The 72,089-nt window shown below is 38.4% G+C and overlaps 4 protein-coding genes across 7 annotated transcripts; 3 read left to right on the top strand and 1 right to left on the bottom strand.

The window, feature by feature from the left end:
• Positions 1-9,879: 9,879 nt before the first annotated feature.
• LOC135636192 (amidophosphoribosyltransferase, chloroplastic-like) lies at positions 9,880-11,896 on the bottom strand. The gene has a single exon (XM_065147812.1). It carries the CDS (start codon positions 11,829-11,831, stop codon positions 10,164-10,166), a length of 1,668 nt encoding a protein of 555 aa, XP_065003884.1. The 5' UTR covers positions 11,832-11,896; the 3' UTR covers positions 9,880-10,163.
• Positions 11,897-20,866: 8,970 nt separating this feature from the next.
• Positions 20,867-25,378, top strand: LOC103981799 (receptor homology region, transmembrane domain- and RING domain-containing protein 1). Of its 2 annotated transcripts, none has more exons than XM_009398542.3 (4): positions 20,867-21,439; positions 21,848-22,072; positions 22,886-23,290; positions 24,393-25,378. In XM_009398542.3, exons 1-4 carry the CDS (start codon positions 21,286-21,288, stop codon positions 24,806-24,808), a joined length of 1,200 nt encoding a protein of 399 aa, XP_009396817.2. In that variant the 5' UTR covers positions 20,867-21,285; the 3' UTR covers positions 24,809-25,378. The 2 variants fall into 2 exon arrangements, with proteins under 2 accessions (XP_009396817.2, XP_009396816.2); XM_009398541.3 differs by having other exon boundaries at positions 24,258-25,378.
• Positions 25,379-27,772: 2,394 nt separating this feature from the next.
• On the top strand, positions 27,773-52,153 carry LOC103981805 (transportin-1). 3 transcript variants are annotated; one of them, XM_065149941.1, is made up of 29 exons: positions 27,773-28,203; positions 33,217-33,504; positions 34,727-34,816; positions 34,917-34,994; positions 35,082-35,162; positions 35,462-35,512; positions 35,938-36,023; positions 37,240-37,306; positions 37,394-37,450; positions 37,561-37,590; positions 37,682-37,741; positions 37,916-38,029; positions 38,634-38,747; positions 39,590-39,688; positions 41,061-41,186; positions 41,263-41,337; positions 41,475-41,546; positions 41,697-41,807; positions 46,160-46,243; positions 47,341-47,448; positions 47,718-47,819; positions 47,923-47,985; positions 48,108-48,182; positions 49,566-49,637; positions 49,706-49,830; positions 51,140-51,191; positions 51,284-51,352; positions 51,433-51,492; positions 51,579-52,153. In XM_065149941.1, the coding sequence occupies exons 1-29, from the start codon at positions 28,027-28,029 to the stop codon at positions 51,660-51,662; spliced, it is 2,670 nt and encodes an 889-aa protein (XP_065006013.1). In that variant the 5' UTR covers positions 27,773-28,026; the 3' UTR covers positions 51,663-52,153. The 3 variants fall into 3 exon arrangements, with proteins under 3 accessions (XP_065006013.1, XP_065006014.1, XP_065006015.1); XM_065149942.1 differs by lacking the exon at positions 49,566-49,637; XM_065149943.1 differs by lacking the exons at positions 51,140-51,191; positions 51,284-51,352; positions 51,433-51,492; positions 51,579-52,153 and having other exon boundaries at positions 49,546-49,637.
• A 5,958-nt stretch (positions 52,154-58,111) lies between these two features.
• On the top strand, positions 58,112-59,765 carry LOC135637298 (uncharacterized). The gene is made up of 4 exons (XM_065149944.1): positions 58,112-58,333; positions 58,650-59,066; positions 59,148-59,266; positions 59,382-59,765. The coding sequence occupies exons 2-4, from the start codon at positions 58,674-58,676 to the stop codon at positions 59,527-59,529; spliced, it is 660 nt and encodes a 219-aa protein (XP_065006016.1). The 5' UTR covers positions 58,112-58,333; positions 58,650-58,673; the 3' UTR covers positions 59,530-59,765.
• Positions 59,766-72,089: the final 12,324 nt, after the last annotated feature.

Here is a 72,089-nt window from a genome sequence, read left to right as displayed (position 1 = left end):
AGCTCCACGTATCGTAGAGCAAACCCAGTCCTCCCGTACACCTGTCACTAATTATGGGCTAGCTTCTCCGACTTCGCAGAATGCCCCTCATGCCCCAGCACCCGTCAATGCTCAAGATGGTGTACACGGAGTCTTTAATGCTATTAGAGGATACTTTGAGCGTCAGGAAGAACGAGATGAAATTCCACGGGATAGGAACAATACCTTAGATCACTTTAAAAGATTGGGACCACTAGTTTTTGAGGACAAGCCAGACCCAATCTTTGTTGAACGTTGGATTCGTCAAGTGGAAAAGACATTCGAAGCTATCGAATGTAAGGAAAATCAGAAAGTGCCTTTCGCTTCTTTCATTTTGGAAGGGAAGGCAAACACTTGATGGACCTCAAAAAGGAGGATGTTAGAGGCTGGAGGTAATATGGTAACTTGGGAGCAGTTTAAAGATGCATTTTATGAGCAGTTCTTTCCTGATTCAGTTCGCTTTGAGAAACAACAAGAGTTCCTTAGTATCCACCAAGGAAATAGAACTGTAATGGAATATGATCATCATTTCACTGAGTTGGCTCAGTTCTCTCCACATATTGCTTTTAATGAAAGTCAAAGATCTCGTCATTTTGAGCGGGGACTTCGATCATCAATTAGAAAGTCTGTTGCAGTACTGATTTTACCAACATATGCTGAAGTGTTAAATCAAGCTTTGGTGGTAGAGAAATTGGATAATGAATTACAACAAGCAAAGGATCGAAAGCGACCTTTTAGTGCTGCACCATTTACGTATGGGGGATCACATTCTAGACCCTCAAAGAAAGGAAAAGGTAAACAGTTCGGGCATCAACAAGCAGGAGCTCCTAGCAATCAAGTTGTTATAAGATGTTATTTCTGCGGGAAGACAGATCATGTTTCCACCTCATGCCCCATGGGACAACGCGTATGTTTTTATTGTCAACAACTGGGGCACATGTCGAAGGATTGCCCACGGAAGCAACATCAACATCGAGCTCCACCCCAAACAGCTGGACAACAACAGCTATGACCCAGAGACGAAGGACAAGCAAGAGTCTACGCACTGACTCATCAAGATGCTGAAGCCTCGAGATCTATTATTAAAGGTATCATCACACTTTATGGTATGCCAACATCTGTGCTTATTGATTCTGGTTCTACGCATTCTTTTATTTCACCCTATTTTGCTATGAAATTGCATAAGAATCGTGAGACAATGAATAATGCATTAATGATAGTAACACCAGTTGGAAACTCTTTGATAGTTGATCAGATATATAGAAACTGTTATTACTATTGAAAGTCACGATTTGCTAGTAGATCTTATTCTACTATAATTTCAAGATTTCGACGCTATCTTGGGTATGGACTGGCTTTCAGCATACCATGCAAGTGTCGATTGTTTTCGGAAGACTGTTACTTTCTCACCTCTAGATCAACCACCTTTCAAGTTCATTGGGATTCAAGAAAAGTTTCCTTCTATTATTTCAGCCTTGAGTGCTACCCAACTATTACTGAAGGGATGTCAGGGATACTTGGCCTTCATTTCTGGAGAAGAATCTAAGAAGCTAGTATTAAAGGACATCCCTATTGTACAGGATTTTCCAGATGTTTTTCCTGAAGATCTACTTGCACTGCCACCAAATAGACAGATTGAATTTACAATTGATCTTCTACCCGGTACTGCACCTATTTCTAAACCTCCGTATAGAATGGCACCAATTGAGTTGGAAGAGTTAAAGAAACAGATCCAAGAGCTTTTAGACAAGGGTTTTATTCGACCCAGTGTATGACCTTGGGGTGCCCCTATCCTATTTATAAAGAAGAAAGATGAATCTATGCGACTATGTATCGATTATAAACAACTCAACCAAGTGACCATAAAGAATAAATATCCTCTTCCCCGAATAGATGACCTATTTGATCAACTTCAAGGTACTCAGGTATACTCAAAGATTGATTAAAGATCCGGGTATCATCAACTGAAGACAAGGGAAGGAGACATACAAAAAACTGCCTTTAGAACAAGATATGGTCATTATGAATTCTTAGTAATGCCTTTTGGACTCACAAATGCATCGGTTGCCTTCATGGATCTCATGAATAGGATGTTCCACCCTTATCTTGATAAATTTGTAATTGTGTTCATTGATGATATCATGATCTACTCTAAAAGCATAGCAGAGCATGAACACCATCTTAAGACAGTTCTGGAAGTCCTAAGGCAAGAGAAACTATATGTCATGTTAAGCAAGTGCAACTTCTGGCTCAATGAAATTATGTTTGTCGGTCATGTAATTTCGAACGCTGGTATATCTGTTGACCCTCACAAGATTGAAGCGGTGATAAAATGGAAGCAACCTTCTAATGTTTCGAAGATTAGAAGCTTCTTGAGTTTGGCTAGATACTATAGAAGATTCGTAGAAGGCTTTTCAAAAATAACAGCACCATTGACTAAGTTGACACAAAAGAATATAAAATTCATGTGAGATGATAAATGTCAACAAAGTTTTCAAGAATTGAAGAAGAAATTAACCAGTGCTCCTATCTTGGTGATTCCTTCAAGGGGGAGAAGGTTTTGTAGTGTATAGTGATGCCTCACTACAAGAGATTGGTTGCGTTCTAATGCAAAACGAGAGGGTAGTAGCTTATGCATCGAGGCAATTAAAGCCCCATGAAAAGACCTATCCTACTCATGACTTAGAGCTAACAGCTATCATTTTTACACTGAAAATTTGGAGGCATTATCTCTATGGACAGACTTTCGAACTCTTCACAAATTATAAGAGTCTTAAATATATTTTCACACAAAAAGATTTAAATATGAGATAAAGAAGGTGGTTGGACTTTCTAAAGGATTATTGTCACGTCCTAGATTTTTTTTTATTTTATATAACTTTCCACACATTTAGGTCAAATAGATAAACATCACTTTATTCATCATTCATAAACATTTATTACAATTCATTTATTTATCGAATCATAAATAAAAAAGTAAACATAGTGATGTTAACTTCAAGCATCCAAGTGGCTCTACCTAGCGATAGAGGAATGTCCGCTCTCCACTGGAATCCGATTTAGTACTAGAGAGAGGTTGCTCTGAAAATAAAAAACAAAGAAAATTCAACAACGCTGAGTAGGAACCCCAAAAGTCAACTAAAAATGTATACATGATCAAAATTCAATCACTCATCCCATTGGCGTATATCAAATACCCGAAGGAGCACTCCCCCAACAGCGGATGGAGAGGCTTTATCCTACGGGATGAGTTTGTGTTCTCCCAACAGCGGATGGAGGCAAACTCATATCGCACCCCCAACAGCGAATGGAGTGGCGTCCCACACCCGTCAAAGTGGGGACACGTTCCTCCCAACAGCGGATGGAGGAACCGTCCAACCGCCACGTTTGACGGCCCGCTAATCCCCAAAGGGAATCGCCCTACCTGCTCTCGGTAGGGAAATAATATAATCTCACACCGATCATGTCCATATTGGGATGAAATAATACATTTGAAGCACCTCTTTCAAATATCATCAATATCAAATAATATAAATTAGCCCTCAATTGACTTGAACTCTAGTTCAATCGATTCAATTGAACTTAATTAATTAGAACCTAACTGAACCGATCTATAATCCTTATATAACTGGTCTGGAACCTAAACTAGTATAATTTGGACTAGATTAGGTTCAATTTAGGTTAAACTAACTTGAATAAGTCAATCCATTCGGAATCACCATTAATTGATCTAGACTGATCAAGCCTAGTTTAGTTCAATCAATGTTCGAGTTCAAATTCAATAATAATGGGCTAGATTGGGCCAGCCCATCTACTGGTCATGTGCATTATACATAACTGAGCATGCATCACACAAAGCTGGCCCAGCCCTGACCCATGGACTGGTCATGTGCGTCGCATGTGACCGCCGATGATGGTTGGGCTGGGTTAGCCTACGGGCCAAGGCCTAACCCGTGGGTTGGGCCTGGCCTGTGAGTAATTTCATTCCAATTAATATCCAATTTCATGCTACAACATATATCCATTAACAATATAAATAAAAACATAATAACGCATAAAAAATAGATAAGGAGAAAAGTTTTAATATAAGGAAATAACATCCTATGAATAGAAATCATAACACATTAAAAGATAGACTGGGAGATAAATTTTAATACAAAGAAATAGTCTTTTAAATTCAAATCGAAATCATGCTTTCAACACATATAAAATGTCAACATATTCTAGTCAAAATTTAAATCATTCAAAATAACATATTTTAAATTTTAGATCAAAGAATATCAAACAAGATTTTAGATAACATATTTTAATCTAACAAGATTTTAATCCAAATAAGATTAAAGATGAACTGTAATGCTAGGAAATATCATATAAAACATATAAATATTTAAATCTACAATAAAAACCTTAATCATGGGTCAAAGAATATTATACAAACTTTAACTGATTACTTTAATATAAAAATTATGATATTTAAAGGATTGATACATATTTTTCAAACTACAAAACTTTCAACAGAATCAAAATAAAAACTAAAACTTTTATATTCAAGAAAGACAAGGAAACCTACCTCTCGTCAGCAGGATATAACTCCTCGTTCCTCCCGTTGCCGGGCTCGATTAGGTGAGGAACGAAGGAGAGAAATTCCTCCCCTTAAATAGGAGGAGGTGAGCCTCCATTAAAGGAAATATATTTTTATTTTCGTATTTATTTAATATAGATTATTTTTATTTAATATACTAATAAATATGATCTCATCCTATTTGGAATGGTTAATAATTATTTCCTAATTTATATTAACAAATAAGGAAATAGATTAAGATTTTCTAAATTATAATGGCAAGTAAGGAAAACAAAATTTAAATCTCAATCTTAAATATTTGATTTGATTACATTTCTCCCCTCCTATAGGAAATTTGGTCCCCAAATTTAACTCACCTTAATAGAATAAATGAGGATACTGCTCTCGCATATCTTCTTCTCTTTCCCATGTTGCCTCTCTGTCTGAATGGTGTTGCCAACAAATCTTTACCAAAGGTATAATTTTGTTCCTTAGAACATGTTCTTTCCTTTCCAAGATCTGGGTTGGTTGTTCTCCAAAAGTAACATCATCTCTTAGTTGTAGAGGTTGGTAAGATATGACATGTGATGGATCCCTGATATATCTCCGAAGCATAGACACATGGAATACATCATGGATGCCAGCCAAAGCCGGGGGCAATGCCAATCTGTATGCTACAGGCCCAACCTTTTGTAAGATCTCAAATGGGCCAATAAATCTTGGGGCTAACTTTCCCCTTTGACAAAACCTCATAACTCCCTTGTTGGCGACACCTTTAAGAAGACGTGCTCACCAACTTCGAACTCTAGATCTCTTCGCCTTCGATCTGCATAACTTTTTTAACGACTTTGAGTTGTTAATAATCTTTGGCGTATAATTCGAATATTATCAACATCTTTTTAAATTAATTGAGGCCCCAAAAGCTTCTGTTCTCCCACCTCATCCCAATATACAGGTGATCTGCACTTTCTTTCATAAAGAGCTTCAAATGGAGCTATCTGTATGCTAGAGTGATAACTATTATTATAAGAAAACTCAATTAGATGCAAGTGCATATCCCAACTCCCACCAAAGTCTAAAGCACATACTCTTAAGAGATCTTCAAGAGTTTGTATTGTCCTTTCAGATTGACCATCAGTTTGGGGGTGAAAGACTGTACTATACTTTAACTGCGTGCCCAAAGATTTTTGTAGACTTCCCCAAAATTTAGAGATGAATCTTGGATCTCTATCTAAGATAATGCTAACTAGCACCCCATGATATCGAATAATTTCCTTAATATATAAGCTTGCTAGTTTATCCAATGAATACTTCTTGTTAATAGGGAGGAAGTGAGCAGATTTAGTAAGTTTGTCTACTATTACCCAAATTCCGTCATATCCTTTCACAGTCTTGGGTAATCCTGTCACAAAATCCATAATGACTTGCTCCCACTTCCATTCAGGAATCAAAATCCTTTGCAACTTTCCCGTAGGTACTCGATGTTCTATCTTCACCTGTTAACATATCAGATATTTAGAAACAAACTCTGCTATATCTCTCTTCATACCACGCCACCAATAGTTTTGGCGTAAATCTCGATACATCTTAGTAGTCCCGAGATGGATGTTAAATTTTGATCTATGTGCCTCCTCCAATAATTGCATCTTTACTGGATGGCTTTCGGGAACACAAAGTCGATCATGGAATGTAATAGAACCATCTTCGACTTGGAGGAATTCAAGTCTAGATCCTTGAGCTATTTCCTTAACTATCATTTGAAGATATGTATCTTCCTTCTGACCTTCTTTAACCTTTTCCACCAAATATGATTGTGTCATCAAACACACAAGAAAACCTTTATTTGTCTTTGATAAAAGTTTAAGTTTGAAGTCTGCTAACTCCGTCATCATAGAATTCTTTTGAATATTCATATAGGCTACAAGACTATAGGTATTTCTGCTTAAGGCATCAGCAACTACATTAGCTTTCCCAGGATGGTAGTTGATATTAAAATCATAATTGTAACATCCCTGATTAGTCCCACATCGAAAGTGGGTAAGATTAAGATTGGCTTATAAGGGTCTGATGAGTGTACTACTATCAACTTCAGCTTAAGCATTTTAGTCAATGGTTTAGACCAAACAAAGTTGATAGACTAGTTTGCCCATCAGGCTCGGGTCATGACATTTGGTATCAGAGCCGACCTAGTATTTGGGCATGGTGAGGGGGCTCGAGTAGGAAAGGGTTACCCGTAGACGGAGTCAGAGGACTCATCACAGCGTGGAACCACCATTGGGCTACGCCTCACGTGCACTATGCTAGGGTTTGATCTGGGTTCTGTTGGGTCTTGACGAGGATGTCAAGCCTTTGAGTGGGGGTGATTGTAACATCCCTGATTAGTCCCACATCGAAAGTGGGCAAGATTAAGATTGGCTTATAAGGATATGATGAGTGTACTACTATCAACTTCAGCATAAGCATTTTGGTTAGTGGTTTAGACCAAACGAAGTTGATATGCTAGTTTGCCCATCAGGCTCGGGTCATGACATTCCAGATAGATCAATTGAAAAATTATACAAAATCAAAACTATTAGAAAACTATTATTCAGTGTCTGGGTTGAAAAATGAAGCTAAAGGTACCCGAGGAAGGCAATGAGATAATATAGAAATAAATAATGCAACGAAAATATTCAGTCGTCGCTCTTCATGCAACCAAAATATGTAATAAATACTGCACCTAAAAAAGGAGGAAAATGTTTGAATTTTGGAAAGGGGATGTCATGCAAACTAGGCTTAAGTACTTGAAGTTCAGCTAATAATTTTTTTTCACATAAGGCAGGGCCAATGTCCACTGGAATTTTAAAAAAAAGTCTGAAATTAATATGTTTACCTCAAAGAGGACTTCCAAAATATGTCTGGGGTTTTGCCAATGCTGATGTGAATACAATAAGAAAATATGGTCAAATATACTATAGACCATATCTCCACACGAATTCATGTGCATGCAGGCAGTGAGACAGCACCACAAAAGTAGGATTGAGGCCCCTATCATTCTCTCAACAAAATAAAAAATGGGGCTCCAAAGAAAAGATCAACTCCGTTGATCATGACCTACAATATCTAATTAACCTAATTATCACTTTAAAAAATAAAAAATAAATTTGAAGACCTTTTACATAACAAAAAGGATTCCAAAATTACACTATTTTTACATGCTAGACTTACGATAGATGACCTTCCGTTTAGGAAAATCTCATAAGTCTAAATAATCCCCCATCTATAAACACCTCTAAAACTAACAAAATATGAATCCTAACAGCTAAACACCTTTCCTAAGCCATACTAACATATAATGAAACTCTAAACACATATAATACTAGAATAGGACTCTGAACACAATATCTGAACCACAATAACTAATGATAGACACTTGAAAAGCAAATTATAAAAAATAGAACAAAACGTAACAGGACCTAGATACAACTTAACCAAACCTAAAAGGACTCTATTTGACTCACCGAACATCCAACTGCAACTTGCCCTGTATCATAGCTAATCTGAAATGGCAAATTAAGATGATATAGTATGTCATTTTCATCTACTCAGAGCCCATCTTAAAGTAGGACATGTCAAGCCCAAAAGGAATGGCTTGGAGAACATGTAAATACAAAACTTAGGCAGCCAGTCATAACTTTTGTTCCAAAATCACAACAATTCATTTTTAAATGGACTTATACACATTGAACTATCTACCCTTGTGATCAAATAAAAATAGTATGTGCATTTTTATTATAATTTTACGAAAGTCATTGGCTTTTGAGTCATAATAAATTTATCTCTAAGTCTTCATTGCTCGCATAAGCCTAACTGGTATAATCAACTGAGCGTAACAATATTCTCAATTCAAGGGTTAGGACCGTTCAAATTCATTTGGTTCTAGTACCCATATAGCATTTCCATCAAATCAACAGAGGTCTACATATATAAAAGTAGTTCTTCCACAAGAACCAGAGGTGTCTAATTTCCTCTTTAAATCCCAAGTCTAAACTACTACCAGGTCCTAATGTAGCAAAGTGTAATTCTAGGCTAATCAACAAACATATACCTAATATTTTATGAGGCCAAATTAGTCTCACATTGAGAGTGGTAAGGTGATAAGGTCAAATGGGCTCATTGCTACTAAAACAGACTTCCACATGATTTAATACTCGTTATATCCTATTTGCTAAGTCAATGGGCCTTTTAAGATTACTTGTAACAATTAGTAGCAAAATATAAGTAACACAGATGTGGGGGTGAGTGAAACTGTATAAGAAACGATTACCTATGGACGATGAAGATGCACACTATGGCATGAAGCCACCACTGTGCCATGACCCAGCCCTTTGAATGAAAGAAATTGTAACATCCTGTTAAATTCCACATCGGCAGCAGGCAGCAGGAAGGTATTTATGAAGACGTACAAGACCTCATCGGCTTATTACTTATAACATGATTTAAGCAATCAGAATCATGTGGTTCAAGAATACTTACATCCTAGTTACTGATCCTGTGGGTCTATTGGCCAGGTCATAACATTATGCCATTACTATGACTATATGGCGAGCCTCTGTACAGACAAGTAGATATTAGTCAAACCTGCAAGACAACAAATAAATTACAAAGCCTAAGAAGCACAGAAACGGACACGGACACAACTTGACATGAACACGGCAACACACCAATTTTTAAAAAAATAGGACAAAAATTAGGACACAGACATGACAAGGATGTGTATTTTATAGAGTACCGAAGAGACTCAGATGACAATTGATATATGTTTCCTCATGACAATCTTTAGATTTCTTTCCTTGCAATGTTGGCAATCCGTCTCCACATAGAATCCAAAGCAGATGGCCCTCATGTGAGGGCCGCAAGCACAGCACCGCATACGAGGGCCACGTGCTGAAACACACAAGAGCGACATGGGAGCGGTGTCGTGTCCCATAAATAAGATTGAAAATAAATGAAAAAAGACGGGTGGCCACGTGTGTCAATGATGTATCATGTCTGACGTGTCGGATTGGATATGTCCACCAAAAGCATGTGTCTGTGCTTCAGAGGTACTAGCAGCCAAACAGCCGACAAATCAAAAGCCTAATTCCAACCGCAAAACAACAAAAGATCAGAAAAATTATCAAACACAAAGGTGACAGATGCAGTTACACATATGAAGCTACAGCAACTTATCAACTGGAATTAATCTCAACAAATGAAAAAAACAATGATAGGTAAAATAAAGCATGTTTGAAATTATGTAGACAAAGAACACAAGTAACTTCAGATTATAAGTCAGATGTCAGCATACGAATAGGGAGTGCAAATCACCCTTCCAATACATATAAAGTCTCACTGATGATTTAGATCTCAAGAGTCAAGAAAAGAAAAGCAAAGTGCCTAAGCTAAGAAACAACTACATACACTACCTGCACTCCCAAAATTTTATGCCAGTAAGCAGAATCTTCAGTTAGGGATAAAAATTAATGAGCCAAAAAAATTTTAAGGCTCATTTTTATTGAGAATTTAGATAAATAAGCAAATACCAAATGGAGCAAGGAGAATCTCAAACTTCGACCAATTGTTCGATCTCCTGATTCCTCGGTGGTACAGGATAGTCCCGAGTGAAGCATGCATCGCAGAACATGTGGGCTTCATCAGCAAAAACTCCCCTGAGACTCTCAAGTGAAAGAAAGGCAAGTGATTCACAGCCAATTTCCTGCCTCACCCCCTCGACATCCATCCTATTGGAAATGAGCTCCTCAGAGCTTGGGGTGTCAACACCATAGTAGCAGGAGCCGACAATTGGTGGACTAGCAATCCTCATATGGACTTCCCGTGCTCCTCCAGCGGTCTTGATGAGCTGCACTATCTTGGATGACGTTGTACCTCGTACAATTGAATCATCAACAACAACAACACTCTTGCCCTCGAGGATGCCACGGACAGGTGCAAGTTTGAGCTTGACAGCAAGATTGCGCCCTTCCTTATCTGGCTCAATGAAGGTGCGACCTACATAGTGCGACCTGATAAGACCCTGCCGGAAAGGGAGTCCAGAGGCCTCGGCAAAACCAAGCGCAGCAAAAAATCCCGAGTCTGGCACAGGGATGACGATATCGGCACTAGGGGCGGGGGACTCACGAGCCAGAGCAGCACCAAAAGAATAGCGGGACGAGTGGACAGGGTGACCAAAGACTACGGAGTTGGGGAGAGCAAAGTAAACATGTTCAAAGACGCAAGCTTTACGAGACTTACTGGGCATCAGGCAAAGAGAGGTGATGCTCATGTCGCGACTATCTACTACAACGACCTCCCCAGGGTTCACCTCACGCACAAACGCCGCATTGATGAGGTCAAGGGCGCAGGTTTCGGAGGCGAAAACAATAGCACCGGTGGGGCGGCGTCGACCCATGACAAGGGGCCGGAAGCCGTGGGGGTCGCGGACGGCGAAGAGCTTGTTGGCGGTGAGGAAGACGAGGGAGTAAGCTCCCTCGAGGGCCTCGCAGGCCTCAACTATGCGGGCCAGGAGGGGGCGGGAGGAGGAGGTGGCTATAAGGTGGAGGATCACCTCGGTATCGGAGGAGCTGTTAAAGATGGAACCTTTTGACTCGAGGGCAGAGCGCAGGTTGCGGTAGTTGACGAGGTTGCCGTTGTGGGCCACGGCAAGCTTGCCGAATCGGTAGCCAGCGACGAAAGGCTGGACGTTGGCTAGAGAGGAGGCCGCGCCAGCAGTGGAGTAACGGACGTGGCCGATGGAGGCCTCGCCCACCAGGGGGGCGAGCGTTCCCGGGTCGGAAAAGACCTCAGAGACGAGGCCGAGGCCGGTAGCTGAGTGAAGGGAAGAACCGTCGGAGGAAACGATGCCGGCGCCCTCCTGGCCTCGATGCTGGAGGGCGTGGAGGGCCAGGGAGCAAAGCTGGGCGGCGTCCGGGTCGCCAATGATACCGACGACGCCGCACTCGTCGCGGGGCTTGTCCTCGTCGGCGGAAAGGAAGGCATGAGAGGGGTCCACCAAGGCAGCGTGGGGGGTCAGGGGGAACATGCAACGGTGGGATGAGGCGGCGATGGGGTAATTGTCGCAAAGAAAAGGGTAGGGTTTAGGGAGGGCCTTTGAGAGAAATAAGCGCGAGGGTTCGAGGGGGTGAACTGAAAAGGCAGGGAAGACGGAGTGGTGGCCGTCATGGCGGCACGCGAGGGAGGCAGCGGCGGAGGCGGCGGCGGCTGTGGCGGCCATGACACCGAGGGGAACGAGCGAGGAAAAGGCACAGAGTGCGGGGGGGTTTTGAAGTGCCGAAGACGAAGATATGGTCAAAGTATAGTCCTTAATCAATGGCAAGAGGGTTATACTGGACCGAAACGAACCGGACGTGATCGAACCGGTTTCAATTTTCCGGGCTGATCATTGTCAGCAGCTTTCCTTGGCAAAAAAAAAAAATGAAATACACACAATCACTTGTTCATACAAATAATTGATATTATATCTTTATATAAAATAAACTATTTAATACTAATCCATCATAGCTAGAAGGATTAATTTGAGTTATATACTATATTCAAATTGTAAAAAAGCACCATTAGCTTGTCAATCGAATCCATCCATTTTAGTGCACTGTCAGCGGTAGGTTGTAGAGAGTGGAAGTGGATTACAACGCAGCAGTCCACCGACTTTAAGATTTGTGCAGCGAGTTGACTGGCTTTTCGCAGCCATTGTTGATTTTTCTCGTTACAGAGTTCCATATAAAACGATATACTTACTTTAATCAACAACATATAATATATATATATATATATATATATAGTCCTTCTCAGTGCTAAAAGACTTTGACTCGTCTTTGCAACCGTGCCATAATGCAGATGATAAGGAGAGTGAGAGGAGGATTTTCCACAGCAGCCTTACTTATTCCATGTACTTAGCAGTCCATTACGAATTGGCAATTGGACTCGTTGCAATTGCAAGCAGACAATTCCAGAGAGTCCCGTAAACGTGGCGTGCCACTGTTGGTCCACCCGGTGGGCCCCCGCTGCGAAGGAAAAGGCGTTTGGTGCCGAGTATTGTGTGGAGAATCAAAAGATTTCGAAAGCTAATTAGAATTTATTTTATTTTTATTTATTTATTTATAATCAAAATAGATGAATAATTGAAATTAAAATATAATATTGATTATTGAACACATATTTCATATATATATATATATATATATATATATATATATATATATTATAGAGAGAGAGAGAGAGTGAATCTACGGAATGCTCCAATGCAAATGCGAAGAATACCTTATCGTTAATAAGATCCAAATACTGATACAGTGACCAAATTTTGCTGCCACTTCTGAATAATTTGTGTCCTTTCTCCACCTCATGATATAAATTTTCTTTTGGGAGGTAAACCTTATAAGACGAACAATTACATGTATCCCTTCAATGGTTTTTTTGATTTATTTATTCAAATTTATTTTTTTATATATATACTCGTAAAATTCCTTTTATGCTGTCTATTGTGCACACAAGACATTCAAACTTTATTTGATATCAATGACATAATTTAACACTTACTTTTTTTAATATATTTTTTTGGATAATTTATCTTGAAAAAAATAGTCATAATCAGTTTTTATTTGGAATGTCTCTTTTTTTTTTAATTTACTATTCACGCACTTAAAGCAAAAGTCATCGATATCGTGTTGCCTTAATATGATCGAGAGATATGTCTCTCGTCTCATTATTTTCATCATTAATTATAACAATATAATCGAAAGGGATAGAGAAGAATTAGTTTTGGAAGAAGAGCTTAATTGAACCAAGTTGGAGTAACAAGTTTGCATCATCTCAAGCTCCCCTAACACTTCCATAGCTTCTTGTTGACACCTCCCTCGTATTGAATCAATATCATTTTTAAAAAACTCTATTTGATATCAATAATAAATATTTAATTATTTAATATATTTTTTGATTATTTATTCAAAAAAATACTATAATTAATTTTTACATGAAATACCTCTCTTTTCAAAATTTGTTTTGAGGTATACGATTTTTTTTTTGAGTTTTTGAATAATGTTTATTTAATCAGTTTAGTTCAGTTGTTTATTAAGTCTGTTTAATTCAGTTAAAATTAGATACAAAGATAATGGACTTTCGGAAGAAGCGGCAGCCACCCCTGCTTCCGGCCAACCCACTCGCCGTCGTTGCTCTTCGGTCAGCGGTCACTGTCGCCGCTACTTCTTGGCCGACAGACCACCACTACCTCCTCCACCGTCGCCCGCCTCCCCTTGCGTCGCAGTCGCAGTCGCTCGACCTCCCCTCCTCAGCGATAGTTGGAGACGCTGCTCCCAACCGCGCCACCATCGCTGCCTCCTTCTTCACCGTCGCCCACTGGTCTCCCTTGCCGCTGCGAGCGCTGGTTGCCTCCCTCCTCGCGATGACCCTTGGTGATGCAGCTCCCAGCAGCGCCACCACCGCTGCCAACTGCCGCAATCCTCTCCTCGTCGATCCTAGCCCTCGGTGAGGCTTCGGCATCGCAAGCGGCTCCTTCTGCGGTGCGACAGAAACAGAGCCCTCTACTGCCACAGCCACCCCCCCGGTCGATCCTTGTCGCCGCCGTTGCTCACCAGCCACCAACCTCCTCCTCTCCAACATCACCGCCCCTGCTTCCCGGTAGCCCGCACCCCTGCTGCAGCCCGCTGCACCTCTGCATCATTGTCGTAGCCTCAACCCCCTTGCTTTGCACCATTGCCGCAGCCCCCTTGCCACCGTCGCCGCTACTTCTCGGCCGGTGACGTCTGCCACTGATTCCTCTTCTTCACCACAGCCTCAACCCCGGCCACTTCAACACCTCAACCCCCTTGCTTTGCATCATTGCCGCAGCCTCAACCCCTTACTCTGCACCATTGCTGCAGCCCCCTTGCTCTGCATCGTTGCCGCAGCCGCCGGTTGCCACCACTGCAGCCTCAACCCCGGTCGCTTCAACACCACCTCCCTCTTTTTTTGATCTGTTGTTGTAGTTGTCGTTTGCCATCACCGCAGCCTCAACCCGGTTGCTCGGTGATTGCTTCCTTGGGTCATAGCAGTCGCAACTGTCGCCTTTCAGCCTCGACGCTTTCATCTCACGCAGCGAAAGAAACACAGGGCAGCAACTCTTCCTCCGTCGCAGCCACCGCAGCGACGAGCCCTTGGTGGCGCTGCCCCCAATCGAACCACCATCGCTGCCTCTCAGCCCTCAGTAACAGCAATCCCTCCACGCAGCGATTGCAACAAGCATCGCTGCCTCTCACCAGCGCCTCCTTCAAAATTGCGATAGAGACATAGCAACGCTGCCTTCCATCTGCACCGTCGCAATCACCGCAGCGACGAGCCCTTGGTGGTGCTGCCCCTAGCTACACCACCATTGCTGCCTCCTAGCCCTCAGCAGCAGCAATCCCTCCACACAGTGACCGTAGCTACATTCTCGCATCCTCGCAGCAATCCTTCATTCCCATCCTTCGTTCCCACAGTGCTTCCACCGACTGCGTCACAACAGCAACACCGAATAGGGCAGTGATTGATGCCCAAATCTTGACACCAAAAACAAGAGTTGAGATTACAAATTTACAGTCTTACGCAATGGCCACCGATAACTCAGTGAAAGCATAAATAGAAGCATTGAAAATTAGAATTGAGAATCGACTTGCAAGAAACACTTAATGATTTCAAAAAGAGCCCACTAGAAAGCCTCAGCAAATTTCAACAAGATGGGAGCTCAAGTTCTACATTGCACAGATCTAAAAATACAAGAAAAGGGTCCTAAGATTGTAACACAAACTACTCACATATGAAAGTGAAATTTTCGAGATGGGAAGATGGAGATCCAACCAATTGGATCTCTAGGGCAGAAATTTTTTTTCATTTTCACATAACTCCAGAAGAATCCAAGGTGGAAATAATCTCAATCTAACTAGAAGGAGATACAATACAGTGGTATAATCGGTACGAAACTTGCCACAGAGTCTCCTCGTGGGAGCAATTTAAGAGAAGACTTGTTATTCACTTTGGACCATCTGAATATGAGAATATTAATGGGCAACTCGCCAAAATTCGTCAGACTTCTACGGTGTTGGAATATCAGAGTAGGTTTGAAATATTGTCAAATTAAACTAGAGATTGGTTAGAACGATAACTTCTAGGTATATTTATTGAAGGGCTTAATCCGGAGATTCGGTGTGAAATTAAGGCTCGTCAACCTCGCACCATGATAGCTACGATTTCATTTGCACGCCTATATGAGAAAAAAATCAGCATGGAATATCGTCGAAACAAAGGTGTCAATAAATAGGTGATCAGCAAGCAGCACACCCCATCTACTCCCAGTCGAAATCCTATCACTTGCAGACTAACCTGAGAAGAACTTAAAAAAAGATCAATGAAGGGTTTGTGTTGGCATTGCTATGAAAAGTGGAGTAAGGAGCACCGATGCAAACATGAAAAACTTCTGATGATTGAACCGATCGAGGAGGAACCCAAAGTAGAAGAGTTGGACTCCGATCATGAAGGTGTGGAAACTAATGAAGATATTGAAGTCATCATATATACAGTGCATGTATTGGCTGGCTACACTAACCCATAAACTATGAAAATCAGAGGAGTTTTGAAGCATCAGCCTATCATTGTTTTGATTGGTACAAGTAGCACTAATAATTATATGGACAGGAAAGTTGCAGTAAAGATCACTGATGGACTGATTTTAACTTGTAATAACAAATTTTCAAAGATAAATTTGATTATACAGGACTAAGGGTTTCTTACAATGATTACTACACCGAAAGACCGACTTGTTGCTTACACTATCAAAAAGTGGAGACCATACTTGATCAACGGATTGTGATGTGTCATAGATAGCCTATGACTGAAGCATTGAAAGAGAAGCTCCCCGAGTTTGATGCTACTCAGCCTTGAGGACAAGGCTGATTTAAAGAGGGAGGAATTGTTAGGACCCTTTTTCTGAGCTTTTGAATAATGTTTATTGAGTCGGTTTAGTTCAGTTATTTATTGAGTTTGTTTAGTTCAGTTAGAGTCGGGTAGAATTTTATTTAATATTTATTTATTATTAAGAGTCCAAGTCCTAATGGACTCTAGGTGGAACTATATAAATAGTGATGTAATCCTTTCTTTCAATCAATCAATCAATGGAATATTATTCCAGTCCGTGACAAAACCCTAAGAGGCTGATCCCCTCGAAGCGATCAAGGAGATTGATCCCCTCGAAGTGATCAAGGAGGCCAATCCCCTCGAAGCGATCATCCCTTTTCCCCTTTCTTTTACGATAAAATCTTAGGGTCTTATCATATCCCAATTTGTTCATGCACTTAAAAGGCTAGAATATCCTTCGAGGGCCTCGATGCACTTGTTATAATATTTAATGATCACGCACTTGAAGGACATCACAAGGCTTCAATATGACATAGAGACTCGTATATGTGCTTTCACTATCTTCATTGTTAATGATGTGACAAGAAGATGCCAATTGAGAGGAATAACTAATTGATAAAAGAATATGAAACCGTTCTGTTTCAATAGAGGTAAGGGTCTATTTCAATAGAGGTAAGTAAGGGAAAGAGTTGGGGCATTGAAGTAGATGAAGTGGTTAGATTTTACAAGCTATTCCAACCATTGCTTGCTGTGATTCCAAGGGCCAAACAAGAACGAATGCTACAAAAAAAAAGAGTTAAGATCAAGCTCCATAATAGAATGTTTAATCAATCCATTTCGAATCGATTGAATTGGTATAGAAGTTGTAATAGGGGAGAACCATAGAAAATAAGATTTATTTGAATAGAATCTTTGGCTAGCAATAAAGTCATATCGGAAAGATGTTTAACTTAAAAATGTACGAAAGTGTAACGAGAGTAGTGAAAGTAAGAAATCGATTTATAATATAAACAAAAAGCATAAAGTACATGCAAAATAAATTTTATAGTGGTTCGGTCATTCCGACCTACGTCTACTCCTGATTTCTTTTCACTTGAGGATACCGATTTTCACTATTGATCTTATTTCAATAAGCGAAGATCAACTACCCTTATAACTCTTTCTCCTTTTTATAAGCTCGGGAGAGAACCTTTACACCTATTTTTTAGACCTCACTAATTTCTTAGAAAACTTCTAACTCTAGGAGGAAGAGATTCTAAATCCTAAGAGAATTTCTAATTTTTCTTAAGTATTCTTTTCCCCCTTTCTACTCAATTTCGTGCTTTACTAGGTATAAAAGGGTGGGGTATTTATATACCCCAAATGACTTCAAAAATGGAGCCAAAAAAGGTCTCATCCCAGGTTTCCTGGGTCTTAACGGCACCACCGCCTGTGCTGGGCAATACCACCACCCAAATTGGTGGTACCATCGCCTGACACAGTTTGTGAGTCTATGTTTGGATGGTCCTACCGTCCAGTCTAGTGGCACCATCGCCTGACGCACTATCACTGGGCGATACCATTACCTAACATAGTCTGGGAGATTATGTCTAGGCAATACCACCGCCTAGTCTGACGGTACTACCGCCTAACCTTGCTATAGGTCATTGAATTGAGCCAAACAACAAACCTAATTCAGGCCCAATTGGCCCCTAATTGAGTTGACATTGTTTCATCCCAAAACCAACTCAATTATGACATAACTACGACCAATTAAGACACCCAATTACAATACTACAATTTTATGTTCTCCGATATATCATTAGTTCATCAAGCATTTTGTCAAATCCTTCGGTGTATCGTCCTTTCCTTTAGCGTATTGCCCAATCAACATATTGACCTCCCGCAATTTCTGATCTCCTTGGCGTAATGTCTGATCCTTCGGCCCGATGCTCGAACTCATGGCATGAAGTCCTTCTACCGGCATGTCGACTGATCCTTCGACCCGACGTCTAATCTTTTGATATGTTCTACTCTGGCCCAACGTTTGATTCCTCCTACTTTAATCGATTTACCTTTTCTGATCGAAGTTAGTCATGCATCACTTAAAATGTAAATTAGATCATAAATTCATCAATTGATTTTATCATCAAAATATGAGATTCGATAGTTTTGAACTAGTGTCCCCTCGGTCTGTTGAATCTTGGATTTTAATAATGAAATCAATTGATAAATTAGTAATCTAATCCATATGTTGAGATAAGTGATGTAGGACTAACTGAAAAAGATAAAACAATTAAAGAAGAATCAAATGTTGGGCCGGAGTCAAGATCGGGCATCAGGTCAAAAGAATCGGGGGATGCACTGAAGGTTCGAACGATGCGTCGAAAGCTCACTGAGAGTTCACTGGGGGTTCACCGAAAGTTTGCCATAAGATCATCGAGAGTGCGTCGAAAGTTTCGTCGGAAGTTCAGATGAACAATTGACGTACGAGACAACTAGGATTGCTTGTATTGTAATTATTTAGCCTTAATTATCATAGTTAGGATTTCAATTTGAGTTAGTTTTGGGAGAAATCCCATTAACTCAATTAGGGGCTAATTGGGCCTAAATCAAGGCTGAATTAGACCGATTGGATGACCAATTTAGTGACTTAAAGCCATGTCAGGCGATGGTACCATAGGAGCTAGCACTGGAACTGCTTGAGGCTCAGCCTCCCAAGGAGTCTGGGCAATGGTACCACCTAGAATGGGTGGTGGTGCCATTGGCAGTTAATGTTGCTAAGCGATAGTACTGCCCTCTCAAGCAGTGGTATTGCTAGAGTGTAGTCTTGTAGGCTCTGTTAGGCGATCGTACCACCCAGACTGGGCGATGGTATTACCCAATAATGGTGGTGGTACTATCAGTATCCCAGAAACGCAGGATGAGACACTTTTTAACTCCATTTTGAAGCCATTGAGGTCTCATAAATGCCCCACTCTTTCTTGCATGAAAGAGCACGAAAGTGTAAATAAAAGTCTTATGATTTTGGGTTGTGAAAGTATTGAAAAAGTAATGAGTGTCTACCTCTTTCTTTAGATTTATGATCATTCTAAGAGAGGTATGAGGTTTGTAGGGGTTGTCTCCTAAACCTGAAAAAGGAGAAATAGTTGTAAGAAAGTGGTTAGTCTTTACCTATTGAAGGATAACTGTTAGTGGATGCTGGTGGCCTCAACAAGGAGGAATTGGGAGTAGACGTAGGTCACGACGATCGAATCACTATAAATTCGGTGTGATCTCTACTTTGTTATTCCTATTATGCTTTTTCTTCGTATTGCTTATTGACTTGGCTTCTTACTCCCCTTCACACCTTTACGATTAATGCATTTCTGATATAGGTTTAAATTGAATGAAAATTTTGATTCGACGTAATATTTTCATAAGCACTAATTCACCCCCTCCTCTCAGTGGCAACTTGATCGTAACAATTTGTATTAGAGCAAGGTTACTCTCTACTTTGATTAAAACTTAATTGAGATGACTTTTGTTGGCAATCAAGAGGGACTTTTTATCACTCATCCTCTTATATTCAATAGGACATACTAGAAAAACTAGGACGAGAATTTTCTTACTTTTTATGAATTTTGAATTGTGGATCATTGTTGAAAGCAGTTTTAAGAAGTATTTCAAACCAATGAATGAATGAAATGATTTGAAAAAGAAAACCTTCTCCTTGAATGCTAAAGCGATGAACGTTTTATTTTGTGCTCTTGATAAAAATGAATTTAATCTAATTTCTATATGTGAAATTGCACGTAAGATTTGACACACACTCGAAGTCACACACGAAGGCACAAGTAGGGTTAAAGAGTAAAAAACTAATCTCTTTGTGCATAATTTTGAATTGTTTCGAATGAAGCTAAGCAAAATCATTGGAGATATATACATTTGTTTTACGGATGTCGTCAATGGTTTGAAAGCACTTAGTAAAGATTTTTCTAATATTAAACTTGTCAATAAAATACTAATATTCCTTTCAAAAACTTGATAACCAAAAGTAACGGTAATACAAGAAGCAAATGACCTGAACAACTTTACTTTTGATGGATTTATCGGATCATTAATGACCTGCGAAATGACATGCAAAACATACGATATGAACATAAGAACTATCTTCCAATAACCTTGACACATGTACTTAGACATAAAGTCCGGTGAGCAATAACTTTCTCCCTAAAACGAGGAGGAGGAGAAGAAAGAAACAAAGGAAGAGAGAAGAATTTGGATCGGACAAAATTAGTCGATAATCATTTATCCAACAGAAGCCGTCATCCCATAAAAATAAACTGACGAGGGTTTTTACAATAAATCTTAAAAATATTTGGATAGATTGCCATTATAGAGCATTCTAGGGGCGTTTGGGGCATCAGGAATAGGGCAGATATACTCCGATGCTCGGACCGACCTCGTTGCTCCACCGCTCTCCCTGTCGATACCTCACCTCGCCCCCCTCATGGAATCCACTGTCTTGGTCCTTTCCTTCCTCACTGCTCCTCTCCTCGTCCAGAATTCTCCGGTGATCTTTCACCAATCCTTTTCTCCATCTCGGAGCTCCATTATCCCGGTTTTTCTCTCTTGATTTCGAGAAAGATCCCTTCTTTCTGTGAAATATTTTATTTTGGTGGTCCTCTCGTCGTCGATGACTCGTGTGCATTTCTTTCAGAGTCACGGGACTTCGATGAGTTCTGGGCAGTTGCAGCATTAGGAGAGAATAGAAGGACAAATTTGGGTTTTTGGAAGTGGTTAGGGTTGCGTATTGCTGTGAGTTTATGGGAATGGGTTTGTCGAAGTATGAGGCTGTGCCAAAGACTACCTTATTCGCTTTCCTTCTTCTTTGTCTGCTGGTTGGGTCGGCGGGTGGCAATTTGGTGCTGATCGGCAGAAATGTATCATTGACATTCCCGGATGTCGAGGCCAATTTTGGTGAGTGCTTCATCTTTTTGAAACTAAATGTCATTCTATATGTTCATACTCTTGCTTGTCTTAGTATTTATTAGCTATGTACGCTTCCATATTCCACATATGCGAAATACGGTACCTTGGCCACCTGTTAATTGTCACTGCTTCCTAAAACATTGTGGTTTAAGCACTTTTAAGCTGGGTGACCTGTTATTGGCATGTACACATTTGATATTAGCCTATATAGGTTTGTGATTTAGTTGGTTTTTTATGTTAATTCTGTCATTTTTGTCAGTTAAAGATATCTTCATTCACCAGGGTTTTCAATACCATGGGGAGGATCAAGGAATCACAACAACATCCACCGTGCATTTCTTATTTTCTTTTTCTCATGTGTAGTTGCCACTAAGTTGTTTTTCTTTGTATGTTCAGCTCCATCGGTAAAAGGATCTGGTGAGAATGGGGTATTATATGTTGCCGAACCACCTGATGCATGTGCTCCATTAACAAATGAAGTTGCTCAAGGTTTAGATTCTCGATTTGCATTGATTATAAGAGGAGGATGTACATTTGATGTTAAAGTCAGAAGTGCACAAAATGCTGGCTTCAAAGCTGCAATTGTATATGACAATGAAGATAGAGGTTCCCTGATTTCAAGTAAGTTGCCTTAATTTTGTTTGTCATAACTTGCATTCTTTCTAAGCAATAGTCACTCTATGTTCTATCTACAAAGTTGAGCATTTTATAATTATCAAAATCCATCAAAATCTTGATAAAATATAATATGGTACGAATGCTCCATAAAGAATTTTGCAACCCTTTTTGTGATCTTGACTCACCTGATAAACCATTTTCCCAAATTGTTCGCCTCAAACATATTGGTTTCACGGAATTTTGAGTTTGTAAAAATTTGGATGGATTGTTTTTTAGAAAAAAACAACTCGAAAGCAATAAAGGTGTTTCTATTCAACTGATTTCTAACTCACCAAAGTATAAAAAAACATTTGACAACTTAGGAATAGGCACAAACAAATACAATCATACTATCATGCAACTTCTAGTAGTATTCATCAAGTAAACTTAACTAGTACACTTCCACCAGAGGAAAGAAGTTGTGACTTGACAAAACTTAAGGTTTTGTACTTACTCTAGCATGAATCAGTGTTAACCTAGTGAAAGTTACTATCTATCTTCTAAAATCTTACTTGATGTGTATAAGATAGTTTTATCTGACTTCCATTTTCCTTTTCCTTGCATCTGTCCCAAATTGTGGCAGCTGCTTGTGTTCTGTTTGTGAAGGTGCTGATGGATAAGACTAGCTTTGCATTTAGTCCAGATGATATCCGGACACTGCTTTTTCCATGCTTCTTCCATGGAGGCAGTATTGGAAATCTGGTTTTCAGATATTGTTGTCAGATTCTTGAAGTCCTTTGATATCTATTGATCCATCGTTCTATGAACATATTGTAGTGGCAGGAAATTCAATTGGCATCCATATCCATGCTGTGTTTGTTTCTAAGGCCTCTGGCGAGATACTAAAGAAATATTCTGGTCGGACTGATTTGGAGTTGTGGATTATACCCACCTTCAAGAATTCAATATGGTCGATTATGGCCATCTCCTTCATATCACTACTTGTCGTGTCTGCTGTGCTTGCTATGTGTTTCTTCATCCGCAGACACCATATCAGGCATGAACGGCCTAGAGTTTCTAACGTTCGAGAGTTCCGTAGAATGAGCAGTCAACTGGTTAAAGCTATGCCAAGTCTCATATTCACCTCAGTTGTGGATGATAATTGCACTTCAACAACTTGTGCTATTTGCCTAGAAGACTACAATGTTGGGGAGAAGCTTAGGCTATTGCCATGTCATCATAGTGAGTATCTTGGTTACAACTTGATCACCATTAAATTTTTTTTCCCTTTTTAATTATGTGAAGCAAAAGGCCTTTTGTTTTATAAATCTACCCCATTTAATGAAGTTATTTTCTTCTGTGTTCGACTTGGTTATCTGGACTTCTTGTGTGCATATTTGTTTGTTAATTCTGTCTTGCCCTTTTACTTGCAATATTGTTAATCTTGGCATATCAAGACTTTACAATTTTCATATCATTCTTATGCAATCCACAATATTAATATGTTGATCAGTTTTGAGATCAGAAATTTCCAGAATGTAATTGTGAATTTTGGTCATCAATTTCAGTGGAAGTATAGTGAGCTTCATATACCATCTACCCTCAGGAACCAGTTGGGAATCTGATATTTCATTCAAAATTCAACTTTCTAATGTCTGCTTCCCTTTTCAAACAAAATTTATAAAATAGTTGATATTTTTCTTCATCACTCAGATAACCATGTTTAAACTTCTTGTTGTGGTTCATACTATCTAATGTCAGACAATTGTACTTAATTATTCTTGAAAAAATTTTCAGTTGTTTATTGATACATCATTTTGGTGAGAACTAATGTGGTAATAAAATGAGTCAAAAGATCCACATTGGTGGTTTATAAGCATAGATTTTTCCATTCCCAACTGAAAAAGCCCCTTTAATGGGGTGACCAATGGGCTAAAGTGGACATAAATCATCAAGAATATCATTATGTTGTTTGTAGGAACCTTTGGCCTATAATTTTAATGTTGTTTTCATTTTTTTTATTAAGATTTAACTGTCCTATGGTTGGAGTCACTAGATCATCAATGATTTAATCTAAAACCACCACCTAACCAGCAGATAATTCATTACTGTTTCTATAATATGTTTAACCATTTCTTTTTCTGGTGCAATATAATATGTATATTTAATTTACTAATCGATCTAATATTCCTTGTTAAATCATTGACAGAGTTCCATGCATTTTGTGTCGATTTCTGGCTCACTAGTTGGAGGTCTTTTTGCCCTGTTTGCAAGCAAGATGCTAGGGCAGGAATACCTAATATTCCAGCTTCTGAGTACACTCCTTTACTGTCTTCTGGTGCAGCAACTCCATCTTCCAATGCAGGACTATCATCATTTTGCTCATCCATGGCATCGTCCCCAGCCATCCAAATATCTCCTCGGCGGTCACAGTCAAATTGCCAACCACATTCATTCTCTAGTGCTCGTTCCCCAGCTACTCAAATAGCTACAATGACTCCCCATTCACAATCAAGTTCGTTCTCTAGTGCATGTATCGCTAACCCACAAAGCTCTTATGGTCACTCACAAGCATTTAGAATTGGTAGAAGTTCTTTGGACCCTAGAAATGCATCATCTCATAGACCTCAAACTTATCTTCTATCATCTCATTCCTTGGAATTTCCTGGGTCATCGTCTATCAATTCAGGACTTGCATCCTCTTATATTCTTGGTTCAAGTTATGTGTCCCCGAGCAACCTTGCTGCATCTTCGAGTTGACAGTCATACTTGAGACATTGCACTGAATCAGGTGCAAGCCTATCTGAGTTGGCCTCGGCTCAATCTCCGCCAGGATGTTGATTTATATCAATTTTCTGCAATGAGGTCTTGAACTATGTACAGCTGCAGTTTTGCTGCACGTTATCAATTCTTTGTTGTATGGGTTGTCAGATCCTAGATGGCAGCATGAGTTGCAGTAACAATTTGATTCACTGTTCTACAATGATGTGGTGGTTCATGTGCTCAACATGATTATTCAGGTTTTATGGTTTCGATCTAATTTTGTGTTTGGCTGCTGTCATCATTGTGTGATGGGATCACAAGATGCTGATTTGCTTTGATGTGTAGAAGTGTTGGTCATTGATTGTTTGAGGACAAAACATGCACTTACATGAGACGGGTTCTGTAATCTGTGGATGAGTTAGCCTCCTCTAAGATCTGTGGCTACAGTGTATCTTTCAGACTTACAGCCCAAGGGTGTCAATTGAATGTTGGATGTAGTGTGCCATGTAGTTTATTACCAAGCGTAAAAGCTTTGCAGGTATATAAAAAAAATGATTTTTTTGCTCATTATCCTGACCCATGTGACATAAATATGTCGTGAACCCTATGTAGTTTTATCTACCGTTGGCGAAGCTAAATCTTATCTGTTAGCCACTATTTTACAGTTCTACTCTAATGATTTTGTCGCTCGACTCCAGAGAAATCCATCTACAAGCCAAAAAATTTGTTGCTCGGTTAGTGGCTGTTCATTCACTGAATCATAAATTGTCACAAAAATCACTGCATTCTGGCATAAATTTGGATGCTGTCAGGTTGGATTGTTTACTTTCTCACACTTTTTTCTTTCTGTATCTCATAGATCATATTTTCATCCAGAATACAAGCTGTTCACTGTCGCTTGACATGGCTGTCAGATTGCAAGTCACAACCTCAGTCTACAACAAACTGAGCCACACAAGTGCAGGCTAAGCTCCCAGTCGACTAAAAGCTTCAACAAAGGCAGTTTAGGATGCTTCTTTAATTGCTCGTGCTCTTCTTGTTCCTTTTTCTGGGGCTCTGTAAAAGCAGAGATGCTTTATCTGATCTTTTTGTTCTTACTGCATAAAGGTCTTCATTCTTTCAAGGAGGAGGTCAGGGAGCACTCTTTATGTAAAGAATGTGACACGCTTCCATAAATAAATCTGCCTTTTCCTCCTAGGAAACCGAGGTAAAGAAGGTAAGAAATCAAAGCTAGAGGTGATTGATTCTGTAACAGCCTTAATGTTGAGTAATATTGTGAAATACACAGAATAGTTGAACTAAAATTGTTCTTGTGGAATGTGTATAACAGGATACCTTCTCAACCAAGAATCTTCTCGTGAAATCTGTGTGCCAAGTGTCTCAAATATGTGTACTTGGGGAATTGTCCTTTTAACAGGCTAAATGATGGTAATCTTGTGGAGATTGGCCTTTGCTGATTCAGGTTGCTTGAGATCAGTGGGTTGTGTCAACTTTATCATGATAAGATGTTGGGGACTATGATATCTCCTGCTGCTTCATGCTGTCATGGGGTCATTTCATCATAGGTTCTGAATCTTAATCAATTCTGATTTACTTCTCTCTCCACTTCTTTTAGTTTTCCTGGTGGATAAAAGTCACATTGCACAGAGAGTCATGGAGATGCAATAAAAATGGTATAATTTTGTATATAAATAGGCATAACTTGTTCTTCTCCATGCAACTGCCAGCTTGATGATTGTGTAGGACTGATGTTGCTGCTGCTTTTGTATGTTCTTAGTACTTCCTTCACATGAAATTAAATTATAGCCCGAAGTATCAAACACAGATAGTATGTTAAATCGAATTTAAAACAGTATATAATATAAGATCTATTCATTTATATATATATATATATAGAGAGAGAGAGAGAGAGAGAGGGAAGAAGCTTTGAATATTGATGGGACGAATAATTTGATGGGAATTAAAGAGGATCAACTCATGAAATAAAATATTGATAATATGTGCTCCCAAGTTTATCAAATGTGTCGTCTCCCTCAATTGAGACAATTGAGTTAAGCACTTCATGGATCATCAAATTTTCAAAGAAATATGAAGTGAGGCAATGTTGGAGGAATAATTCCACTTCGTGTCCTTAACTATGCTTTCGTAACACACTCTAAATTGAACTTATAATGGAGATTCTATTCTTCATACCAAGTACAAGTATACTTTGGATGGAGTGAGTTGGACGAGATCTATCAATCGAGTTGTGTATGGTTCAAATATATAATGCAAATTATGTTGTGATTGGTCCTTGGTGAAATCCACCATTGCAAACGGGGGTAAAATAGTCATTTTAACTTACACAGTTGCCACCCTTAATCATGTCGATGCAATGATGAGATAGTTATCGCTTTTTATGAAAAGCCTAAATTTACGTGAAAGTCCAAACCTATATCTAAATTCTAACATTCCCATCCAATTGGATGAAGAATTACTAGGGCTTGACACATGATTTATTTAAACTCATGATTTACTCTAAAAACATGATAAAAAATCATCAGCATTACGAAGCACATAACTTATCAGCATTACTAACATGCTAAAATTAAGCTAATAATTTTTTTTTTGAATGGTGATCCCTCCTTTCGATAAAGATTTTTATAAAAAAAAAAACTTAGATCTAGTCATAAATTAGTAATTTCGAAAGTATAACTCAAATGGATTACTAAACTAATTTTTTATTTAATTTTTAAAATATATTTTAAGAAAATAATAAAAAATTATCTCATAAAAGTTCAAAACCCTAATATAGAAAAATATTAATTTATAAATTTATTTAGATATATTTGTATTTATTTGGTTATGAATAAATAATAATAATAATAATATTATTATTATTTATGAAAATTTGATGTTATTAAATAATTTTGATAAATTGCAACCAAACGTTGCCTTCGTTTCCTTTTTACCCTCGTGGATCCTCCCCTCGAAGCGAAACCTCCTCCCCCCCGGCTCTTTTTTCGTTACGTCGACGGCGCAGCCTTTCGATTCCTATCAACCTACCGAGCGTTTCCCCCCTTCTGCTTTTTCCTCTGCTTTGCTTCGAGTGCCTCGAGAACTTGATCTCTTCCCCAAGAACAATTACGGTGCCTCGAGAAATCGATCGATCGATTCGAATTGGTTCGCCTCTTTTATCTTCGTTTCGGTTCGGATCGGTCGGAGGCGGCGGAGAGATGGCGGCGGCGGCGCTGTGGCAACCGCGGGAGGAGGGGCTCCGCGAGATCTGCGGCCTCCTGGAACAGCAAATCTCCCCCAACGGTGATCAGGCCCGGATTTGGCAGCAGCTCCAGCAGTACAACCGACTTGCCGATTTCAATAACTACCTCGTCTTCATCCTCGCCCATGCCGTGGTACTCTCTTCTCATTCCTTCTTGTTTCCCTTCTTGATTGGATCTTTTCTTGCTTTTGGTCGTTTGCTGCTCTGGCTTTTGGTTGGTTACTTGTTTGATATTCACCGTGTTAGTGGTTTTAGAGGGTTTTCAGTTTTTAGCGTGTTTCTGGCTAAGAAGTAGGGCATGTGAGGAGTTTGTGGTAACCAAAAATGGCCGAAATTAGGAGACAATGCTTTGTTCTTAATCGTTCTGCAAAGTGTCTTGTGTTTTAGGATATGGACACACTTGAATTGCTGCTTGATGACGATCGTAGATGGTCCTTGTTTTTACCATCCGATGGAGGATTTGTAGCGTTGGAAGGTTAATTACCCTTTTTAGAAAAAGTAATTTTAGTGATGTAATGTTACAATGAAAGGATAAGAATTTCTTTGAGGAGATTTATTGTCAGAAGCTGCTCTATGTGTAGCTTTGAAGTCAGAAATTTCTCTTTTAGATCAAGTAGGTATGCGTTATCTCACTTTTTCCTCTTAGGGTGTCGTCTTCAATCTAATGCTGCATGTGGAATTTAGTTTAATATTCTGCTCTCCTCCCCCACCCCTCTTCCCCCCAAACCTAATGGTTGTGCAAGACTGTACAATGAGATGTCATGAAAATAATGTGACTGCCGCTTAAGTTAATGATCCATCTCCAGATGTTAGTTTTTGATACAGAGGATTGACAGAACTTTACTGCATTTTCCCCTGAGCTTATCTCTTTTGTAATTTGGAGCCTCAGGGTCCTCATGCACGATCTTAAAGCCATAAATTAGCTGTACAGAGATTTTAAGACAATTGACTTTGAATTGTTGATATATCATTATGTCTGGTGATGAAGTCAAAATGATGTTATTTGGTTGTGTTGGCTTCCTACAATCTCTTTAATAGAGGAATGGAGCTTTCTCAGGAACTTAGGAAACTTTGACATCAATCGATGTGTTTTGATCTTGTAGCCTGGTCTCTCTTCTCATTGTTAATTAATTATGATTTCAAAAATTGAAAAAATTATTATTAGACATGTAATGGGTGCTACTTGAGAAGTATGTATGGCTATTTTAGGAAGAGAGCTGGCTAAATGGACATATTCCTTTCGGCCTGAATGTGATAATTGATATTATATATGGGTGCTACTTGAGAAGTATGTATGGCCATTTTGGGAAGAGAGCTGGCTAAATGGACAAATTCCTTTCGGCCTGAATGTGATAATTGATATTATATATGGGTGCTACTTGAGAAGTATGTATGGCTATTTTGGGAACAGTGAACCAAGGCGCTTCGGGCGAGCGCCTGGGTAAACCAAGGCGACCGAACTAGGATTTTAGGTCTGGTTCGGTCCTGGTTCGGTTGGTTAGTTGGTTCAATCGAACCAACTAAACCGATATAACCCTTACCCAACCCTAACCCGCTGCCGCTGCCACTCCCAATCCCGATCCTGATCTCGCTGCTCGTCGCTGTCGCTGCTCGCAAACGCTGCCGTTGTCGCTGCTCGCCGCTGTCGTTGCTCGCAAACGCTGCCTCTGTCGTCGCTCGCGCCTCCCGCTGCTCGTCGCTCCTATCGCCGCTCGCTGCTGTCACTGCCTGCAAACGCTGCCTCTGTCGCCGCTCGCGCCTCCCGCTGCTCGCCGCTCTTGCTCCCGCTGTCGCTGCTCGTCGCTCCTGCTCCCGCTGCCGCTGCTCGCAAACGCTGCCTCTGTCGCCGCTCGCGCCTCCTGCTGCTCGTCGCTCCTGCTCCCGCTGTCGCTGCTCGCAAACGCTGTCGCTGTCGCCGCTCGCGCCTCTCGCTGCTTGTCGCTCCCGCTCCCTTTCTCGCTGCCGTTGCTGCAGCAGCTACCGTTGCTCGCCGCTTGCCGCTGTCGTTGTCGCTGTCGCTGTCGCTGTCGCTGTCGCTGTCGCTGTTGCCGCTGTCGCTGTCGCTGTCGCCGCTGTCGCTGTCGCTGTTGCCGTTGCTTCCTCGTTTCTCAGTCAGCAGGCTCAGTATACAGTATACTGTTAATATTAAGTTTATTTGAAATAATTAATTTTCAATGCTGTTAATAGATTTTCTTAATTTAATAGCATATTTTTATTTAAAATTTTAAATAATTATATTTATTAATTATATTATATATTTTTATATTTTAGCGCCTCGCTTCGCTTGGGCGAGCGCCTAGCACCTCGGGCGTTTTTGGACCTTGGTGCCTTTTGGCGCCTAGCGCTTTTTAAATCATTATTTGGGAAGAGAGCTGGCTAAATGGACATATTCCTTTTGGCCTGAATGTGATAATTGATGCTATATATGGGTGCTACATGAGAAGTATGTATGGCTATTATGGGAAGGGGGCTGGTTAAAAGGACATACTTTTGGCCTGAATGTGATATTAGATATGGTTCATCGAACAAGATTTAGAATGAAGCTTACGACTTGAAATTAAGTATGGTTTCATTTTTTATTAACGAGCTTAAGCTTAGCATGAAACACTGTGTATTAAAGATTAACAACATGCTAAAACTACTAGTTGATGTATCCAAGCTTCAAGAGTGATCATGGAATATTGATGATGCACGAAGAAGAGAATAGACTCATAGAGATTGATGTTGAATAATATTTTGGAACTAAGAAGGCCTATATTGAAAAAGGGCCGAGGATATGAGAGAGGTAGATTACAATCATTTACTTCAGTTTTATTCGGTTTTCTGTATTATTAGAAAGTTGGATAAGTAGATGAGGCGTTAAAGTGATTCATGGTTATGTGACATAGAAATTGACATAGAAATCTGGGGATTCCATGGGCCAACTATCACTTGAGCCAATGGTAGGCGAAATAGCAACACAGTATTGGCATGGAGGTTTATCATGATTCCGCAAGCTAGAGCAATGTTCGATATACAATGTTTTGGAAAGAAACAGGACACTGTATTACCTTAGGTCCCAAGTGTACAGACTGAAGCAAAGCATGGCTGTCAGAGCTCTGGTCCCAAGTGTATGTTATGTCACTACATTTGTGCAAAATCGCCAGTCTATGTGCTACAGTGTTCCCCTCATTATTTACAAACAAAACCTCAGCACATTGACCTCATTGACCAATCACAAAATGTCTTTGACTAAAGAGTCCAGATGGAATGCGACCAAATTTGTTCAATTTACAAATTTGACAGAAGTTTGTGAATCAGTTTTGACTAAAATGTTCCGTATCCCCTCCCTCTTAGCTCTCCACAAGCCCTCATAAACACTTTTCTTCCTCATGAAGAGCCGAGAGCATCATGCATTTTGAGAATCGAGCAGCAATTAAATCATTCTGTTGGTTCTTCATTTAGTATCCAATGTTTGCCAAACCAGAGATAGAGTTGCATGAACCACACAGTTCATATTGTTGTCCCAGCCTATAATATCACTAGTCCTAGCATGCACATTCTGAATATTTGTTGGACATACATGGTTACTAGACATGTTGATTGGCATGTATCATTTTAGAATGCGACTCATCCATGAAGGTAAAAACCTTCATCTAATTGGACAGTGTTGGTTGAGCCATAATCATTTTTGTGTTTGAGTTTGCAAATGTGAGCTGTGTTTTATAGATAGTTGATCAGAAACAATAGAATTCATTGAGATATTCAGTTGGTGTGTAGATGGACCAAAGCTAGAGAGTATGATCATTGTATTTGTTTAGTTTTTTTCTGGAGCTTCTGATTGAGCTGCAAAGTTGACATGTAGGGATAAAGATATTCCTTTAAAGCAAAGAAATAATCATGTCTTTGATCGAACCAAGTTTTGAGTGGTTCTTTGTTACATTTTTTTTGTTTCATTGGTGCATGCTTAATTTACTATTTGGTTTTATTTGATTATTGAAGTGTTGGTTTGAAATAGTGTTAAACATAAAGCAGCATTTGTGGTTCCTTATGATCAAACTCCTGAGATTTTTTAATTCTGCACTCAACGTATAATGCATGTGCATTTTATGTTAATTGCATCTAGTACTTATCCATTGCACCATCAATTTTCCATTTAAATTCTTATTTTATAACATCATATCCTATCTTTAAATCTGCCACATGGTGTTCAGCATCATCATAGCAAATCATAGGGGTGAATGTGTGTTAGATAACACTAACTTACATACTCTAGGCATGTGGCATGAAATTACATTATGTTTTTTGATTTGTTTTCCCAGAGAAGATGGTGTTTCTACAAGTAATTAGGAGGTTTGATCTTGCAGTCTAGGTATGTTTATTGGTCTCTGGAAAATGGTTTAGTTGTGCAGATTTCAGAACGGGTCAAACAAACTAATCTTGCAGTCCAGGGAAATTTTTAAATATATGATCAGTTCTTGCTAATAAAGTACATGTAAACATTTTGCATTGGTTGAAAGTAGTTTGATGGGTCTCGTCTGGAAGTTAAGAAATTATTGATGGGCAAAGGAGCTAGGTAATTGCAAATAATTTTGGTTCCTTGCTGCACATTTCTTCTGTCAATTAAGTGCTGTATACTGGTGAAGATGATGGTCATTAATTCTGTTGCTAGGTGTTACATGATCCATTGGTTGTTGGGATCAAGGTTTTCCAGATACTAGGACTGGAATCCGTACGGGAATCTTATTGGACAACTATGTACTGATTTGTATTGCATGATAAATGCTGTTGCAGCAATAAACTTACTAAAAAATATTCAATATGTTGGCAGTGACCAATTGTATCTGTGCACTGCTATGTCAGCAGATCCTTAGATCAGCATAGGACAGTCAGCATACCATGAAATTCAAAACCATAGGTGGTATTAAGTTATTTACGTGTCATTTAAATTTCATTCTGAATCATTACCTCATATTTTTCCTTGATAATGTGCTCCCTTTGTCTTTTACTTCCAAGTTCTGTTTCTGATTAAGTTGATTCCCAGTAACTACACTAATACTAATTTGAATAATCTGGTGATTAATTTTCACTCATTATTTTAATCTTTAGAATGCTCGTTTATCATCTTGCACTCATTATTTATGTTCTATTATTCTAATCAAACTAGGGTAAATCATTGGAAGTACGACAAGCTGCTGGTTTGCTGTTGAAGAACAATCTTAGGACAACTTTCAGTTCCTTGTCTTCTTCATACCGGCAATATATAAAGTCTGAGCTGTTGCCATGTTTAGGGGCATCAGATAGGACAGTTCGCTCTACAGTTGGTACAGTTGTCAGTGTTCTTCTTCAGTTAGAGACAGTTGCTGGATGGCCGGAGTTGTTAGAAGCTCTTGCTCAATGCTTGGCCAGTAATGATTTTAATCATATGGAAGGTGCCATGGATGCTATATACAAGGTCGAAGCTTCGCTAGCAAATCTTTAGTTTCGAATTATTTCTATTTTTTGACTTTATTTTTATAAAGAACATTTTTTTCATCTTAATCGCTTTCAATTCTTCGAACACAAGTACACTGTGGGTATTTGTCTTGTAATCTATACTAACAAGTTTAGGATTATTGATTTCAAAAGCATGAATTACATTTTCAGTAAATTACACAGCTTCATCTTCGAAAAAGTTGCATTTTCGCTAGATTATATTGTTCCAGATCAATATAGACATATGGACGTGTTGATTGGATGAGATGAGTCAATCAAGATTATCGGTGTGTCATGAGGTGCAGTAAGACTTGAGAAAGCAACGAACAAAGATTTGATGGCTTAATTTCAATGAACAAAGATTTGATGGCTTAATTTCACAACATGGAGATAGATTTACTGGGTAAATTGTAGGAGAGAGAATATTTTCAGCCAGTGATTAGAAATTCATTCTGCTTAAAAGGTAGGAATAGGACTTAATTCATTGACTGTCCTTGTTTTTTAAACATGATAACTTGTGTAGCAAGTGATGGATGCCAATATGAATCATGATACTGTATCAGAATTGGCCAATATTGTGAACTACGGTCAGCGAATGAATGAACAAAATGGTGGTTGATGTTATTATTCTTGTTGACAGAACGCCAATTATGAGCTACTTAGTCTAGTTACCTCTCTAACATTTGTGTCTACAATAACCACACAAGTTATACTGAACACGTGTTATAAGCTCATCCATTATGAATGTGATAAAATAAAGAAATATAGTAGATCCTTGAAGTAAACTTAGAGTGACAGAGAAGTTACTAGAACTTCCTCTTATACTTCATATACTCAGTCGTGGCCTGCCTTGCTCTATTATGCTTGGTGGTCTTGACTTTAGTCTAGAGTCTGTTGACTTTGCTGGCAATAATTGCTTAGTTACAAAACTTGCCGAAGTCATAATTAGTATTTATTGCTTCTTCCATGAATTGGATGCTCTTATTAATATAAAGTATCTTAGGGAATATCTACCCTAGAACAGAAATCACTCTGGAACTATAACATTTAGTGACTATGATTTCTGACGCGATTAATTTATTTGGCAAGCGGTGAAGTTCTGTCGTCTTTAGTTTAGTAAGATTTATCTTTTAATCATTGTCCTCTAAGGAGTCATATATTCTCTTTTGAAGCCAAGAATCATCTTTACTTTGTCATGATAGATTTGCGAGGACATCCCAGAAGAGCTTGATGTGGATGTTCCTGGATTATCTGAACGCCCCATCAATATTTTTGTGCCAAGATTGCTGCAGGTAATTTTAATTGCTTACCTTATCAAGTTTGTAGTAATACAAACCTTGTACTTAAGAGTTTAGATGTTGAAAATTTTGATTTGCCTTGTGTCTGTTTCAGTTTTTCCAGTCTCCACATGCGATATTGAGGAAGTTGTCATTGAGTTCTATCAATCAATTTATTGTATTTATGCCTACAGTAAGTAGACATGATGTCCAACTTGTTTCAGCCTTTGCAAAACTGAACTTATAGTCTCTCCTTAATATAATCTGAATCCTCATGCAGGCCTTGTTTATGTCCATGGACCAATACCTTCAGGGTCTATTTCATCTTGCTCAGGACCCTTCTGCAGAAGTGCGGAAATTGGTCTGTTACTTGACTTCTAGCATTTTTAATATTTTCTGTTTATATTTTTGCAAAGTTTGTACCTAGTTCATAATTTACAAGTTTGAAAACTGTAGCTGATTATTGGATTTATGATGTGTTATAATGATGATATTCCTGTCAACAAAACTACTTAGATGCTCATCATACAACTTATATTTCAACTAATATCTCTCTTTGGAGCAGATTATGTGATTACCTTTCTTAACCTTGGATATTATTTTTGGATGGCTTGAAGTGTTTGATACCTTTGGCATCGTGTCCTTTCTCTCTGTATGTAGGTTTGTTCTGCCTTTGTTCAACTGATAGAAGTTCGACCAACCTTCTTGGAGGTATGTAAAAATTTTTATTTTGACTCGTAGGCCCTTTTTTTTTGTTGGCAGACTGCCAATTTGAGCTCTGCTAGCCCACTGGTGGGAACCAGGATAGTGCATGGTGCCACGGGATACCTCCTGTGGTGCAACCATGATGTTGTGTAACACATGCTGAGACATGAAGCATGACTATCCTGGATGTGCAGCAGCAAATCATGGCTCCGTCCCTATTTTTGGTTTCTCTGATATTGGGGTACTTGAAGCTCTGTGAGTTCTCCAAGATCGAAGTAAATAGGATGTACTTGTCACTTCAATATCTAATATATTGGATTGATACCTCTAATTCCAGAGTTCCCATAGTTTTTATGTCTGCCAGAGTATGTTGCTGTCTTTTTGTTAATTTTATGTGATTCTGTAAGTGACATTAGTCCTGGATATTGCAGCCCCATTTGAGAAATGTAATTGAATACCTCTTGCAAGCCAATAAGGACCCTGATGACGAAGTTGCTCTCGAGGCATGTGAATTTTGGTATGTTCAATGAGTTTGTTCTGCTTTCCTGTCAGCTTGTAAGTACATTTGGCTTTAATTGTTAAGAACATAAACTGAGGCATATTTGTTTGTCACTGCAATCTGATTTGTCGATGCCCATTTCAGGTTCATGTTTCGGTTGCCCTTACTGATGAAATTAGGGCATTGGAAATAATGTATAGAGACATTAAAATGACATTGTAACTTCATGCCATTTGAAGTTGAAAGATGATTTTTAACATATGATGAACCTTTAACCAAATATTTTAACCTAGAAGATTTTTATATATATTCAATTACTAGTATCTAGTACTTTTGAAAATTAAAGATTACTTAGGTTACAAATAATCAAGGTATGCAATTTTGAATAATACTGTCCGGTACGGGCGGTATGTACCCATTCGTTAGCTGATCGGTATCTGGACCTCCCGTTACCAGACAGAACGGAATATATATATATATATATATATTAATATATATAAATATTTATATATAAATATATATAATCTTTTATATATATATATAAACGAGGCGATGTGACGTCGTCTTATATAAAAAAAAAAATATATATATATATAAATATATATTTATTAATTTATATATATATATATATAAACGAGACGACGTCGCCCTGCCTAGAAGAAGAGAGAGGTGACGTTGCCGAAATATATATATATATATATATATACCGAGCGGTATACTGAATGGTATACCGCTCGGTATACAGTATTGTACCGTACCGAGCGAACGTCGAAACTCCGGTACAGTACGATATTTCAATCCTTGCAAATAACCATTAAGCGGTAACCCTTAATTGTTTTCCTGTAATTTCTTTTTTGGTTATGCTATTGTCTGGTTTTATTCGGTACATAACATTGAGCAACATGGCCATTGTTCCTGTTCTTTTTTTTCTCTTTTTTTTTGCTTTGCACGACTTAACAATTATATTCATCAAGTAGTGCACAATCACTTATCTGTTTGTACCTTTTGGAAAAGTAAGATTATATTGACTGTAGTTAGAACAAAAAGTCAAAGATCCCACACTAGGTTTGCTTTTGACATGTTGGGCATAAACATGTTTTTGAATGCCTATGCTTATCTTTGCTTTGTCAAGGTAGCTTCTGATCAACTCATTTATTATTCTTCAAGCTTTAGGAAGAAGAAGAATTTGACTTATCTCACTTGTCATGATGCTGGTTGTTGGCTGATATTTCAGGTCAGCATATTGTGATGGTAATTTGCCACCTGATGGTTTACGAGAGTATTTGCCATGCTTAATTCCGGTATATCTTGCATCCCTATCAGCAGGCAGTTTTAAAATGTTTGTCTATTTTTCTTTAATAACAATAATGCATTTATGCAAAAATCAGATTTTATTATCAAATATGGCTTATGCTGAGGATGATGAGACACTTTTTGATGCCGAGGTATGCTTTATGTTTCACTTAGTGGTTCCTTGTTTCCATTGTTGTCTTTAAGCTCCTATATCAGCTTGGTAAACTTGGATTCCTAATACATAGCTGTTCTTTGGTTATAGGATGATGAGTCATTTCCAGATAGGGATCAGGTATTTATTTTGCTTCTTTGAATTTTGAACTCGCTCTTCCTTCTGCATGTCTATCTCTAGTTTGGAAATGACAGACTTTTGTCTTGAACAGGATCTGAAGCCTCGTTTCCATTCATCACGTTTTCACGGATCTGATAACTCTGAAGAAGATGTATTATCTCACGCCTGTGGTTTTCCTTTATTGCTTTGGTTTCTAATTCATCTCTCAGTTGTTCTCATCATTCTCTCCAGCCAACCCTGGAGGATTCTTAGTGTAGATTGTCCATTGCTCTTATGCCAGGCTTTCTAAGCATCGTTCTTTGAGATCTTTTGCTGTTTTTCACAGGATGAGGACACTGTCAATGTTTGGAATTTGCGCAAATGCAGTGCAGCTGGACTAGATATCCTTTCAAATGTTTTTGGAGATGAGATTCTTCCAACTTTGATGCCTTTGATTCAGGTAATCTCAAAGATTATCTATGAATTATAGGTATACTGGAGAAAAAAAATTCACTTTAGTTCCTGCTTTTAAGATAGTTTTGTATGCGCTAACTACTTTTGAGTTAAAAATTCTTTTTTTTGTTTATGCTAATAAAGTACGATCATTTTATATGTTCCAAACTGCAAAAAAAAGGTCTGATATGGGTTTGGATTATGGTAAAACAAAAAGCTTGCTCAAATACTAAGCTTTACTGGATAGTGGACACAAGATGATTTTTGACTGTACTAGGTCAACATCGTCGAAGGTTGCAGGGTAGGAGATGCATCAGATGTATGCTATATGATACAATAATTAGGATGTTATGATGCATATCAGCTTTGACCTGGGTAGATCTGCCCTGAACCTGCTTAGATCAGTCCTGGCCAAAAATCAGCTAGGCCAGCCACCCTTGGAGGTCCGGATGGAGGCTTGTTGATAGCTATGTTGTTTCCTAATCATTTAATGGTTAATGCCTGCACTTAGCATTTTTTTGCTAATAATATTAACATTAATTTACATGACAGTTAATAATTGATGCTCAAGAAGTTGTTTCATTTTACTTATAATGATCTGACTTTTGCAGCAAAAATCATCAACTACAAGTGACTCTAGTTGGAAGGAGAGGGAAGCTGCTGTTTTGGCTATTGGGGCCGTAGCAGAGGGATGCATTAATGGATTATACCCCCATATTCCTGAGGTACAGCTTTTACACTAGATAGTTGAAGGGGTAGTACCACAGTGCAACTACTATTTAGTTCTGTTCTAAGAAACAAACTATTATGGAGTATGATTTCTTACTTCTGTTTATTATAGTTTGTCAATTTTCTTGCTTTAGTTTGGTGTTGAGAAGGATATCAATACTTGAGAGTCTTTTATTAAATTGTAATGGCCTGCATTCTAATGTTACAAAATCAATTTTTAATCTTACAAGTACCTAAGCCCATTTATAGTATAGTGTAGAAACCTTTAGCTCTCTTGCTTGGTTAAAATAATCTTGTCTACTAAAAAAGGAAAATGGCATGAAGTGATTAGCTACTGTGTTCTCTATGAATTTTATGTTTAAATGATGTTTGTTATGATCTGGTTTCCAAGAACTGAAAACTAATTTTCTATTATCAGTTAGCATACTACAGAAGTAATGATTTTTAATTGTATGAGTTGTTATTTGAGTCTGACCAAAATTTCTTATGGCCTTTATGGTAGTTATCTTCTAATGATTCCTGATCTAATTTTTATCCATCTTTTCCTGGTATTTGGTATTTTTAAAGTTTTAGCAAGTGGTCCATTTCTTGTTTGGTTGTGGGACTTTCTTGTGAAAGGACTTATGTTAAAGTTTCTCTAGCTATTCTCATTTAGTTTTCTTGTGTAGGACTTGCTTCTATTTTGTGCTAAACTGATGTACTTGTGAATATTGTATTGCTTTCTGTTTCAAATTTTTAGATATCTATGATTTTATGTATTTGCAAATCTCAATGCACTATGTCTTAGAAATTTTTTGTCTGCATTTAAATAACTGGTGTGTTATGATTTGGTTTACAGATTGTGACATTCCTCATTCCACTTTTGGATGATAAATTTCCACTTATACGGAGTATCACTTGTTGGACACTTTCTCGTTTTAGCAAGTTCATCATTCAGGTATAGCTAATATCTGCTTTGTTGCAATATTGAGACAAACACCTTTTTTCATATTTTATTTAGGTTCGATCAATGTCAATAGTGTGGGAATTTATTTAATTTTTCATTAGTGCCATTTTATCCATTCCATCTAATTCATATTTTTTGCTTTGATATAAAATAAAGGTGTATTAGTAATTATGTTGGTGTCGTAAAGGATATTTATGATAGTTACTGTTGATAAAAGCTGTCTATTGAGTTTTCTATTAGTACAGAAATACACCAATGATTCATATTAAGTTATACTTTTTCACAATGATAGTAGACGAACTTACTAGTCATGTTCAGGATAAACCTCGTCGACTTATTTTTTTGTTGATATTATTTTAATTGATGAGAGTTTAAGCAGAATTAATTTTAAATTTGAGTCACGGAGATAAACCTTGAAACTAGAGGTTTCAAATTGGGTAGGATTAAGACTAAATGTATAATTAAGACTAAGGTTTATGGAAATAGTCTCTTTAAATATTTAAATGTAAAGCTGCATACATTGACCCTTCTCACACCCCGCCTTGCCTCGTGCAATGGATACACCCTTTAGATGTTGGCTTAGTAATTGTAAGTGACATTTTAGGATATAGTTAAGTTGGATGCAGGGAATTTCATTAATTAAAAAAATTTAGATATCTTGCATCAATTGTTCAAAAAGAGGGAGAGATAGATGGAGATATTATTCAGAGTAAAAATTGGATGGTTAAACAAAGAGGGACATTAGTAGTTTTGTATTATAAATAGGCTCCATTTATATTAAAAGGAAAATATATAAGATTGTTGATAGACTAGGGAAGCTTTATGGATCTGAGTTTTTGGGTAGATAAGGAATAATATATACAAAAGTTTGTATAGTTAAGATAAGAATGTTAAAGTTGATGCATGGAGTTACTAGGAATGATGAGAAAATGATCTCATTCGTGAATAATATGGTGTAGTAGAGGTAGAGATGAGGAGTGCATGTTGAAGTTTATATGTGGAGAATCATTTGAGATAGTACAAACATGGGCTAAGGAGACCTATATATTTTGTAGTTAGAAAATATGAAATAATCAATATTAATGGTATGAATAGACGTATAAGAAGACCAAAGGCTTTTAGAAACTATTAATAAAGACATAAATGCTCTGAATTTAACTAAGATTTATGATTTTTTATAGAACTCAATGGCAGATATAGTGGACCCCAACTCATTATCAAATTGCTCCCTTATAATTTTTTATAAATGTTAACCGGCTTTCTTATCCTTGCTTTCCTTATTCATAGTACTTGTGGTTTTCTCATCTTATTTCAAGAGGGAAACAGCATATGGACAACTTAATTCTGTTTGCCTGCTTTGCAGAATATTGGTCACAGAGATGGTTATGAACAATTTGACAAAGTTCTAATGGGAGTTCTGAGAAGAATATTGGATTCCAACAAGCGAGTGCAAGAGGCTGCATGTTCTGCTTTTGCAACACTTGAAGAGGTTATGGTTAAGTTTGTAGCTTGATGATTTTCCTGTCTGTATGCTTTCTTTACCAACAGAGACTCACTACATGCAGGAGGCTGCAGAGGAATTGGCCCCACGTCTGGAAATCATTTTGCAGCATTTGTTATGTGCTTTTGGGAAATATCAGGTTTCTTCTAGATCTTATGGTTTAGATTTAGATCTTTATTTTCTCTGCAAATGGAGTTATGCATGTCATGAATAGAAGTCAATTAGAAGAAGTTCTATGTTATTTTGTCCCTTTTCACTATAATATTCTTTATCCAGAGGCGGAACCTTCGAATTCTTTATGATGCTATCGGTACTCTAGCAGATGCAGTCGGTTCAGAACTCAATCAGGTTCTGTGGTTTTTGCAAGCTTGTGCTTCTTTTTGCTATGTCATTCACCTTCCACATAAATTTGGATAGAATTTAGATTCAGATTCTTAAATTGTGGTTTCATGAATACAACATATCTGAATGCTAATTTGATGTGCTGCTAAACTACAGCCAAAATACCTTGACATATTGATGCCTCCATTAATCGCTAAGTGGCAACAACTTGCAAACACTGACAAAGATCTCTTTCCATTGCTCGAGTGCTTTACATCCATTGCACAGGTATATGAGTTCTTAACTTACATTTTGTTATTATTTTTAATTTACATCAATTTCTTGAATGCTTCACGCCGGATGTTCTCAAGAATGACTTATTATAAACTGAAGTCCCTGTAAAAGATAGGCTTTTGGCTTTTCCAACTTTTGTTTTCATCAGATATGTTATTCTATCAAAGTAAGCAATAAATATGTAATCCTAGGAGCTATTAGAATTCCATAGATTAGGCATACAGAAACATTTTAAAGTCACTGAGGAAGTTTGCAAAGAAATGCTTAACTTATGAACATTTTTTATAAACCAGACCTGTGTCCAATGTCTACTTTGGAAAAGTGAAGAGATTGCCCATAAAAGACATGTGCTCAAAGGGTCCAAGGATTGTTACAAAGAGATGATTGGTCCTCCTTTCCAGTTGTCTTGCAAGTCTGATAGAACTTCATCATAAGGGTAAAAGAATAGGGTGCCATTAGACATATCAGACAGATTACTTTGGTTTCTTAGCAGTGATTTAAAAAGCGCTAGGCGCCAAGGTCCAAAAACGCCCGAGGCGCTAGGCGCTCGCCCGAGCGAAGCGAGGCACTAAAATATAAAAATATATAATATAATTAATAAATATAATTATTTAAAATTTTAAATAAAAATATGCTATTAAATTAAGAAAATCTAAGATACAAAATCACAATGTCACATTAACAAAAAGTTTCAAAATTCAAAACAATAAAATTTTACATCAAAGTCATTCATCGTAATCAATATTATCGTCATTTTCACACAAATCATCTTCATTGAATTCGTCTTCTTCCTCTTGTCCTTCGATTCCTTCCTCTTCATCAAGATATGTTTCATTCTCTATGTCTTCAATAATAGCAGGAGCTAAGCTTGATGCTTTTGCACTCATTTTTCTCTTTGACATCTGTCTTGTATATGTTTGTAATTCTCCAGCACCTGAAGCTCTTGCCACATCTCCCCTTGTCAATCTATCATCTTCAAATACAAGCTCATCTTCAGCATCTTGCAAATTAGCACCCATTTCTCCTACTAACCACTCATTTGAATCATCAATATCTTACAATGAGATTGAATCAAATCTATTTTTTCAATCATGACGAGTCTTCAAAGCTTGATTATACTTTATGTAAACAAGATCGTGCAATCGTTGATGTTCTAACCGATTTCTTCTCTTCTAGTGAATTTGTCATGTCATATAATTTAAAAATATATTAATACATATATCTAAATAAATAAATTAATTAAAATAAAAATATTTAGTAATACTTACATGCTCAAAGACACTCCAGTTTCGCTCACAACCCGAAGCACTACATGTCAAACTAAGTACTTTGATAGCAAATTTCTGTAAGTTCGGGGTGGAATTTCCAAATAGACTCCACCGTTCAGCTGTAAAATTTATGTTATTATTAGCAATAACATAGTAACATAATATATGAAATTAATTATATCAAATTATTAATACCTGGAGAGGTAGTTGTCCTGGATCGAACGACAATTGGAATTCCAAAAAGACCTTCAGCATTTTTATATAAAGATAATTCATGAATAATCTTATCTTGAACCTCAAGGCTGGGAACTAATCTTGCAACACACTGATATAACCCACCCAAAACTTCTGCATCAAATCCAACAGATTTAATCTTATAAAAGAATTCAGGGTTCAAATAATATCCTGCTGCATGTAAGGGACGATGAAATTGACAATTCCATTTTTCATCAATGATTGTAAAAATTTTCTCATATTTTTCTTCATTTTCATTAAAAGATCTTTTAATCGTCTCCTTTGCTCTATCCATAGCCTCATAAATATATCCCATTGCAGGTTTATTTTCATTATCCACCAACCGAAGGACTCGAACAAGAGGGCCCATTACCTTTAATATATAAACTACATGATTCCAAAAGGATGACATTAAGATTATATCAGCAGCCCTCTTGCCTTTTGCTTCTTTTGCCCATTTGTTTGTCACCCATTTCTCAGAGGTAAACATATTTCTCAGAATATGTTTTTGACGATGCACGCTCTGTAATGTCAAGAATGAAGTAGTAAATCGGGTAACACCATGTCTCACTAATTCTTTATTCCCTGTAAATTCTCTCATAATATTCAAAGCCCCAATGTGATTATAAAGAAATCCAACAACAAAAATTACCCTTTCTAAGGTTTTCTTGATTTCTAAGATCTTTCCAATATCCTCTAACATTAAATCAATACAATGTGCTGCACATGGAGTCCAATACAAGTGTTGTCTTTTTGATTCAAGCAATTTACCTGAGACAAAGGATAACAAAAATGATAAGACTTAAGAGTTTAACACACTTAATTGAAGATAAAATAATTAACAAAATCAAAAGATGAATATTACCAGCTAAAACATAGTTGCTTCCATTGTCGGTTATGATTTGAACGATATTTTGTTCTCTAATTTCTTCCACGAAATTGTCAAGTAAATCATATATCTTTTCTCCAGATTTTACAAAAGATGAAACATCTATTGACTTAAAAAATATATTCCCTAAAGAACAATTAACCATAAAATTAATTATACTCCTGCGCCTCCTGTCAGTCCAAACATCTGACATAATAGAGCAACCATGTGTTGCCCATGATTCTTTATGACTCTTTAGCAAGTCATTTGTATAATTCAACTCTTTTTGTAGCAATGAAACTCGCATCTCATAATAACTTGGAGGTTTTAATCTTGTACCATATCTTCCAATAGCTTCAATCATATCCTTAAAACTGTCTAAACGAGTTGTACTAAGGGGAAGACCAGCCTGATAGAAGAAGCGAGTAATGTGCTGAATTGTTCTTCCTCTTATTTATTTATTACAAGCATCACTTATATTTGTTTGTCTAAATTTTGAGCCTCCTGCTTGCCCTTGTTGTTTCTGGGATCCTTGAAGCATATATAGATCCATCGGTCCTTTTTTACCTTTCTTAGTACTCATAACTTCTTTTCCCTTTTTGTCGTATACTCTTTTTTCACTTGGTTAATACTCATAGAATAATCTTCTTCTTCATCCCTGAGATGTTCAACATTGTCTTCTAGTAAATTCCCATAAGATTCATTCTTTTGTGTCTTCTTTTCATTCATATACCTCAACAACTCTTCTTTTACCTCAGGTGGACATTTTTTGCAAGCTGCTGCATTCTTGAAATTTCCTATTAGATGTTGTTTTGCACGAAAAATACCACCTCCGGTAGTCTTATCGCAGAATATGCAAGTCACTGCATTATAATCTTTCGGATCATTCAAATAATTATACTTCCATGCAGGATCTTTTTTTGATACCATTGGAGACTCTATTGAGTTGCTCTCTACACTTGCCATTTATGTTGAAACCTAACAATAATTTCAAATAAATAAAAATTAATAACATTAAAATCAAAATAATATATTATTAATCTATTAATAGTATTGAAAATTAATCATTTCAAAATTCAAATAAACTTAACATTAAGAGTATACTGTATACTGAGCCTGACGGAGAAACGAGGAAGCAGCGGCGCGCGGCGGCGGGAAAGGGAAAGGGAACGGGAGGCGTGAGCAGCGGGAGGGCTCGCGGGAGTCGCGAGCAGAGGGAAGGCTCGTGGGAGGCGCGAGCAGCGGGAGGGCTCACGGGAGTTGCGAGCAGCGGGAGGGCTCACGGGAGGCGCGAGCAGCGAGAGTCGCGAGCAGCGGGAGGGCTCACGACTAGGCTCGCGGGAGGCGCGAGCAGCTAGAGGGCTCGCGGGAGGCGCGGGCAGCGGCAGCGGGAGCAGGAGCGACGAGCAGCGAGATCGGGAGCGGCAGCGGGTTAGGGTTGGGTAAGGGTTATATCGGTTTAGTTGGTTCGATTGAACCAACTAACAACCGAACCAGGACCGAACCAGACCTAAAATCCTGGTTCGGTCACTTGGTTTACCCAGGCGCTTGCCCGAAGCGCCCAGCGCCTGGGCTCGGGCGAGCGCTCAGGCGGCGCCTGTTTGAAGCGCGCCGCCTGGGACATTAGTGAGGCGCTCGGGCCTCGCCTCGCCTCGCCCGAGCGCCTAGGCGAGCGCCCGAGCGCCTCTTTCAATCACTGTTTCTTAGATCCTGACAGAAGCTCCAATTTGATGGTAAGAATAAGCTTTGTTGTGCATGCTATGACCCAATTTTAGAACTTATATGGGAACATATTTGGTGACATCCAAAACTGAGTTAGCTTCCATAAGTTTATTGGATCTTGAATGTCTGGCAATACGGTTACTTATATGGTCATATGTGCTTGAGATGTTAGTATATTTTCAGATTCTTGTCTTTTCTTGAACATTTCTTTAAGGCTTTCATGTATAGTGCTGCATCCTTTCCTTTTTCGTCAGGCTTTAGGACCAGCATTTTCTCAATTTGCTGAACCTGTATTCCAAAGGTGCATTAGTCTTATTGAGATTCAGCAATTGGCCAAGGTATTTTGCATTCTCTTTCTCAGTTGATCATTGATAACTTCTATTTCCACTATTACTATGGTTTACTGTTCCTTTATGGATTGCTTGATAATCATGACAAGGCTTGCTGTGTTTATTGGGTTTTAATTGGACACATTTACTCAGTAGGCTTTTAATGGAGCAGAGCCATGAGTTTAGATTTATGACTTTGTTTCAATCGTCAATTTTGAAGATAGAAAAAGGGTACTGGAATACAAAGCTTTAATAGTTAATATGGTCATAATAGAAGAATGTACAGTGAATTATTGAAGTAGAATTTTAAAGATGGTGATACTGAGTTGTTTTTTTCTCCTGCTCAGAAAAATTAATGTAATTGATTATTTTGGTGAAACCTACTTATTTTCATGCCATGGTAGCCTCTTTGGAGCCTTTAAAGTGAAAGCGTTGATGTGAGCAGGTGGTTGACCTAACTCTTGTAGTTTGTGAGAAAAAAGTCTGAGCAGGTGTACTTTTACAATCCACGCTGTATTTGACTTTAAACTTTATATTACTTAATCGACCCTATATTATGTTATGGTTAAGTGAATTATTCTAAAGGTTAATTGCATTATTGCACCATGCCTTTTTGCTACCTATTTTTATTAGTTGGTGATATTCCCCTTTGCTACTCCCATGTATTTTTCTTGGTGATGTTCTCTTTAATTTTTGAAAATTTCTTAATTGGGGCTATAAGTAAGTTGATATTTGATTTCAGTTTTATATTTTATAAACAATCTGCAATCACCCATCATTTATGTTATTCTCTGACTTTCCATAACCAGCTCCCATTTCTGCTTGGTTGACTTTTCTTTATTATGCATAAGCCTGACCTGGCAAAGAGATACAATTTCAACCATTCTAACTTTATTGTGGAACATGTACTAAGTTGTCGTGCTGCAAATTTTCTCTCTAATCATATGTTTTTTCCTTAACTTTTGGAACTTAGCCATATTTCTATGACGATATGTTTATCATATTAATACACTACATAATTATTTGGATGATGGTACTCATCATCAAGTTTTATTGACTATTGGATTTAGCTTGTCACTCTGACATTCAATGCTTTAAATGCACAGGTTGATCATGTGACTGCTGGCGTCCAATATGATAAGGAATTCATTGTCTGCTCATTGGATCTGTTATCAGGCCTTGCAGAAGGTCTGGGCAGTGGGATAGAGACCCTGGTACTTTTTACTGACTTAAGCAGTTTACTGTTTCCGAATATATATATATATATATATATATATATATATATATATATATATATATATATATACACAATATATCTTTTTCATTTCAGTTCCCTTGTGACTGAGAGCAACATTTTTCGTGTTTTTCTGAAGCAAAGAACACATATTGCATGTTGTCTTACATGTTAAACATTTAGTGTGGTGTATTCATTTAGATATTTAACAGAAACCTAGTCATGCCAATATTGGCTGCTGTTTGGTAGGTTGCAAAATCCAACTTGAGAGACCTGCTTCTGCAATGCTGCATGGATCAGGCAACTGATATTCGGCAGAGTGCCCTTGCACTTCTTGGTGACCTTGCAAAAGTGAGTGTTTGCATCAATATTAAAATATTAAAGATATATTATGTTAGAAGGCTTCCTCATAGTCATATATGCTTCAATGTATTTAACTTTTGCAATATGACAGGTTTGTCCTGTGCACCTGCACCCTCGTATTCCAGATTTCCTAAGGGTTGCAGCTGAACAACTGGTGCGAAATACTTTGCTAGAAATTGGAAAGTAATCCCACTATATAATAGTTGGGACTTATAGCTTTTTTATTGTTGTTGTAATCCCACTATATATGTTACTTACATAACTTTCTCATGGCAGAATATTACTGCAGTTAAGGAAGCTGTGTCGGTAGCAAACAATGCTTGTTGGGCCATTGGAGAATTGGCTGTCCAGGTCAGTGTGTGTCCTAGTACTAACTTTCCAGTAGAACAGAACTCTCTTCATAAATTTTTCTACTGTGTTCAATCTAGCAAAATTGTACTTGTCCTCTGAAATTCAGATAAGGTTGGGAAATTGTTCACCCCCCTTATGTCATATCTACATGGATTTCTTTTTCAGTTGTAACAATAAATGATTATCATTTCATGGCATCGAGCATGCCAATTACTTTTGGGCATGGTATGTTCCATTCTGTGACAACATGGTGGACCCAACTTGGGGCATTTGGCCTGGCCATGTGTGCTGACCAGCATATCATTCCTTGAAATCGTTGTCATCACTGGAAATTCAGCGATGTTACAATTAGCAAGAGAAATAATAATGGTACGGTTCCTTTGGCAGTTGCCTCCTAGTTTAACAGATCTATATGCAAATAATAGATGCCTAACCCTACAACCTGCACGATCATTGACAGCTCGTGCAGGGCCATTGATTTCACATTGGAGAAATACTTTGAAGTCTTAAACTTTATTATGGTCTGGGTTTCAGTTCATGATACTTCCTGTCGCCTTTTTCTATCACTTCTCATCATTTATTTGTACATTACAAAATGTAATTTGAAGTGAGCAGCAATATTCCAACTATGATGCATATGTTTGATTCTCTTGGTTTCACATTGATTATCATGATTCTTATTCATGTCGAGCTGGTTTTGTTTTTCTTCCAAATATTTTGTTGGTTTAATAATTATACGTATTGGCAATGATTGGTCAACCTTTTCATTATTAAAAGAATCATCCACTATTATGTTATAAGTTGCAGCTGTGCATATTATATTTCCCCTTAAATAGTTGATATAAAGTTTATAATAAAAAAGGTTGCTAATTGTTGTTTCTTGTGCGTTGCTATTTTTGTGTATGCATCTATTATGAAGATTCCTAGACAAGTATCTACTGCACAAGTATTCGGAGTACTTGGGTTGAACATTTCTTGAACCACTGTGTCAATAGTATACCACAAGAATCACAACGACATACATTGGAGTGAACTGGAATTAGTTGCAGCAGCTTGCCAGCTAACAACTAGCTGGTTAAGGTCTAAATCTCTCGTGTTGTTAAGCACCAATTACTTCAGTAAACAAACACACGAACATAAAGGTTGCATCTATGCAATTCCATATTGTTCCATTAAGGTTGTTTTCAACCCGGCCTATATACTATTTTGTATGAAAGTGAACGTAAGCTCCATAGTATCGATATTATCTACACTACCTTTTACCAGAATAATGGGCTAGGATCAAGTATTTTTAAATATTTGAAATGTGCATATTGAGCATACTTGAGGGTTTTACTGATATTATGAATTCTGATTCTTGAAGCTGCTGTTACCAAATTTCAGGTTCGTCAAGAAATTGCTCCAGTAGTTTTGACAGTAATATCATATTTGGTCCCTATTCTCCAAAATGCAGAGGTGATTTATTCTCTATTCTGATTGTCAACACTTTAGCTCAGTTTTCCTTATGACTTATTTGTCTCCAGGGTTTGAACAAGTCATTGCGAGAAAATAGCGCTATCACCCTTGGGAGGCTTGGCTGGATTTGTCCAGAACTTGTGGCACCACATGTGGGACACTTTATACAGCCATGGTGCACTGCTTTATGCATGTAATATACTCTTTCTTTACCAGTAGCTTCTCAATGTTGGTATAAATTAGTGCCTAGCATACATTTACTAGGACTTACTTTGTTCCTTTGTTCTCCTTGTTAGCCACTGTTGAACTGCTTGTTGTTCATGAAGTTTGAAAGCATGTTTTATTCCAATAGTTTTCTGTACCATCCACAGTATTCTAAACTTCTTTATTGGATCCTATGCAAAATGAGAAAAATTTGCAGGTATACCTGATGGCTATAGTTTCAAATGAATCTCTTTTTTTTTTTCTCCAAAATTATGTGATGTGGTTTAGTTAAACAAGTTTTACAGGGTACCCTTGACTTGAACCCCAGTGTAAATCTGTTCATACATAAAGTTATTGCTGCACACTGGGAGCTGATTTGCTCATTTTTCTACATGTCCTTGACGAGTACCAAGAATTTTTAAATTTTCTTCAGGAGATCCCAGAGGAATTAATTCAGAAAGTACATATGAATCATTGACTTAATGAGGCTACTTTTGAATCATTGACTAGTTGAGATTCCTAGTGTTAAGTGGAAGTGGATCAGTAGTTGACTGATATTCCCCTAAACAGAGCTAAATTGCAGGACAAGATCCTTGTAACTGGCCTTATATAATTTAGACATCATAATAGTGACTGCCAAATTCTAGGTAGACGATTGTGGCCAGTAGTGAAGATTTTTCTCTGTTTGCAGACCTTGGTCTTTGCTGTTGATGTTTTCTGCACGTAATTTTTTCCCCTATCCTTTGTCAGTGACAACATTTTAGAAACACATTCTCATTGGAATCCAGGAACTAGGACGATGCTTTGTTAAGAAATCATCTCCTCAGATTGGCTGCAAGTTTTCAAGAATATCCCCATAATTTTGTTCCTTTCAAGGGACACAAAAAACACAAGAAAAATCCTGAATTAATATAATAGGCCAACCTAATCTTGAATCACCTTGCCTGCTGCTAAATTCAAATTTTGATTGGGAGTCCTAATTTCATAACAGTTGCAAAAGAAATTTACCCTTGAGTGCAAAAGATTTGTGAAATGTGCTAAATTGTTCAGAATTGGCATAAAAGGTGTCTTGATGTACTTATACCATGGAGAACATGCATATATTACTACTGGAGAACCTGCTTGTTATAAATAATTCGAAAATATTATAGATTTTTTTAAATATGACAAGGAGTAGCTTCAAACTTCAAGTAGTTACTAATTTTCTTGACTTTGATAATAACTTGATAATTAAACACAGCCATTACTTGGCTTTCATTACCTTTCCGGATTTTCTTATCCAGAAATTTAATGTACAGGATACGAGATGATTATGAAAAGGAAGATGCATTTCGCGGGCTTTGTGCAATTGTATGTCTACCTTTTTCTTTATCTGCTTATCTCATTTTCTTCATGATGTTCATGAATGGTGCTTGGCAACTAAATGTTTGTGATATCTGTAGGTAAGAACAAATCCTCAAGGTGCTGTGAATTCGCTTTCATACTTGTGTAAAGCTGTTGCTAGTTGGCATGTAAGGAACTCACTCTAAATTTTTAATGTCAAAATCGAACTAGTTGTACCTTCTAGCTGAGTTTTGCTCTTACCTTTCAGGAAATACAGAGTGAGGACCTACACAATGACATTTGCCAAGTTCTGAACGGATATAAACAGGTGCAGACTAATTTTTTTACATGCCACATACTGTCCTTTTTTTTTTTTCAAATTGACATTAAAAACTGTAAAATTATGTGCTTTAGATGCTTCCGAATGGAGCATGGGAACAGTGCATGTCAACTTTAGAAACTCCAGTGGTGCAGAGATTGTCAAGATTTCAAGTGTAACATTACTGAAGGAGAACCTCCTTTTACTGGTTGTCGTACTCCTATGTCGCATGAGTGAGATGGATGATAGTGTCTTGGTTGGAGGAATGGTTATATGAATTGTGGAAGGTTTACTTGTGCCAGTCCCAGAAAAGTTCCTTTGCGGATAAAATCATACCAAGGCAAAATGAGTCAGGTCAAAATTGTGTTCTATATGAGGCCAAGGTGGGGTGTGTTTGGTTACCTTGAGAAACCAGATTGATCCTTTTGTCATATGCTCATAACAAATTTTTTTTATATTGTTTCAGTGGGCTCGATTTTTGCTTGTAACTCCACTGATTTGTTCGATGGCATTCATCGACTAGTCGAAAGGTTTTGTAATTTATATGTGATCGTTTCATGTGTAACAGTGTTGGTTTTGTCGGTAGGGTTTGTAGCTATTTTTGAACGATTTGTCGGTGCGCTGTACTGCAGGCTTATAGTGACTCCATTTAAATTTTGCTTGTACTTCATACTTGTGGTGCTTGAATTCTTGGAAGATTCGACCAAGATTTCCATTCCTTGGAGGTGTCTTATGTCTTGGAAGGGTACTCCACCAATATTGGAAACCTTTTTTTTTGGTTGCATACAATGTGCCTACGTTGTAACGGTGTATTAGAAGGAGAGTGTAATGCCCTTAAGTTATCATGAAAAAAAAGCTTTATATTACGGTAAATTACCCGAATAATCTTTGGATGTTGTATTACATCTGACAGTCGACAACCGTCCTTACAATATTTAGCTAGTGGAAATATAGAATATGGATACTTGTTTTGGATTCACAAGCTTTTCAGACGGGTGTCTGGATTTATATTCGGATCGACTTCCAGATCCTGACCTCCTGTGCAGATTGTTGTCTCCCAATCCCAACCGCTCTTATCATCTCAACCATTTTTGTTATGATTGAAGCCAGGCAGGAGGCAGTTTTGATGATAACGTCCCCACGCCCCCCTTTTCGTCCTCCCCTCAACCGCCTCTCTCCGCCGCTACCCCGTCGTTGTCAAGCCCATGAGGTGATGCAGAGCCGCACGGTCTCTGCCACCGATGACAAGACGCGGCGGTGTAACTGCTCTCCGCCGCTCCGCCGCATCTGAACCCCTGCTACGAGCGCCGGGTTTCGCCGGAAGAAGAAGTACCAGGTCCACGATCCCCGGAATCAGTTCGAGGTTCGCGACAATGTCGAGCTCCAGAAGGTGCCGCTACATCACGAAGACAGAAGCCCGTCGTCGTCCCAGGATGTTTCCAAGGCTGTCGACGCTGTAGGAGTAAGGAACTCAATCCTTTTGTCTTTGTTTCTTTTTGATAAAATGGGCTGCGAATGCAGCCTTCAGCAAGTAGACAGGCTATCCTCGTTACTCGAACTTTAGTCATCGAGATTGCGAGTCGATGTTTACAGTCTTACCCGTATAAACATAGACCCCTAGATGGCTAAGGAGAAGTACACAAAGGTTCGTTCCTTCCAATGCAATTTATTTTTGCCTTGAACTTTAGATTTTGAAGGTATTTTAGGGTTCTGCCATGAATTGGGTGGTACATTTTAGATTTAGAAATTAGTATGTTCTCTTAAGAATTTGGTGTTTGGTAAAGCACAATTCTCCCTTCTACCTGTGCAGTTTTTGCTAATAAAGTGGAGATGTCGCTTTAAAAGTTCAGCTGATTCTAGTGTTGGATCAAGTTCTGTTAGCTACGTACCTAGATGGTTTGTGAAGAATTCTTTTTCTTTCTAGGTTACTATTAGAAGCATGGTTCCTGTCGCTTAGTTTAATAGAATTTTTAGTCTATACTATCTAATGTGACCCTTTTTCCTCAGCTAGATACATTTATGTCGAGTTTCATCTTCCTGTATAGACTGTTCCAAACCTAGAGTTAGCTTTTGATGGCTTTCACAAAGTTATGAGCATGTAACTTATCATAGAGTAATTGTTTTACAACATCTGTTCGGCACTTCTAAATCACATTGTTGGAATGGATCTTGTTTGAAGTTCTTTGGATAAAAATTAGCCCATGATTATGAATGATCAACATGAAATCTATAAATTACATAAGGTGTTCCTGGTAGATCATGCCTTCATCCTTAAAGCTGAACCTTTTAGAATTAGGTATAGGGATGAAGATTCATGTGCTGATCTGCCATTGGTATACTACTTATTTTGGTCTGTCTTCACTGTGAAATGTGTGCTTGATCTATTTCATATTGGTGTGTGTGCAAGTGCTCGTTTTGAAAAGGTGCTAGCATAAGCTTTATAAGATTGAAATACCAACACGCTATGAAGCTTTCCATCTCACAATATGTTCGCAAATGACTTAATCAAAACATGTCAGTTCATATCAACCTTTCTCTTTTTATGAAACACAAGTATCACGTATAGCTTACTGTTTGCAATAAAATTGAGAAGCTTTGACATTTGTAGCTCTATTCAGGCAATGAAACACCAGTATGAAATACAAGTATGACTTCATCAAAACATGTCAATTCATATCAAGCTCTCTCTTTTTATGAAACACGAGTATCATGGATAGCTTACTGTTTCCAACAAAATTGAGAAGATTTGACATTTGTAACCCTATTCAGGCAATGAAATACAGATTGAATGAAACTGACATCCTTGTCTTCTCCCCACACTGAGAAATGACACTTGGCTCCTTGATTTTTCTTTCATCTTCTGAACTTAGGAGTCTGCTTGCTGCAGTGTGGATGTATCCTGTCATTGGATGGAAAGAGAGAATTAGATGGGGATGGATATTACTCTCTATTCATGGTCATGTATAGTCTAGGGAGGAACTTTTGAATATGTAAAACATATTTGATTGCTGGTGCTACCACAACAGTATGAGTGGTGGTGTATAATAAAGAATCTGATGATTGCTGATAATGTTTATTTGTTTGAATCCACAATTGTTTTGAAAGAAGACCAAAATGTTATATGTATTTGTAGCTGACTATATGATAAATATCATTTCAGAACTATATTGTTGGTGATAAACTTCAATAACTTATGAGAAAAAGGGAGTTAATCTAGATGCATTTATGGAAGAAAGCTAACCCTCCTGTAGGACTTGGAGCTACCATAGACATATTAATCAGGGTGGTGTATAATCATAAGAAAGTACCAAACACAAGTTGAAAATGGTGTGGACAGTGCTACACCATAATGATGATCCTGAATTAGTTTCTAGAAACCAAAATGCTGAACTTTATGAAGTTTTTCTGAAGGTATTCATTATGTCATGTATCATTTTCTAAATTTTTTATTCTTCATGGACTTCGGTATTTGGTTCTAAGCTGCTGGTCTTGGGGATAGTTTTCTCTTACCATTAGAATATTGGCCATCTGCAAAATGGCGACTTCAGAGATAAACTATTTTCTAGTCAGCTAATTTGTCCAAGAAGCATGGAGAAGGGCTTGAGAGTATGCAGTTAATGTCTCTTGATAGCATATGGAATATGTCATTTTTCTAGCAAATTCAACATGATATCTAGTTGTCCAATATATATAATTCTTTTACAGAGCAAGATGATGATATTTTAGAGGAGGTTGTCTACCCAAGAAAAGCAGATTGTAATTTGTTGCCATTGGCGACCAGGGTTTTCTTTTCTTCTCCTTTTCTTCAACTTCTGTGGTTAGTTTACCCAGTAGTATGATTGCTTGTATCATCAATTACCTTCAGCACATGCTAGATTGATCCAGCTTAAGGCCTAATCAAGCATGCCACTTTAATTTTACAAATGAAGGTAAGGTTTGACAGATAAAGTTTCAAGGAGGATCAATACATTAGACATTAATTACTATTTCACAACTGAACATGGGAAAAAAATTACTGAAATGATTTGAAATAGTTTTATCGTGTACTGTTTACTTTATGAGTTAGTAGAGAAACAGTTTTCCGGATCCAACATATATTAGGTTTTAACATCTCTCGTGCAAGTCGATCTTGGTTTGGTATTTGAATGAAACCTAAGCATAAGTTGCAAACCCAGATGAAACATGTGTATCGCATACATATTTTTAATTAAACACTGGAAAGATGGGTAGATGCTGGATTTGAACCCATGGCTTGCTCTGATACCATGATAAATAATTGAAATGGACACTATTAGGCAACAAATTGCAGCACTATGAGAGAGAGAGAGAGAGAGAGAGAGAGAGAGAGGCTTACAATAATTATAAGAAGTCTAATGATTTATTGGTCCTCCTGCAATAGGCCCCGGTGGTGGTGGTCTGTAGGGTGCTAACTTTAAAGAACGTCGGTGTGTTTGGATCTGCACTTCACCTACAGGCATCATCACAATACTAATCCTTCTTTTAACACAATGTTTCCTAAACATGTGATGCTTGGAATCTATGATAAGTTTGGATCTGAAAACTTGCCTAGTGGAGTTCCAGACATGAGGAGCAGTTCACAAGTGATGATGATCACAAGCAGGATCAAGCGGCAGGCATGGCTCAGGAACATTTTCATCATATCTGCCACAGGAAGTGTCTTAAGGTTTGCAGCTGTTCTCAAGAGTTCACCAAAACAAGGCTATATATATATATATATATATATATATATATATATATATATTTGTTGAAACTTCTTTAAGATGTTTGTAATGTGTTCTGAGTCTAATGGTTTGGTCAATTCATCTTTTCTGATGGTTGAATGGGACAGGATAATTGTAGTGATGAAGTTGTATTTCTTGTTTACCATTCGCTTGGATGAGTCAAAGATTATAATAGTCAATTGCGTAGCAGTGAAGTTATTATTTGTCTCTTTATTTTCTGCAATAGATTTGGCAACAGCACCTGTGAAGTAATTTGAGTACCGTAGACTTCTTTTTGTTCACTGATTCAAACATGACTCTCGTTGTTTTCTTGTAGCGGAGTGGAAGATTAATGGACGATATATGTCATCGAACTCTCTCAAAATTTTGCGATGATATGGATGGTAGCGAATGATGAGGCTCGCTCCTCACAATGATGCTGTTGATGGTAAGGAAGGATGAAGTCCATTTCTCGTAGGAATAATGATAGAGGTATTATAACATGGTCGACACCTTGGTAGCGAATGATGAAGCTTTGTCCTCACAATGATGCTGTTGATGGTAATGAAGGATGAAGTCCTTTTTCTCATAGGAATAATGATAGTGGTATTATAATATAACTGACACCTAGGTGGTCAACATTTCATCCTTGTGCAGTTAAATTTGGTGTCCCACGATGGGAGTTAAGTCGGAGCAACTTTTTATCCAAAAAAAGAAGAAGAAAAGTTGTGCAAATCTATTATAAAAAGTGCCTCTTAAGTATGTTCACAATTTTGTTTTTTAATAAAAAAAGCTAGTCAATTTGTCCAAGTCGATCTAAGCATTGGAAAGATATTATCGGAAAAGATGTAGTTTAGCAAGCATTAGTGTGAATTTATTGGTGTTGGAAGGATTAAGTGGAAAGAAAAAGTCTCGATTGGATCTTTCAGTTGGGATAATTAAAATCTTTTTGATTCATTAAAATATAAATTAATACAACACGTATCATGTTATTAGACATTTGTAACTATGGTCATAGGAAACTAAAGATCATTTTTGTAGCAGGAATTAAAAAGATATATACATTAAGAAGAATATCTATCATCATTGTCCAGGCTGATGATAATATTAATAAACCAGAATCCAGACATGACTAATTGGATTAGTATGCATTCGAATATGGTACTTAAATCTGATTTAACTTGTTTCAAACCAGGTACACAGCCTTCAGTTGAGGGGCCGATCTAAGTCTCAAGTGGGCAGTGTCCTTTAGCCTGCAGGTCTCACTTCCATCAATGGCAGATGCCTTGACCATATACCGAGGAAGAAGAGGACCACTCAATGCATGCTTCTTCAGCCAGCTCAGCTCCATCTTCCTTCTTCCCTGATCCCAAAGAAGGTCTTCCTATTTGCTTGTTCTTATTTCCTTAACTAATAAGGATATATATATTTGAAATTATTATTATTTTATATATGAGTTAGCTTTATTGAGTGAGTCTTAATTTCATTTGTTTTAGTTACAACGTTTATGAATATATTGATTGTGTTTTGATGAAGGTATCAAAAATATTATAAGCATATTAAAAAAAAGTTTTTTTTATTTGATTGTTATTATTCTTAAACTAATAATGATATTTATTTGAAATCTTTATATATATATTATATTATATTATATTATATCACTTGGTTTATGTGTTTGAGTCAATTTGTTTGTTTCAGTGGAGATGCTAAAAATACTGGAACTGATGACATAAATTTTACATATGAGAATCGGAACGATTCACTCTATGAATATGATTTTCTGATAATCGACTTAATAATTTTGATTTAAATTTATAGAAATGTGTGTGTGTGTGATATGACTTGTTCTCAATCTTAGAATGCGTTGGAGACATTTAGTCCTCCCAATCCGGGGCATTTCATTGCAGGAGCTGTTCATCCTCTTCCCTCGTTTGGAACCTTGCCATCTAATGATGCCTGCCTCTCTCGTCAACAAAGCTTGTGTCAGCGAAAGGTTCTGCTTCCGAAGGCACCCTTCCAAGGGTTAAACAATGGCGAATGAGACAGCAGTAACAGTGACGCCATGCGCTTCGGAAGATGGCCGGCAAGTTGCACCCGTGAAGCCAGGAATCGCGCAGCGTAATGCTCGGGTGCGTCGGTGTCTTCTCTCCTGCTGTGTTCCTCTCTCTAAAGACATCAGCTCGACTTTTGTTTATTGGTGTGGCGTGATGTGCTGAACGTGAGATGGATCGGTTCTCTCAAATCCTGTGACCGGAAATGGATTCCAATTGCAAATCATTTAAAGCCGAGAGCCAGATTCATCACATGTGTTTCTCCAGTCTTGGCTTTCCCGTGACCCTCTCCCACTTCTCTTGAAAGACTCTTTGTCCATTTCCCACCCTACCCTACTTTTTAAGCTGCTATGCTACGTGCTCTGCATCCCCATGATCGGCCTGCTCGTTCCAGGAACTGCGCGCACTCGTTTGAGTCATGGGGAGCGGTGGATACGGGAATTCTTTTCTGAGGCAACCGAGCGGTGGCGGTGAGGGATGGAGCTCCAAGTCGGCGAGGGGGTCGAGGAGGTGGGGGAGGAAGAGCCGGAGGGAGAGGGAGGAGGCCCCGAGCTGGTGGGGGGAGACCGGCGGTGGGATGGTGGCCAAGAAGAGAGTGCTTGTGGTGATCGACCACAGCGCGAGGGCCAAGCATGCCATGATGTGGGCGTTGACCCATGTGGCTAACAAGGGCGACCTCCTAACCCTTCTCCATGTTGTTCCTCCCGATCCCCACCAACACCACCACCACCACCACAGGGGTGGAGGAGAGGATGATGTTCCCAACCTCGCAAAATCTCTTGGCACCCTGTGCAAGGCCTGCAAGTCCGAGGTGTCCACTCGATCATGGTCCCCTCCCTTGTTGTTTTCTTCCTTGTTGTTGATCTCTTTTGCTTTGAAATCTGATGAGTAGGTGGAGGTGGAAGCACTGGTCATTCAGGGACCCAAGCTGGCAACTGTGCTCAGCCAAGTGAGGAAGCTGGAGGCTTCCGTTCTGGTGTTGGGTCAATGCAAGCCGTCTCCACTCTCTTGGTAAGATCAAGGACACACACACCCTCTCTCTCTCTCTCTCTCTCTCTGTGTGTGTGTGTGTTGGATCAACAACACCGAGACATCTCCAATTCCCTTTGCTCGTGAAACTTCGCAGCCTGTTGCGGAGCAGCAGCGAGGAGTTTGTGGAGCAGTGCATCAGCAACGCCGATTGCCTGACGCTTGCAGTGCGGAAGCAGAGGAGAGGAGTGGGTGGCTACTTGATCAGCACTCGGTGGCAGAAGAACTTCTGGCTCTTGGCCTAAGAAACAACTCTCTCTCTCTCTCTCTCTCTCTCTCTCATCTGCTAGCTGGTAATGATCCCTGCTCATGTAAATGAAAGGCCCTCATCTCACCTCATCCAACATCTGCTACTGTTGAATGCCCTTCTTTTCCTACTTTTTCATTCTTGTTAAATTGGTGCTCATTTGTAATCTCAACAATCGACTCAACCTTAAGAACATCATTCCCTTCTCAAATATTAGAATCAACCTTAAGAATCTGTGCTACTATCTATCAGAATTTTGCAGTTTCACTGGCCTTGTGTGATCTATGATTTATAATTTAAAATTATTTGAATCAATGTTCTCTATTTCGCTTCGATCGGTACACACGAATCACTCTCTCGATTTGGACGGTCTGATTCAACACAATAAAAAAAATAAAATAAAACTTTAAACCGGAGCTCACGTTTCATTTGATGTCGTCATTTCATTTGACGTGGTCATCATCGTTTGCAATCATTTACCTCCTTCGTATATTTCTTTGTATCTTTTTCTTTCTTTTTTTTTAATCTTCTAAAATATTTATCGATGTACTATGTATCAATACACTAATATCGATTGATGTTATGTCGATGTAACATTTGCTCCTTCGTATATTTCTTTCGTTAGTATCTTTTTTTTTTTTTTTTTTAATCTTTTAAAATATTTATCGATGTACTATGTATCAATACACTAATATCGATTGATGTTATGTCGATGTAACATTTGCTCCTTTGTATATTTCTTTCATTAGTATCTTTTTTTTTTTTTTTTTTAATCTTTTAAAATATTTATCGATGTACTATGTATCAATACACTAATATCGATGTTATGTCGATGTAACATTTGTTGACATGATCCCACATTTATATCGGATCTTGATGGGGCATCAACTCGATAATGATATGCTATTTTACATGTGATAATTTAGGATCCATGGTCAAACATCTTGGGATAACATGGACGCTATTGGTGCCACATCAATGTCAAAACATCAATGCACTTACCACGTCATCGTCACATGGTGTTGACGTGGACACTATTGGTGGGACATCATTGTCAACACATCAATTTATTAGGTGCCCATCGTGTTACATGGTGATGGTTATATAGTCTAGCTGGAATAATTAATGTATATATTTATTTAAGAAGTAATAAGGTCAGTCCTACATTTCAGTGGGATTTATTATTTACGTGCAGTGGTTAAATAGTAAATCAACAAGTTCGCGGATGTAACCCAACCTCACTCCACTGGGTTTGATGATTCGAAATCTCATCGTCAAATCTTTAACTTCACATGATGATATATGGAATCTTCGACTTTACATGATGATATTTGGAATCTAACTCATCAGATTCCAAGCTTAGGACTCATGTAGCTATGATAGTGTTTACAAGCTTAGGACTCATGTTTCATGTGGTAGTAAATATAGAGTGTTTGCTTATATCAGCTTGTTTATTACCCTTCTGAGCCATTTGCCAGTTCTATGAAGATGATAGATATCACCCGAGAGCAACAAGCAACATGTTTAAGCCTGATAAGCTCACTTGTCTTACACAAACAAAAAACATTGTCTCTGAAATCAGAAATCAGTGGATAATTTGGAGAAGGAAGAGAGATGTACACTGATTTGCTGAGGATTTATGTCTCGACAAACAACAAGAATGTTGTTCATTGGTCAGTTCAGAATCTTCTTCAGTCACTGCTAAATTACATACAACTCAGTGCCTAATCCACCACCTATATATATAAAATAAAAGAAAAGAAAAATACAATAATAGTCGATACATAATATAGAACTCATTGTTAAAAGGGAGTTCCTAATATGGATTAGGATGTTTTTAGTTAGATTCATTTAGCTTCCTAATGTTGTCAATATACAAATCCAAACAAAAGACATCGATCAAAGTGTGTAAGTGGCGATGTTTTTCCACTCACATTACAACAAAGTCACATCTGCTAGGTCAATTTGATCGGTATTTAGAATAATGAATCCGCACTTCTCCCGGTCCAAATTTCTAACCTAACTCTTAATTAGTTGCTAGAGGAAGCTTATTACCGGTGAGGGCTATACTTGGGACCTCAAAAATCCAAAGGATCAAACTTTAGAAGATTTACCTATTTATTTATTTGTGGATTCTTTGAGTTAGGGATATTTAAAATTTCATAGGAAACATTATATGGGTCTAATGTTTTTATTAATCCATTTAAGTTATTAGCTGAGAATTTCTTGAGAAATGTGCTAGTCATAGGTGCTCTAAAGCTAATCACGTGAGTGATGACACGTATGACATGATACATATTTTTTTATTATTTATTAATATTTTCTCACTTTATATTGCTTATTGCATATATTGTATATTGTGATGTCCATGGATTTATGCAATAAGAATCGAATCATGATGAGATCACAATAATCAGACCAATTCATCTTTAAATACAGACCCTAAATAATCTTAATCATAGGTCACTCGAGAAGGACATCGAGATAATTGGATAGACTAGTGTGTTGTATACTCGTCCATATGATGGAGGTACTAGTCTCATAGCTACTTATATGGGGACACTAGGGATATAGTGCAGGTGCTCATTGGAGAATGAATTTACTGATTGATCCGCTCATAGAATGCTGGATGGTTAATGATACCTTATTGTTAGACAACAATTCCATGGTCATAGTTATGTATCTGGTCCTTAAACTTGAGACATCAAGGATGTCCTATATGAGTACTCCACTCTTTGATACTAAACTTATAGGTTTGAAAGTTCTAGATCTAGCATAGTTGATTGTCGGGAGTGGTAGCTAACCTTACAAGGGCTATTGAGTGTCGATAGAGGATTATCCGCTCTCGATGTCATGAGAGAAATATCTCATGTATTCTTGCTCAAACAAATCCATAGCTAGAGTTATTCGGATTGAGAGAGAAAGAGTTTTATAGGAAAATCCGATTAGAGCGAGACTCGAGTAGAAATTGTATGAGCATGATAGCTCTATGCTTGGTAAATGATATTTGGAATATTAAATGGATGAAGGATTATAGATACATGACAACTAAGGACAGATAGGTCCAATGGATTGAATTCCCTCGTATCATCTAGGGACTGCAACGTAGTGACATAGTACGTCTGTAGTCGATACGTCATATGAATCATTATGAAGATAATAGTTCACTGAGCTAGAAGGAGTTCTGGCAAGTATGACTCACGGCTAGCTCGATATTGGACCTAGAGGGTCACACACATATAGTAGGTATTGCGACGAGTAGAGGTTCAGATATGAGATATCCACTAGATCCCCTATTGTTGGGAAATCTAGGGTAACAACACATACGTAGTGGAAGAATAAAAAATAAAAATCTCAGAATTCTCACAAAAAATAAGGTTTCTCATCATGCAAAGGTTGGTGTGCAGAAACCCACAAAACTGAAAAACTATGCATAAGAGAATTACCTAGGGAGATCGTATATCCTTAAATTTATACAGATCTATGGAATTGGATGAAAGAGTTTAAATGCCCTCATCTCTAGTGGTGATCCACATGACAAGGGCTGCGAAGATGCTGCTCAAATCACTACCTAAAACTCTTCCTCATGCGCACCACGTAATCAAGAAAGGGCTGCCCCTTCTTGTTGTCCACACGTCCTAAATAGGGGCTACAGTATAAGAAAGAAAGAGAGAGAGGAGAATAGAAGGTGGTAGCCAAAAGAACCTAACCCATGGCCCATTGGTTCCCTCCTATTTATAGAGGCCCCCTATCAACTTAACCTTAATGAATCTTACCATATTGGGTATTCGATATATTAGGATCAAGTCGGTACTAAGAGAGGGGGAGGGGGTGTGGGGTGAGTTAGTGCTATCGATAAAAATGCCATATTTAAAAAATTACATTCGATAAAAATCAATATCTAAAATGAGCTTGACTTAGAGTGCACGTTCATAAGTATAGTCAAAGTAATAAGCAAGTAAATCAGTTTGTAATATAAATGAAAAGCATGAAAGAATTGTAAACTAAGTTTTATAGTGGTTCAGTCATTGTGACCTACATCCACTATCGATTCCTCTTCCGTTGAGGCCATCGACATCTACTAATGGTCTTCTTTCAATGGGCGAGTACCAACTATCTATAGAGAAATCTAGGTAGGGCGACATCACATATACAATGGAAGAACATTAAAAATAAAATCTCCAATTTTTCAAAGATGTGTTCGTCATCGTACAAAGATTGGTGCCCAAAATCTATGAAACTTAAAACCATGCATGAGATAGTAGTGTTACCTAGGGAGATCGTATATCCCTGAATCCCTACAAATCTATAGGAGAGGGTGAAGGAGATCAAGTGTTCTCCTCTCTAGCGGTGATCCATATAGTAGGGCTGCGATGGTGCTCATCAAATCTCCAGGCCTGCTATTAGAGGAGGAGAAGGGGAGGAGAATAGGAGAGGTAACCCAAAAAGGCTCTTATATTAGTCAATCTCTATCCAATAATCTCTCATTGGCTCTTATTATATCTCATCCATAGGATCCAATAAGATAGGGGCTCCAACGAATATCTCATATCCAAACCTCTACTCATCGCAATGCCTACCATATATATATGACCCTTTAGGACCAATATCGAGTTGATAGTGAGTCATATCTGTTAGAACTCCTTCTGGCTTAGTGAATTATTATCTCCATAATAATTCACTCGACTTATCGACTACAAACGTACTAGACCATTATCCCGTAGTCCCCAAATGATACAGGGAAATCTAGTCCATTGAACATGTCCATCCTCAGTTACCATATATCTATAATCCCTCATTTATCTAATATCCTAGAGACCATATACCGAGCATGGTGTTGTCAGACCTATACGATTTCTGCTGGAGTCTTGCTCTAATTGAATTCTCCCAGAGAACTCTTTCTCTCTCAATTTGAATGATCCTAACCAGGAATTTGTTTGAGCAAAAACATATGAGATATTCCTCTTATGACACCGAGAGTGGATGATCCTCTATCGACACTCAATAGTCCTCGTAAAGTTAGCTACTATTCTCGATGACCGATTGTGCTAGATTTGGAACCTCAAACCTATAAGTTCAATATCAAAGAATGAAGTATTCATACAGGACATTCTTGGTGTCTAAGTCTAAAGACTAGATACACCACTGGGACGATGGAATCGTTGTCTGACAATAAGGTATCATCAACCATCCTGCATTCCATAAGCGGATCATTCAGTGAACTCATTCTCCAATGAGCACCTATACTGTATCCCTAGTGTCCCCACACGAGCAGCTATGAGACCAACTACATCTATCATATGGACAGGTATACAGCACATTAGTCTGTCCTGTTATTTCGATATCCTTCTTGAGTAACCTATGACCGGGATTATTTAAGATATATGTTTAAAGGTGAATCGGTCTTATTATCGTGATCTTATCATGATCCGATTCCCATTGCATAGATCCATGGATATCACAATATATTCAAGCAATAGGCAATATAAAGTGATAAAATATCAAATAATAATAATAAGCAAAAAGATTGCATGTTAAGTCACATGTGTCATCACTCATATGATTGGCTTGTAGGGCACCTATGACTAGCACTACCTTTATAACTCTATTATCCTTTTGACAAGCTCAGGAGGAAACCTTTACAACCCCACTCACTCTTCTCTTAAATATAAATCAATACTTAGACTAAAGGAGGAGAACTCTCACAAGATTACAACAAAGTTTTCCCTTGTTTTTGTTCTTAGTTCTTGTGTTTACTAAGCAGGGATGATAGAAATATTTATAGGCCCCAAATGGATTTAAACTTAGAGCCAAAACTAGTCTCATCTCGGGTCTTCGGGGTACTGGCAGTACCATCGCTAGTACTGGGTGGTACTACTGCCTGACACTCTAACACTAAGCGGTACTACCACCTAGTCTAGCGGTACACTGTCTAACAAAGCCTCGGAGATTGGGTCTGGATGGTACCATCACTTGACACAATCTTGAAGATTGTGTCTAAGCGGTGCTACAGGCTAGTCTGGGTGATGCCACTGTCAAACCCTACTACAAGACACTGAATGGGCTAAACAGTAAGCCCAATTCAACTCTAATTTAGGCCCAATTGGCCCCTAATTGAGTTGACATTATTTAACTCCAATACTGACTCAATTAGATCTAAAACTAGTTTGATCTAGATAATTATTATAAAGCATTAATCATATGTTGTCTGATATGTCATTGGTTCATTCAACGCTTTGTCCGACCCTTCGGCACATCGTCCTCTTCTTCAGCATATTGCCCAATCGACATGTTGTCTTTCCGCAATATTTGATCTTCTTAGCGCAATGTCCAATCTTCTTGGCTCGATACCTGAAATAATGACACGAAGTGTTCTACCGATACATCGATCGATCCTTCGGCTCGACATTTAATCTTCTGACATGTTCTACTTTGGCCCAACATTGATTCTTCCTGTTTTAATCAAAATTATCTCTCCATGATCGAAGCTAGTCCCGCGTCACTCAAAATACATATTAAATCACAAATTTATCAATTGATTTTATCATCAAAATTCGAGATTCAACAATCTCCCCCTTTTGATGATGATAACCAATTGATGATGGAGTTTAACTAAACTCCCCCTATCAATATGCCATATCAAAATAATCATGTGCAGCAATTCATTACATTCATCATTTCCTACATCATTCAAAATCATTACATGCATGAATCCAAATCATCATACATAATTTCAAATCATCATTTTAGGCATAATATGCATGATTATCATCATACATTCTCCCCCTTTATCATCAACAAAAAGGAGAAGTGCAGTTAGTAAGTTTTTAGATATGCAAGCTAGTAAGAAAGCAAATTTTAAACATGCAAGCTAGCAAGTTTTTCACATATGAAAGTTAGTAAATTTTTTGCATATTTTGATATGTGCAAGATAGCATGTTTTTGCATTTTCTTGAGATATGAAAGCTAGCAAACTTTGCTTCTATTTTAAGATGAGCAAGCTAGCAATTTTAGCAAGTTTTACATTATGCAAGCTAGCAAATTTTACATCTTCTTACAATATGCAAGTTAACAAATTTTACATCATTTTAGAACATGCAAGCTAGCAAGTTTTTTTTCTCTTTGAAATATGCAAGCTAGTAAAGTGCGACCAAAGATGCCCGTAGGTGAAACTATTACTACAAGACTAAGAAATTATCACCAACTTCTTTCTCCTACCAATTGATGACTATGAGGCCGTACTTGGCATATAATAGCTGACTATGCTAGGTGTTGTCTCTTGGATCTTTTCCAAATTAATTATGAAATTCTACTACAAAGGCAAACATATCATCCTACGTTGGAAGCGCGGAAGCAACGTAACCACTGTTTTGACCCTACTTGATCGGCCAACGATTTCAAATTAAAACCGATCATAGAAGCCTCAAGTACTTTTTGGAGCAGAATATATCTTCCCCCGAGCAGCAAAAATGGGTAACAAAATTTCTTGGATATGATTATGAAATAACTTACAAAAAGGGGAAAGAGAATGTTGATGCATATACACTTTCATGGCTACCTAAGCAATAAATGAATCTTTTCTGCAGCCTTTGAGCAGTAACTTGGAGGGAGGAACCCCTATAGAGTTCCAAGAAGGCCGATCCCCTAAAGAGATCAACCCCAAGTTTAGAATCTGCAAGGGTTCTAACACCTGGTATCAGAGCAGCATTCTTAGCATCTCGCTGCCCTTCCACAACCATCTATCAACCCTCCACAGCCGCCCAAAGCAATTCCCACAATTGCTTAAAAGATCATCGTCAAATTTCGTCGTCATCTCCATCACCACGGATCATCCTTTGATCTCCTCGTGAATTGCAATAGGTTCTAGTTTCCTATCTTATTGCTGCTGCAATTTAGTTATCCTTATTCAAAAATATAAATTTTTTTTTTCTAAAATTGCTTCATAAACTTTTCGTCGTAAAGTTTTCATCTCTACGACGAAAGATACATTGCAAAATTCCAACCGTATAGCACAGATTGTCTGATCTTGCTACTATGTTTTTTCTATCCAAATCTCTACAAAATTTTTATGACAGTTTTGACACTTCCTAACAGCATATTTTCCTTTGGTTTTGTCAAAAAATTCTCAATATAAACCATTGATCTTTTATGTCTAATCTGCTATACTTGAAAATCTACACTATAAAATTTCAGCCGCATAGAACTTATTATTTGATCTTGATACTATGTTTTTTCTATCTAAATCTCTACAAAATTTTTATGATAGCTTTGACACTTCCTAATAGTGGATTTTCCTTTAGTTTAGTCGAAAAATTCTTAATATAAACTATTGATCTTTTACATCCAATCTGCTACACTTGAAAATCTGTGCTGTAGAAAATTTCAGCCGTATATTATTGCCTTAACCCATCTATTTGCAATCTTTTTTGAATAAAATTTCTTATACATTTTATAGATCATCTTAGCTTCCATCTAAGATTGATCTATTGAGAAATTCATCTTTAAAAATGATTTTGTGTTATTACAAATTTTCATCGTAAACCGCTGAAATTTTTTGATGAGAATTCTGCTATCTCAACTTGCACTAATTTTCTTGCTATTAATGTCAAAATTTTCTTAATTAAATTGGACATCCTTGCTGTCATATAAATTGAGATATTGCTATCAATTTCCTCCTCAAATCTCTCAAGTTTTTGGTGGAAATTTCATTGAGAATCCACTGTTTCGTCGACGATAATTCTGCTCTTACAAGACAGCACATATTTGCAGCAACTTCCACTAATTTCTGTCAAACCTTTGCTGCCATCTACCACAGATCCAAAACTTTCATCCACAGCCCTAAAACTTCACTAAACCACACCCTCAAACTGCACCCAAAACAGCCACAAAACAAGCCTAAACCGCAGCCTACATCCACCAATCCAGCAACCCTTTCGATCATCACTTCTCTCAACTTATACATGTCTTTAACCCGACAACAAAAGAGAGATCTTAACATCACAGATTTGGAGGCATATACTATGACATCTGAGGAGGTAATCAAAGTTAAATTCGAAGCCTTTGAGGCCCGAATGGATGATAAGATTCGGACTCTCTTTACCGAACTCAGTTTGGGCTGACCACCAAGCCCGAAGAAATCACATCAAGGAGAGAGCTCTAACCAATCACACCAAGCCCGAAGAGATGACTTCTAAGAGAGGGGAGGCTCTATGACTGACCCCAACTATCCATGCATGAGAGTGGACTTTACTAGATGGGAAGAAGGAGATCTGATTGGTTAGATCTCATGCGCAGAGCGATATTTTCGGTACCACAAAACCACGGACGCATCTATGGTGAAAATTATAGCTATACATCTTGAAGGGGATTCCATACATTGGTTTGACTAGTTTGAATACACTCATCGACTCCTCTCATGGCGACAATTTAAAGAATGATTGCTGATCCGCTTCGGACCAACCGATTATGAGAACATTGACGGACAACTAGCAAAGATCCGACAAACCTCCACCATTCAAGAGTACCAAACCAGGTTTGAAAGGTTATCTAATCAAACTCATGATTGATCTCAAAAATAGTTATTGGGGACCTTCTTTGAGGGCTTGAAGCCAGAGATCCAGGGAGAAGTTAAAGCCCGACAATCTCTTTCGCATGATTTCAAAAGGAACGATTGAACCATGAAGCTGGAAGAACTAGGGTTGCTCCCCAACCAGCAATACCAAAGCCCTTAGCCCCTCCTGTTGAATCTCGGATTTTGATGATGAAGTCAATTGTCATTTGTTATCTAATCTATGTGTTGAGATAAGTGTGCAGGATTAACTACGATGAGAGTAAGACAAGCAGCAGGTGTTGCGCCGGAGTCAAGATCATGATCACGTTGGGAGTTCGAGAGTTCGACGGAAGTTCGGACGGTCGTCGGAGGTTCAGCGAGAACAGATCCGAGAAGTCCAGAAGCTTGCCAAGCGAAGCTCGTCGGAACTCGCCAAGTGGATCGTCGCAAAGTCTAGGAGTATGCCGGATGTCCGCAGAAGGATCACCGAGGGTTATCGGATGATCGACGGAAGTTGGCCGGAAACTCGCCGGAAGAAGCGATTGATGCATCGGAGCAAAGCTGCAGAAGTTGTCTTAGAGTTAATCGTAGTTAGCATGATGATTAAGCATGAAAATGGGAGGTGATCCCATTAACTTAATCTTGGGGCAATTGGGCCCCTGAAAAGATTCAAATTGGGCCGAATGGAGTGAACCATTCGGACCCTGATTGCACCAGGAGGTGCAACCGCCCCAGCCAGGAGGTGCAACCGCCTGGGCTGTGAGGTTGGGAGGTGCAACCGCCCCAGCCAGGAGGTGCAACCGCCAGGGCTGCGAGGCTGGGAGGTGCAACCGCCCCAGCCAAGAGGTGCAACCGCCCAGAGCTAAGTCTTCGAGCTAGACTGGGCGGTGCAACCTCCTCTGCCAAGAGGTAGCACCGCCAGAGCTCAAGTTTCGAGCTCTGCCAGGCGATGCAACCACCGAGCTCAGTCTTCGAGCTCTGGCAGAGAGGTGCATCAGCCTGAGCTCAGTCTCGAGCTCTGCCAGGTGATGCAATCACCGAGCTCAGTCTTCGAGCTCTGGCAGAGAGGTGCATCAGCCTGAGCTCAGTTTCGAGCTCTGCCAGGTGATGCAACCACCGAGCTCAGTTTCGAGCTCTGCCAGGTGATGCAACCACCAAGCTCAGTCTTCGAGCTCTGCCAGGTGATGCAACCATCGAGCTCAGTCTTCGAGCTCTGGCAGAGAGAAGCAATCGCCTGAGCTCAGTCTTCGAGCTCTGCCAGGCGGTGCCACCTCTCCAGTCAAGAGGTGCAACCGCCTGATCCCAGAATTCTGGGATTTGATCGATTTGATCGTTTTGAGCTCGAATTTTGAATTGGGTTGGGGCCTATAAATACCCCACCCATTCAGCACTGAAAAGATACAGACCTACACCGAAATCTTGATCTTTTCTGTGATTCTAAGAGCTCAAAAGTGTTGTAAAGCCTTTAAGTCTCCTCCTTCTGTTCTTCAAGTTTTCAATTGTAAAGTGAGGAGAGAAAGGTCTGTAAAGGTTGTCTCCTAAGCCTGTCAAAAGGAGAGAAATTGTAAAAGGGCAGTTTGGCCTTCGCCCATTGAAGGAAGGCACCTAGTTGACGTCGGCAACCTCATCGGTGGAGGAAGCCAAAAGTGGAGTAGGTCAAGGCTGACCGAACCACTCTAAATCTCTGGTTTGCGTTTATTTTCGAGCACTTTATCATTACTGCAAACCTCCTTCATTGCTACTGCTCTCTGCGCTTTCACGAACAAGTTCTAAGTGCTGTTCTTCCGAATCTGCATTCAGACGTAAATTCGTATTTTCATACATCACAGTTTACGTTTACGTTTGATTCTGCAGAACTGTCTTCCATGATTTTACGAACGAGCTTCTTTGCAGTTTACACTTACATTTTGATCCTATTGATAACTGCAAACTGTCCTCTACGATTTTACGAACGAGTTTCAACATTTAGACGTAAAACTGCATTCAGACGTAAATCGGCTTTCCTCGCTCAATCATCAGATCTCAGTTCACGTTTACGTCTTGATTTCAACTGCATACTGCCTTCTGCGAGTATACAAACGAGTTTCAAAGTTTAGATGTAAATCTGCGTCTAGACGTAAAACTGCGTTTAGACGTAAATCTGCGTTTAGACGTAAAACTGCGTTTAGACGTAAATCTGCGTTTAGACGTAAATCTGCGTTTAGACGTAAAACTGCGTTTAGACGTAAATCTGCGTTTAGACGTAAATCTGCGTTTAGACGTAAATCTGCGTTTAGACGTAAAACTGCGTTTAGACGCAAAACTGCGCTTAGACGCAAAACTGCGCTTAAACGCAATCTGCGCTTAGACGCAAACTGCACTTAGATACAAACTGAGAATTTGCTTTTGCATCATAATAGTTTTTGAACGAACGTAGCTTTTGGTTTTTAATTATTGTAAGATTTCCGCTGCACTAATTCACCCCCCCCCTCTTAGTGCTCTCGATCCTAACAATTGGTATCAGAGCGAGGTTAACTCTCTAAAGGATTAAAACCCAAGAGAGATGGCTTACGCCGGAAACCAAGAGGGGCATTCGATTACACGTCCACCCATGTTCAGTGGAACGGACTACACCTACTGGAAGACCCGAATGAGGATCTTTCTTATTTCTATGGATTTTGAACTGTGGAACCTTGTTGAAAATGGATTTTCAAAATCTTCTCTTCCAATGATCGATTGGAACGATTTGGAGAAGAAGACTTTCGCTCTTAATGCAAAGGCTATGAATGCCTTATTTTACGCACTTGATAAAAACGAGTTTAATCGTGTTTCAACTTGCGAAACTGCATTTGATATTTGGCACACACTTGAAGTGACCCACGAGGGCACAAGTAGAGTGAAAGAGTCAAAAATCAATCTGTTGCTGCATTCTTTTGAACTTTTCCGAATGAAACCGAGTGAAACCATTGGCGACATGTTTACCCGTTTCACGGATGTCGTCAACGGTCTAAAAGGACTCGGAAAGAGCT

Source organism: Musa acuminata, chromosome BXJ3-4 (genome assembly GCF_036884655.1).
Source record: "Musa acuminata AAA Group cultivar baxijiao chromosome BXJ3-4, Cavendish_Baxijiao_AAA, whole genome shotgun sequence".
Taxonomy (NCBI): domain Eukaryota; kingdom Viridiplantae; phylum Streptophyta; class Magnoliopsida; order Zingiberales; family Musaceae; genus Musa; species Musa acuminata.
Note: the sequence above shows the minus strand (reverse complement) of the source record. Positions and strands in the feature narration are given on the sequence as shown.

Bases quoted from the DNA above. Each gene is read 5' to 3' on its own strand.
- LOC135636192 (XM_065147812.1), bottom strand. From the start codon at position 11,831: ATGGCCGCCACAGCCGCCGCCGCCTCCGCCGCTGCCTCCCTCGCGTGC.
- LOC103981805 (XM_065149941.1), top strand. From the start codon at position 28,027: ATGGCGGCGGCGGCGCTGTGGCAACCGCGGGAGGAGGGGCTCCGCGAG. The intron at 41,547-41,696 runs GTTCTGTGGTTT...GCTAAACTACAG, and splicing joins TCGGTTCAGAACTCAATCAG to CCAAAATACCTTGACATATT. The intron at 47,449-47,717 runs GTACTTTTTACT...GCTGTTTGGTAG, and splicing joins GCAGTGGGATAGAGACCCTG to GTTGCAAAATCCAACTTGAG.
- LOC135637298 (XM_065149944.1), top strand. From the start codon at position 58,674: ATGGGGAGCGGTGGATACGGGAATTCTTTTCTGAGGCAACCGAGCGGT. The intron at 59,067-59,147 runs GTGTCCACTCGA...TCTGATGAGTAG, and splicing joins GCAAGGCCTGCAAGTCCGAG to GTGGAGGTGGAAGCACTGGT. The intron at 59,267-59,381 runs GTAAGATCAAGG...GAAACTTCGCAG, and splicing joins AAGCCGTCTCCACTCTCTTG to CCTGTTGCGGAGCAGCAGCG.
- LOC103981799 (XM_009398541.3), top strand. From the start codon at position 21,286: ATGGGAATGGGTTTGTCGAAGTATGAGGCTGTGCCAAAGACTACCTTA. The intron at 21,440-21,847 runs GTGAGTGCTTCA...TTGTATGTTCAG, and splicing joins GGATGTCGAGGCCAATTTTG to CTCCATCGGTAAAAGGATCT. The intron at 23,291-24,257 runs GTGAGTATCTTG...AATCATTGACAG, and splicing joins GCTATTGCCATGTCATCATA to AGTTCCATGCATTTTGTGTC.